The sequence below is a fragment of the Vulpes lagopus genome, chromosome 24 (genome assembly GCF_018345385.1).
Source record: "Vulpes lagopus strain Blue_001 chromosome 24, ASM1834538v1, whole genome shotgun sequence".
In the NCBI taxonomy this organism is placed as follows: domain Eukaryota; kingdom Metazoa; phylum Chordata; class Mammalia; order Carnivora; family Canidae; genus Vulpes; species Vulpes lagopus.
This window is the reverse complement of record NC_054847.1, coordinates 39,245,998-39,318,086: the sequence shown is the minus strand read 5'-3', so window position 1 is coordinate 39,318,086 and position 72,089 is coordinate 39,245,998. Positions and strand designations below refer to the sequence as shown.

The 72,089-nt window shown below is 40.1% G+C and overlaps 1 long non-coding RNA gene across 1 annotated transcript; it reads left to right on the top strand.

Moving 5' to 3' along the window:
• The first annotated feature begins 37,775 nt into the window (after window positions 1-37,775).
• Window positions 37,776-69,423, top strand: LOC121482000. The gene is made up of 3 exons (XR_005985478.1): window positions 37,776-37,850; window positions 61,556-61,737; window positions 69,319-69,423. It is a non-coding gene; the product is annotated as an uncharacterized LOC121482000 (long non-coding RNA).
• Window positions 69,424-72,089: the final 2,666 nt, after the last annotated feature.

Genomic DNA, 72,089 nt, shown 5'->3' with positions numbered 1-72,089 from the left:
GCTGTTAATATGATGTATGTGAAAAATCACTTTTAAACTGTAAAGTGTGACACAAATAGATGTTTTAAACACTGTTTTCATTAGTTTATTGTTTGTGCACAAATTGATGTATATGAGTATTTATGAACAGCTAAGGATATGTGAAAGACAATTTTTCTATTATGCTTTTTATAAGTACATTCTTAGTAATCAATTGAGTTTTATTACTCAAAATGTAATTCAATTAACATTCAACAATTGCCTTGTTAAATTTAAAATCTTATTCTAGTTGCATGTAATCTGAAGCTGAAACATGGGTTGGCACTTTAAGTCTTGGGATCTTGCTGCCAAATCAAACAATACTCTGAATTTACCAGACTTGCTAGCACCTGTAATAATGCACATTAAAAAGTACCCTACCTGGAGCATCTATTTCCCTCTGCTACAAGTCTTGCATTGTAAAACAGCAAAAGCAAACATTCCACAGAGGAAGGAAAGGTTTTAGATTTCTTCTTAGTTTTTTTCCCCCCCTGATTTTCCATTTGTGACCACAAAGGGAAATGCAGAGATGAATGTCTCTTGAAATAAGAAGTGATAGGAGATGGCCAGAACTGAAAAGTTTCAATTTGAGTCAAGTTGGAGAAAGTAAAAGCCATGAGAGCGGCTTTTTAATTTCTTGAATTAATTGGTAAATACCTTACTTGCTCTTCAGTGAGATTATGAGTTCAAAATTAGAAAACAGATTCATTCAAATTCTCCACCAACTGCTATAAATTTTCTTGCTGATGGGAAAGAGGGGGAATTCATTTTCTCAATGGCTACATTGCCAGCCATCATCTGGAGCACTCTGTCTATAAACATGAAACCAGAAACGTTGGCAGGAGGAGACATTAACCAATCCCCTACCAGGCTGTAAGTAATACCACATCCTCCACCTGGCACCATTAATAATCCTATTCAATGAACCCTTTATTATTAATATTACTGGTATAAAAAATGACCCCACACTTACAGGTGTAACTTAATGAGGCACATGTTGTGGCCAGATGTCTCACAAGGCTGACTCCACCACCACAGTACACATCTTTGTGCACGTTTCATAAAAAAAGAAACCATCTGAAAGCATTCATTTCAAGAGCATATTCATCACGTAGCATGGTCAGTTCAAGAGTGACGCTCTCCTACTTAAGTTTAAACAGATGGAAAAAACCTGGGAATTATAGTCACCATACCTTTCTTTTTTTTAAAAAAGTAATTATCTGATTAAAACTGCCAAATACATTTGCTTCTTTTCACTTCCTTCGTGAAAATGTTGGGGAGCTGGCCGTGCTGTCACAGCCTCCAGTTAGAAGGGATGCCTGCCACTCAACTGGCCTCCACCTGCTGCCCGTTAGAGATTGGGTTTTGTGATTATGTTTCTTTTCCCTGCTCTGCATTTGCTAAAGTGTAGAACAGATTTTTGTCAAAACTCAAGGATCATTCAGAGGTTGATTTAAATAATAGGAAGAACTGCACCTAATTATGACAATGTAGAATTCTTATTTACAATTTCTGACCTGAGTCTTCCAGAAGTAAGGTGTCATATGGGCATGGAGGTTCTTGGATGCCCCTATCTCGGAGATAGACCTGCTTTTCTGCTGCCAATAGCATGGATGCCCCTGTGTCAACTAGCATTTGGAGGGATCACATCTAGGGTGCAGATTTGTTGAGTTCCTAGCTCTCATTAACCCTTCTGCAGAGGATCTAAGGTTGGTGTAGTTGATGGTTTAAATGGAACCACTGTGGGATGAAATAGATAGAAGTCTACTGGTTCTTGAAAAAAAGCATTATGTAAGGAAGAGCCTACTCAAAGCTGCCGAAGAGCATGATCATGCAGGTGTCCTTGATAGGCTAAGATAGGGGTGCTCTGGGTAGGCTTGATAGGCTGAGATAGGGGTGTTCTGGGTAGGCTTTTAATATGCCACTCTTTCAAACTGATGCTCTCTGCATTTGTTCAGAAAAGGAAAGGAATAAGAAATTTCATGAAGGGAAGGGCAGAGGATAAGAGGGAGAGTGATGGCGCTCAGAGTTCTTTATTCTAAGATAAACTCAGCTTTGGCTCCAAGCTCGTAAACTTCACTCAACACAATGAAAGCTCTGTTTGGATGATTCAATCCCATTTGAAGGTTATTTTAAGACCACCAGTTGAGCCTCCACATGTCTCACAGGAGAAGGGTGTGTCTTCCTCCCCTCCAAGTAGCTTGTCAAAGAAGGCTTCCACTGAGAAGAAGTTTAAGAAATATAATTTGCAGGCAGCCCGGGTGGCTCAGTGGTTTAGTGCGGCCTTCAGCCCAGGGCCTGATCCTGAAGACCTGGGATGGAGTCCCACAGGCTCCCTGCATGGAGCCTGCTTCTCCCTCTGCCTGTCTCTCTCTCTCTCTCTCTCTGTCATGAATAAATGAATAAAATCTTTTAAAAATATACAATTTGCTCCATGGTATTGCATTTCTAGCGTCACTGGAATACACCTGAGGATATTCTGGTGTTGGTTAAGCATCCCTAAGAATATTCTAATACATTTCCACAGTGGTGAGCCACATATCCACTTGGGTGGTCTACTCCCTCAATCCCATTCAGGAAGCTTGATACAGTAGGGCGGCAGTGAGATGAGCTGTGCAGATCAGCTGTTCTCCAAGGCTTGCACCTCCTCTCCCACATCCCCTCCTGGTCTGTGCTAATATTCCTCCAGGGAAGGGATGCTTTGATTACTCATTTCTTTTTTTCCCCATCTCAGAATGCCTTTCAGGTCTCTCTATCTCCCAATCTCTTCTCCTCCTTCTCCTCTTTACCTCAGCTCACTCTTTTCCCTCTGCAGACAAACCTTCTTCTTTTCTAGGGTTCACATGGAAGCACCAATTTCCAAGGTTTACAAATTACTATCTCAGTCGTCTGGAGAAAGAACAGTTTCTCTTTCTTGGCTCTGATTCCAAAAATCCCCAGGAAGGACTCTGATGGACTCTCTTTCCTTCGTTTCCTATCCCCAAGGAAAAATGCTTTGGATGCCAGTGTGGAGAACAAACAGTAGTAGTTGTAGCCACAGTTCAAGTGATGGAACCCTGGGAGATCAGTGGGGGATCATAAGGAAACAAGAGATAGAAACGAGGTTCTGGAGGCTCCAAGTACAGCCAGAATATTTGACTATCACATTTTCAATGAAGTGTTGCTTCCAGAAGAATAATCTACCTTAGTCATGAGTACACTAGATCGATTGAAGCAGAGGGATTGCAGAGCCAGGGAGACAAAATTTAGAGGATATTACTTACATACAAGGATGTTCATTACAGAATTACTTATAATGGTGGATGATTAGAAATGTAGATAGTCTAACAATTAAGGATTAGCCAAATAAATGACAGTAATAAATTAGGGGAGAACCATTAGATGGAATACTGTACACTCAACAAAAACCCTGTTATGAAATGTTATTTAAGCAGTGTATTTTAAAGCACATGATATCATGTTTTCTAACCTCTTAGGAGACATAGATATCACATAGCATAAGTTGAAATCATTGAATCTAGAAATAGTTGAATTCCAAACCTGATTTTGCCAAACCCAAACCCATTTTCTCATAAAGTTACTACCTAAGCCTGATTAGATAAGACTACTCATCTCTTCCTTTACCAGTAGAATTTATGGGAACTTCTATGTTTTGGTCAAATACATACAAATATATTTGTGTATGTGTATAGATATAAACACACACATATATATGTATTTGGTCAAAATAATTGTCATTAGCCTCTTGTGCAAATTACATTTTTAATAGTTCAAGCTGACCAAAAAATTAAAAATCATTTGGCATGGACCACCTTCAATATGAAATGCAATCTTTGTTTCTTTTGGAACTGAATAGGGGAAAACACACTAGTGAGGAGATAGACAGAAATCAGGCTCAACCCAACCTTTGCCTGGGTTGCACATTATCAGTGGAAAAATATAGCATTTGAGATTCCACTACTATCAATTTGAGCATTCTCTTGCAGGCACTAAGCTGTTTTATGGACTATTAGGTGTTAGAAGGAAGTTAGCTTTAAATCATTTTTTAAAGCCAGTCTTAAGAAAAGTGGGTAAACCACAGTATAAATGAGCAAATAAAGTTCAAAGAAGTTTGTGGTGGCCAATGAAACAGCTATTTGCTGACAGAGCACTTATAATACCCAAGTCTGTAACCTCTGCACATAGTGATATCCTTAGTGCAATTATGCACTTGGCAAAGGCAGTGACTTTAGTGAGGTATGTTCCATCAGAGTTTGTGGAATCAGCTTACAAAGAGGCATCGCTTAATTGTGTTGCAAGAAGGAATAGTGCTATGATCTCAAAAGGACAGAGTACTTGTAAAATTTATGTAGCTCTTTAATACAATGCGCTTTGGTTTAAAGAGGTGGGGGATTTACATGTGTTAAGTGCTCCTACAAATCTACTTTACCCTTTCTTGGAAAAGGGCAACACAATAATAATAGTTAAATTTATGTGTAAGATGTCTGTATGGTAGAGCTGCTCAAATCAGTAAATATTACACAGTAGACTAACTGCTTCTGCTTTTAATCTTTAAATATCTTCAACAAAATGCTGTCTGCTGAGCGAGGGACACTTAGCCCACATTCTTTAAACCTTTGTGGTCTGGTTCTATATTATGAACAGAAGATTATAAAATCCAAACTCCAAATGGGCTTCCTGCCCACTGTTGTCTCCAGATTTCTGCCCACCCTGCATATAGATGTCAGAATATTCTTTCTTAAATAACATTTTCAAAAAGTGCTTTTCTATTGAATTTTTTATCCTATCTATTTTGATCTCTCTGTCCTTACAAGCCTCCAACAACTTTTTCTTGCTTTTATTTTTCCATTGGAAAAAACTCGTTTCTCGTTTTTCTTCAGCATAAAATTTATAAGCAAATCTTCAGAGTATTAACCTGCTCACTTGTTACACACACACACACACATACACACACATACACACACATATCAATATGGTTTTAAAAGAAAACAATATGTATATATATTCTTTTCTTTAGAACAGCTCCTGTGCCAACTCCAGCTGAAGGGCTAGACCCCTCCTGCCTCATTTTGTCACGGGATTTTACTCCTCGTGGGCCACAGTGGATGGGACCAGGGCGGGACACCTGACCCATGACCTGGGCCATTCACATTCTCTCTCTTAAGAATTTAAACTAGGAGACGAGAGACTAGAGGTCACTGTGCTCCCTGGCCCATGAAAACTCGGTGCAGAGAGAGGCCGTCTGCTAAGAAAAGCAAGAGAATGGAGCAGATGGTAGATCATGTGGCCCCAGAGAGAAAAAGGAGACTGGGAAAGTAGCTGCATTTGCTCCTGATGATTTTCCAGGTCCCAGTTCAGTCTTCTGGGGACTGGCTGTACTTCCTGCACTGAGGCTCTCTGTGATATCCCTGTACTGTTTTAACAAATCCCTCTGGTCTCAAATTAGGTGCATCAGATTTCTGTTTCTTGCACTCAAACGAATACTAAGATAATGCGCATATATCCACGTGGATCATGCATCCATATTTACCATATATATATATATATACACACACACACATGTGGATATCATTTATATTTGTCTATGATATATGCTATGTGCAAAGAGACTAAGTTTAAAACAGTGACAAATACTAAGATGCGGCCTCTATTTTCATGTGACTCTTAGCTTATGAAACAGTCAGTAAAAGGGAAGTGCTCAGTGAGAGGAAAGCACTATAAAGGCTCTGAAGAATCTGGAAGACGGAGCTCACATATCCTATGGACTGAGTTGGTCAGTAGAGGGAAGGACACATGAGAAGGAAGATAAGAAGGGGGGCCCCACATTGCAGCAATAGCCCAGGCAGGGTTTTGACAGATGTCAAGGACAAGAGAGAGAAAAAAGGGGGAATAAGGAAAAAAAAAACAACAAGGAAAAAGGCAACCGGCGTGTGTTTGGGGAGTTGGCAAGTGATTAGACAGCCTAGCTTTATAGAGGATTGAGATTATAAATTGCTATATACATGCTTCCAGAGTCCTTTCACTCTAGAGAGGCCCAACATGCCTGAGTTGGAAGATCTTAATGTACTAAAAGCTTAATTTTCGAATGCAAAAATTTCAAACTGATTGAATGGGAGGTAATTATTAACTAAGCGGGTTAGCTCTTCTTTATAGACATCAATATTTTGATGATTTATCAAAACAAGATGACAACATCTACAAAATACAATTGTTAACTTTTTTTTTAATTTTGAAAGCCATTAATATGGCTATAAACCTAATGGTTACAAGCGATCAGCCATTATCTCCAAATAAGATTGAACCGAATCTTGGATTTCTTTTCTTTGGTGGTAGACGCAAATTCCTTACTGTCTTTCGTGGAACTTTAATTTCACACGCTCACAGGCATAAAACACATCATCAGAGAATATCAGAGCAGTAGCGGGGTCTCATTTGAGAGAGGAGGAAACAAAAGAGCAGCATGGCCAGAGGTGCTAGCTGCTGGGATTTGGGGTTTTGTGGTCACAGGACCTCGTTCTTCTCATCACGTAACTGTGGGCAGGGGACCTCAATGACCTCAACCATAAATGGAGATAATAAACCCCACCTCACAAGCTGCCGTTAGGATTAAGTGAGAGCATGTACACAAGACACCCAGCACTAGGTCTGGTTCCCAGCAAGTATTCAAAACTTGGTCACAAGTTTTGTGTTATTAGGTCACAAGATGCCCTGGGCTCGGGCAGTTAGACACTGACATGGCTGAGACCCAAACTCAGGCCTCCTGACCTCAAACTCCAGTTCTTTCCATAATCTGTCCCAAAAGGATATTTAGAATGTGCTGTAGAAGTGGCAAAGAGAATAAGAGAATGTGAAAATGGGGTACTCAGGAGCTGTGCTGCGTAAGTTCACTGAAGCTATCATTTCCTTGAATCTGAATTATTTTTTCTTTTGCATTGCATGATTTGGCAATGGGAAAGCATATTGGTGTTTATTAGTCTCCCCGACCCTGCCATATCCAATTGGTAAAACTCTTTAGTCTCAGTTGAAATTTAAGACATGGGATTTTTTGGCACCTTGGTCACAATGGAGAGAGGGCTTGGCTTAGCACATCTCCAAAGACCAGATCTGGTGGCAAAATACAGATGAAAGCCCAGGGGCAGGAGAGTGGAGGAGAGAAGGGGCTGGACCAAGGCTCACAAAGTGGGATTCCTACAGGGTGGAAGCCAGGTCATCTACAGAACCCACTCTTCCCTGTTTGGATTTTATCCTTACACTATGATCAGCACACATGCTTCATTCGGGTCCATTCCAGAGTCAGAAATAGGCATCGAGGACATGTCTTAAACCTGAGGATTTGCATTTATCTTGTACCCAAGAGAATTCTCAGCCATTGTCTCTTCAGATATCCTATTGCTCTAATTATTCTATTCTCCCTTTCTAGAGCTCATCACAGATACATAATTGCTTCCGAATTTCATAACCTCTATATCACATTTTCCATTTCTTTGTCTCTATGTTATTATTATATTCTTGAAAAGTGTCCCTGTCTACCTTCTAGTTCATGAATTCTTTCTTTAGCAGTATCTAGTCTGCAGGTTGATTTAAATTTTAATTTCAATGATTAAAATTTTTATTTCTAGTATTTCCATTTGGTTCTTTATCAACCCCTCTAGTATACTTTTGTTTGGTATGGGTTGCTTATTTTTTTTCTTCAGTCACTTAAACATTTATTTTATAGTCTCTATAAAATTTTTGCTACCTGATGTTGTCAGGTTTCTAATCCTAATGCTTCTTATTGACTCATCCTCGTACTGAATTGTTTCTTTATTCTCATAGTCTTAAATTGTGAGTTTTTCTTCAGCAGATATTTATCTGTGGCCTGGATAGGTGGTGAGATTTTTAAATCTGGAGAAATTTCAAACTCACTTCTACTTGATGTCCCAGAAGTACTACCACCTGTCTGCATTTGATGTTGATTCTTTATCTTATGTCAAACTTTAAGATTATTAAGTTCAATACCTCTGGCAGTCATTCTCTTCAAAAACTCTAGTTTTAAATTCCTTTTGCATTTCAGAAGGATTCCTTCCCCTTCACCTCTCCCCTCTCCTCTTTCCCAATACCTCTTCTTCTTTTCTTTCTTTCTTCTTTCTTTCTTTCTTTCTTTCTTTCTTTCTTTCTTTCTTTCTTTCTTTCTTTCTTTCTTTTCTTTCTTCCTTCCTTCCTTTCTTCCTTCCTTCCTTCCTTCCTTCCTTCCTTCCTTCCTTCCTTCCTTCCCTTATAGTGGGTTTTTTCTTCAGATAATATATTCTTTGGGGGTTTATCTTGAGATTATATTTATTTATTCATGAGAGACACACAGAGAGAGGCAAATACATAGGCAGAGGGAGAAGCAGGCTCCCTGTGGGGAGCCTGATGCAGGACTCGATCCCAGGACCCAGGGATCATGACCTGAGCCAAAGGCAGATGGTCAACCACTGAGCCACCCAGGTGGCCCCTCTTCTTTGTTGTTTTAGACAGTTGTCTTATATGAGTGTTCAGTACCATTTTAGATGGGTACTTAGTCTTTCTGGTACACAAGTACACTTTGTGACCTTCTCAAACTAATCTTTTACTACTCTCATAAAATCCCCTGTGCTCCAACCATGCTGTTCTCTAGATTTTTCCTTGAATATACCCCCTGCTGTCCTGCGTCAGAGTTTTTATTCAGGCTACTGCCCTTGTTTAATTTGGTCTTACCTACTTCTCCTCATTTGTTAAATTTCTACCACCCTCAAAGTCCACTCCAAGTGCTTCTTCATGAAACCAACACTTATTCTACGAAAGAGGTATAAATTCTCCTCTGTAAATTCCTCTGACTGGCACACATACTCATCTCTATTGTAGCACTTAGAGTAGTTTATTCATAACTTTGCTTTATTCTCCAACTTGTGTTTTTAATTGCTTGACAGCAGAAACTAGAGTATTATACCTCTATATTCCCTATAGTACCCTGAATACTGCTTGGTGTTAAGTGTTCAAAGAAAATGTGTTTGCTTTTTTTTTTAATTGAATATATCTGAGTAAAAGGTATAATAGAGCAAAGATTTTACTTATAGGAGTTGGATGCTCTTTTGAAGTATCTCTTTTTATCTACTTGCTGTGTTTGAAATTTCTTCATGCTACAATGAAAGATAAAGTTGAAAACTGAAAACATTCCCAGGAGGGAGAACTCCATTAATTCAAATATACCACAGGGTAAAAATTGTGCTACCAGTTCCTTCCAGAAAGTGGAAAGGGGGATGGAACAGATGTACTCTCTTCCTTTTTGATGAGTTTGATGTGAGGGGGTTGATGTTGGGTGGAGGAAGCATTTTCTATGGTAAAAGCATGGAAGAGAAAGGTGAGCTTCTTAGAGGCATATTTTTCTATATCCCCAGTTCTGCCATGGATTGGCCTTAAGCAGGATCCCAAGGACATGACCTCTGCCCCTGGATGATGGTATCTTGGTAAACTTTCCTTGGGGACCTGGGAGAGGTGTTTTTTACTTTTTTACTTGTCTTAATCCACATCATAAGGTTAAAATTCTACTGTCACTTTTAGTGGACTGGTATGGATTCTTCTGGACTTATTTCTTCACAATAATAGCATAACTTACTCTTAAAAATAAGATTATGTTATACGCACTGGTCTACAATTTCTCTTCTGTTTTAATGAACAATACAACATGGATATCATTCCACATCAGTACACTGTAATATAACTACATAGAAACGATCCATTGTACAAGCATCCCGATGTTTATAGCACCATTATCTACATGGCCAAACTATGGAAACAACTCAAGTGTCCATTGACTGAGGAATAGATAAAGAATATGTGATATATGTATATTATCTGTATATATGTATATATTCATATATATACATGTATATAATGGAATATTACTCAGGCACAAAAAAGAATGAAGTCTTACCATTTACAATGATGTAGATGGAGTTAGAGAGTAGTATGCTAAGCAAAATGTTAGAGAAAGACAAATGTCCTATAATTTCACTCATATGTGGAATTTAAGAAACAAAACAAATACGCAAAAAGAGAGAGAGAAACAGACTCTTAACTATCAAGAATAAACTGATGTTACCAGAGGTGTGGTGGGAGGGACGATGAGTGAAATAAGTGATGGAGATTAAAGAGTACTTGTTGTGATGAGCACTGGGTATTGTACAGAAATGATGAATCACTACATTGTACATCTGAAACTAATGTTACACTGTATGTCAACTGACTGGAATTCAAATAATTTTTTTTTTAAAGAAAAGGGAAAAATAAAAACAGTTCCATTGTAAGTGGTACATAATTTAGCAATCTGAAATTTTCTTTATGTGTTTCAAGCTCTATGGTTCTAAATTTATTAATTCAGTTCTTCCTATCAAGGATTTTGCTCAGGAATAGAGGGAGAGGGGATCCCTGGGTGCTCAGCAGTTTGGCGCCTGCGTTTGGCCCAGGGCTCGATCCTGGAGTCCCGGGATCGAGTCCCGCATCAGGCTCCCGGCATGGAGCCTGCTTCTCCCTCTGCCTGTGTCTCTCCTTGACTCTCTCTCTCTCTCGCTTTCTCTGTGTCTATCAAAAATAAATAGATATTTTAAAAAAAAGAATAGAGGGAGAAGTAGCACCCCCCAACCACCGCACACATACCATTTTCCCTTGGGACTGCAAGGAAGGTACCCTGGAGCCAGAAGAGAGAATATAAGTCCACTCTCAGGATTTTCCAGGTGCATTTGATGCCTATCTGGGTACCTCTGCAGGTGGTTTTGTGAACACACACTTGATTGTGACAGAAATCTGAAGGAGACTGGATCACTACTGCTCGGTAGAAGTCATCTGACAGATGTAGTGTAGTGATTGAAGTTAAATCACTTAGGTCTAAAATCCTGCCCTGCCATCCACCAGTTGTTTAACATAGGAAAAAAAAATGACTCGGCCTCCTGTGCCTCTGTTTTCTCATCTTTAAAATGGAGATAAGAGAAACTACTATATAAAATTGTTACAAGGACTGAATGACTTAAAATCTATATAATGCTTGTAAGATCCTGGCCCACAGTACACACGTAATTAAAGGTTATCAAAGCCTTGACATGTGCCTGATGCTACACAGTGGAAAGAGAAGGTTCAGTTGACAGCCGAGTGCAGGGAGTTAGGGAGCAATTGAGAATTCCAGCAGCGAAACAAAGGGGATCCTTGGCCCATCCGAGAACTCTGGCATTTCAGTCCTCCCAGGATTGCAGCACTAATTCTGCTCTCCCTCCCTGGGAACTTCACTGAGTTGCTCCAGCATGAAACAATGCCACAGTAGTGGCATTGGGTCTGGATAATTCTTTGTTGTACGTGGCTGTCCAGTGCATTGTAGGATGTTTAGCAGCAACCTTAGCCTCTACCCACTAGATGCCAGTAGCACACCCTCAGCTGAAACAACCAAAAATGTCTCCTGACATTGCCAAATGTCCCCTGGGAGGCAAAATTGCCCCTGATTGAGAACCACTGATGTAACCTCATACTGGATATGAAGATTGCATTTCCTAGCTTTTTCTGGTTTATAAATCTATTTATTTTACTAGACTATAAGAATCTGCAGGCAAGGACCATCATTGTACCCCACCCACCAACCAGCACAGTGCTGGATACTCAGACTCCACTCAAATGCTTACTGCTTAACTCAAAAAAGGCAATCAAGCTAGTTGGTTAACATTTTAATTTCTGATTTGTACTAAGATTGATTTAAATAGAGGTGACATCAAGACTAATTATTTCTGCTAACTCTTGAAATGTCAATTACTTCAAAACACATCCTTCCCATATAATACGTAACACAACTCAAGCTGGGGCTTTGTCTTTTCTCTGATCACAATTCCGTACATAATTCACACAATAGCTGGGATATATAAAGTTTGGTTTTAATTGCTGTCTATTCATTTCCTTCTTTACAATGAACTGGAAATATCTCAGATGCACTGAAGATGTCTTTCTTGAAATCCCTTTGTCATTGGTGTCACGACGTCTGAATTTTAAATCACTAGAGATGTTCAGCCAAAAAGGAGGCAAGGGGGGCTCTGCTCTGTGCCTCACACATGGCCTGGCAGGCAGGAATGCTGGAGGAGACTGTTTGTTCCCTTGATATGCTTATTATCCTGACATCCATCCCATTCTGATAAATATAAATTCCACACTTCTAGTTTTGCCGCTATTTTGTGTTTTATACTTCTTTTCGTCTTGCAAATGGAAGCACACATGTGAATATAAATATCAATATGTACCTGTGGGGATAAATATGTATTGCTCTGTTCCTCCCTTACTGAAAACTGCAGCTTTGTACTGAAGACAGAGAGCTGGGGCTGAGGAACACACCTGTTGTGAGTTTCTATTGGAGTAAAAGAAATCTTTGCATGAGGGAATGTAAAGGAGCATGCGTACAATGTCCAAGATATAGACGCACGTCATGGGGAGGCATCAGAAGCCCTTTTTACAGGCCCCAAGAGGGAGCATTTACATCATTACCTTGCCATGGCATTGGGTGTGGCCCTTGACTTTGGGGTTGCAATCACACCGATGATGGGCAGTTCCAAGGACAGACTCCCACAAACACAGCTCCTGAGATTATGTTCAATCACAGTGCCAATAACTGGTTTGCCTTAAGAAGTGCAGCTGTTGAAGGGTGCTCAAGTTGATAGGGCTGCATCTCATCCCTCTGTAGGCTTTGCTGTGATAGGGCTGGTTGACAACAGAAGGAAGTTTAAAGGGGTTGCAGTAAGCAAGAGGGATGTAGTCTAAAGACAAAGTACTCAAGCCAAGATACCCGAGGCGTCCATTCTTCCATAGGAACACACACACCACCGTAGGGATCAAGTAGAGTTTTCCCCCAGAGTATAGTTCCTTTGCGCTTGGGTTCCCACAGGCACTGGTGATATTTGACTCCAGAACACACCCTCCATGTTTCCATGGCCATCCAAAACCCTCCTGGCCGACCCATTTTTAAATAAAGATAAATTATTCTTTAGATAGCTTATTTTGTGCTGGCATCACTGCAGGAAACAGCGATAAAATGGGCAAAGGAGACCCCAGTCTTTAGCAAGGCCTTGCCGAGAAGGAAATTATTTTAAAAACCAAGTCCACACAGAGCTGAAGAAAGCAAATTAGGATGTCTTCTGTTTTTTTTTTTCTTTTTTAAATGACTTCAGATATCTTTGCTTTGATACTTCATGTGTATATTTATAGTTTAACTCCCAGAAGACAATCTTAGTTCTCTCTTCTAAATCCTTATTTGAGGGTGATGGAGGGAAGAGACCACACGTTTTACTCCTGTGGAAATTAATGAGTGTTTGAGGGGAATTGAAGTTTATAAAATGCCTGTCTCCAAGGAAGGCAGCAGTACAATGCGAGTGTGGATCTGGATTGAATTTCTGGGTCGCAAATCCTTCCTAGTTTGAGCAAATTACCCTTTCATGTTTCTGCTTCTTCATCTCTAAGGTGAGTCTAACAGGGGCAGTAAGTAGTGTGAGGTGCAAATGAACTAATATAAATAAAGGGCCTAGATCTGTACCTGGCATATAGAAACCCTCTCAAAATGTTAGCCAAAATTTCTAATCTGATTAACTGAAATATCTGAGAAGCTTTGGTAATTTCATTATCAAAACAGAAAATCTGTCACTAACATTTTTTTCGGGTATACCACATAATGATTAGATATTTATATCTATTGTGAAATGACCACCCCAATAAGTCTAGCTGACATCCGGCATTAACACTTTAAAAATTGCTTTATGTGCATGCTCATATTTTCTTAATCTCTGCACAAAGAGGAAGGTATGCAGAATTATAGGTTCTAGGCATCCTTGGTGAATTCGCCATTGGCACCTGTTCACTTGTCAGTGCTGGAGAGCAAGTGCCTCACAGAGGTGAGAGCATGTGTCCAAGGCCACAGAGCTAGAAGCCAGGTGCATGAGAAAGAAGGAACGAAAGTCACATTTCCCTGTCTCTGAGCTCCCACCAAAGGGCTCATTCCATGGATGGCTATATCTGCTGGAGTCCAGAGGGGAGCTCTCCCAGAAAAGATGGGATTTTAACAAGTTGACTTATGACAAAATAGGTAGATAAACAAATAGATAAAACTAACTTAAGGCTTTCTTGTGACTGTGCCACAAAATGTGGCACTTAACCATGAAACTCACCAGTAGGAAGAGCAAAAGGAAAACCTAGAAGGAGAGGTCACAGGGAAAGGTAAGGTATTTCTTGGATGTTGATATAAGTAGGACATTACTTCCTTGGGGTTAAGAATGTCTGCTCATGTCAAGGCTGTTTATGGAAAATAGCATTATAAATAACTCATTATCTGCAAACATTGCATTGGAAAATACATGGCACCAGGGTCTTAGGATCATTTAGAACACACACATATATATATCTATTTTTTAATTTAAAGTCTCAAAAACTTTTGTAAGAAAAAACAAATCAGAAAAGCCTCTCTAACCAGAAAGAAGAGCAGCATCTGCTTAAGAACACATAGCAACCCTACATTCAGATTAGGACAGGAAGTTAAAAAAAATATAACACATCCAATTGAAACTGCAGGAGGACACAGTAGACAGAATGTAATTAGTTGGGTTGACTGTCAGCCAAAACCTCAGGCAACCACCCCCTTGCTCTTATGAAAACTGCCTGGAGATTTTTAATGATGATGAGCAGTTAGGATCTTGGTTTTAAATCTTCTGTGAAATGCAGGGCGCCATCGTTCCCTCCAGCGACGCTGGGATATTGGTTCTGGGTTGGCACTGAAGAACTCTCGGGAAGGTGAACCCTAGCTCCTGAAGCAGCTATTACTTCTGTCACAAAGTGTTTGGTATTGTCAGCGCTTTAACCCCAATAGGTCTGGCTGAATTTGTGACAAGTTTGGTGATTTCCAAAGGAAGACACCGCTGTATGGAATTTGAACTTGGGATTTGGGAATGGGTGTCTCCACGTTAGTGTTTTTCTCAGAAGTGTGTGATGGGAGGGATGGTGGGTTGGCAGTCACTGTGGATACAGTTCCATTCTAGATTTGAAGACGCTCAGTGGCACGGGTGGGTGCCACTGAATTCTGCTGTTCCTCTCCCAGGGTTCCTGAACGAATCACTGGAGAAGAGTGAAAAGAATATAGACACAAGAGCCATAATTGGTTTTCAGTCCTACCTGTGTCTTCCTAGACACTCAACCTTGGTCAATGCCCTTCACCAATCCAAACCCACACTAAAGAAGACAGAAAGAGGATTTGGACTCTAGGATTTCTCAAATCCCTCCAAGTTATATAATATGCTACTTTCTGGGTTTTTTTCTTTTTAATACACGTGCAAAATGTGCCATTGATGGTGTTCTGTCCTGTGCCTCACATTGGAGGCTCAAAAGACCACGCTTATCCAGGCCTCCTTCCATGCAGATTGTGTGTTTAGTCTGTCCTATGGCTAATGACTGCAGCTGCTTCCTGCAGAGCCTGTTACAAGATCTATAAAAGGCCGAGATATTATGGTTTCAGAAGCAGGTAATGAACGTACACAGAAACCACATGGTTTTTTCTTTCCATTTGGATTTTCACTTTGTGGGCTTTCTGCACAGGAGTTCGTGGGTATGATGCCAACTCTCACAGACAACAAGGATTTATTGTATTAATAATCTGCAAATTATGGATTGCAAAAACAAAGACATTTGGGGATTTCATTGAACTTCTACCAAAAAAGATGCCTTCATGCTGAGGTTTTCAAGTTTTTCACTGTGCCCGGTTGAAATTAATTATAAACTATACATCTATTTGCATATTAATTATGAAAACATACTATGGAATATATTTAGGATAAAGTACAACAGAAAAAGATGGCAATTTTTAAATACTGGATTCCAGAGTAAATGGAAACCCCAACTCAGACTATCTTCTAAAAATAGGCTTAAAATATATCTTTCTTCAATGCTATTGAAATTTTACTCATTCAAATCCATAGTGGATAAACCCATTCATGCCTTTTCTTGATTTTGGATTACTTGTGATAGTTTGTATTTGAACCAGGATGGGAAATCAATTTGAATTTTTTTTGAATGATTACCATTACCACGCTCAAATCTTGTTCTATAGCTGTTTTGCTAGATGCGGTTCTAAAAATGAAATCCATGATCAGGTAAGTTGTGGAAGTACTTGGTTTTTAAAAAATTCATTCCTTTACTGTTGATATGCATTGTAAGTGTTGCACCTAGTATTTCCTAAATTTATTGGTCATGAAAGGAATCTTTCATGTAACATCACTGGACCTGGGATATCCTGGTTCGGTGATGTGCTATTGCTTCACATATTTCTGGTTTTTGGTTTCTTCCTAGCTTCCTGTATGCTGTCACTGTGGCCATCACCCCAGATTGGAGGAAGGCAAATGGAACAGACCATTGGAATTACATTCCTTATCTACTTCCTTGGAGGCTGACCTTCTACTCACATTAGTCCTTTCTAGATAGGGCATTTTGACCTAACCACATTTTGTTCACTTTTGACATGAAATGGCAGGTCTGTGGAAGAAAGAATGAGATTGTCTGCATAGGCTAACTCTGTGAAGCCCAGGGTGAGGATGTTGTAGTAGGAAGTCCCTTGTCATAAGATAGAAGTTAGGAGCAGTAGCCAACTGTTTCTCAACTCTTTCTTACAATCAGTGTGTTACAGCTGCTTGATATTTCAATTTTGGTAATTCAATCTTGAAGCATTTCATATCCTTCACAAGTAAAGGGAAAAATGGAAAGGGAGACTGGTCCAGCCTAAAGAGAAAGAAAAGGACAGAGGAACAGAGCATTATTGGAGCTTCTGTTTGTAAGCAGCACAGTGGCAGGTCCTTTGCATACATGACCTTAGTCATGATTCCCATATTAGGACTGAAATTTGAAAGGCTAAGGAAGTTAACAAAAAGAAAGGACAGAAATAACTGTAGGCAACACCTAACTAGCATATCTCTGTCCCAAGGGGAAAAGCTGCACCACCTCTTTCAGACCAAAGTTCCACCTATGCCCTTATCTGTCCCTTTCTGCTATTCACCAACTCCCCTTCATCCTCTTCATCCTCATGCAAACCCCTCTGTTCCACATCTTTGTCTTCCATCCACTAAAAACACTGTTCCTGGGATCCCTGGGTGGCTTAGCAGTTTAGCTCCTGCCTTCGGCCCAAGGTGTGACCCCGGGGTCCCGGGATTGAGTCCCACATCAGGCTCCCTGTATGGAGCCTGCTTCTACCTCTGCCTATGTCTCTGCCTCTCTCTCTGTGTGTCTCTCATGAATAAATAAATAATAATCTTTAAAATAATCTTTAAAAGAATAAAATAATCTTTAACAGAATAAAAAATTAAAAAAAAATAAAAACGATGTTTCTTACCATCAATCACCTCCCAACTCTCTCCTTCATTCTCAGTACAGTGCTCTCCATGTTCCCAGTTCTTTGCCCTTTACACACAATCCCTGGCTTTGACTCTACCATGCAAACAGAGTTTAACCAGTTGGATCACCAGTAACCTCCTAGTAGCCAAATCCCATGGAGAATATTGAATTCTCTTAGTTGAAGGATGCACAGCAACTTGTATTCCTGACACATCCTGTCTTGATTTATTTCAATTTCTCTTTATCCTTTAACTTCTTCCAGACCTTCCTGCCTGGATTATCTTCCTCCAACTACCCTTAAATGTCAGTGGCTCCAGAGTTTCTGTTCTTATCCCTCTGCGCATTTTACACGCTCTCCTTAGGTAAGCGCATCCACTATTCCATCCCTAACCTTCTCAATCATTGTGAGTTCTTGTTCCCTGGATGTTGATACTTCCTGGGCTCTGTGCTAGCTTTTTGAATGTGTGTTAGACGTTGAATGAGGAGGTGTTCAAAACGAGGTCATTTTATTTCCTCTCAAATCTTTCCCTCCTCCTAGAAGTCAATCCTGGGCTAAATAGTACCTCATTTGCCCAGATACCTAAATCTGAAAACCAGGAGTCATCATCCCTAACTCCAGGCCAACCTTCAAACCCCACCCCCCAAGCAAATCTGATATTGTCAGTAAGGTACAGGCTTTAAACATATCCAGAGACTCTCCACTGCTTATGGTTTAAGAAGTAGATGCCTTAGTACAGCCTTCAAACCTTTAAAAATTGGCTCTGATCTATGTCTTCAGTCTCATCTCTTGGAATTCTCATCCTCGGAGTCCCATCACGACTGATACACTTCAATCATACATCATTGCTTATAGGTCCCTGAATTTACTGGTTTCCCACTCATCTACACACATTTCCTCAGAACTGCCTTCCTGACCATGACTGTTTTCTATATACTCTTTAAAACTTACATCCTCTTAAAGAAACTCCCTCAGTGTCTCCTTTGTTCTCTTTCCCTGTGTCATGAGAACCCTTTGAGTTATTTCTGCATGTTATAGAAAGTTCTAGTGTAGGGTTTCTCACATTGCACTGGAATTGTTTGTCCAAGTGTCAATCTACTGATTAAAAAATAAATATTCTTCTCTCTGTCCCTTACTGGCCTCCAGCACAAGTGGCACAGCTCCTGATTAAATGAGTCACCAATTTAAAGCTGTCTTTCCTTTTCCTGGTCTTCTCAAATGTTACCAATGTCCACTGGGAACCAGAGAGGTGTACATCTCTCTCTGGACCTCTTCTGTCTTTCTTCGTGACTTTTTCTTCTCTACAGTTAGTTGATATAAGGCGTGGGCAGCTTGCATAACTTCTCTGTTCCTTGTCCATCATCAAATGAAGACAGTAACAGGTACTTAACTCAGGGGGTTGTTCTAAGGATTCAATAAGAAAATGCATGTATCGTTTAGCACAGTGCCTGTCTTATACTATAAACTCAATAAATATTAGCTGTTGGTGTTGCAAGTTGCTTCTTTAGAGAATAAAGGTGAAGATTTCAATGTAGACTATAGCTCATTAAAAGTCATCCTTACCCTTGTTTTGTTTTATACTTTTTCCTATTGTTCCTACTTGCTTTTAATGGACAATGCCAATTAACACAGAAGTTTCTATGTAGATTTTATTCATGTGCATTTGTCACTTTACCTACCTAGTACCTCTACATCCTTTCTTTGGTATGAGCATCCTTTCTTTGGTATGAGCATCTTTGGTATGTCTAAAAACTGTTCTTCCTACATTTTATGTGCTCCTAGTGGACTGTCAATCAAAATGTCCTTGTTAGTTCCATTCTCTGTTCACAAAGTAGGGACCGGGCCGAAGCTAGGATAATCCCTCTTTCAGGATGTTCAGGATTTTGTAGCAGGACCAAACATCCTGGTACTGATTCACTCATAAGCAATAGTATATGTATTTCTAAACTTATTTTAGCCCTCTACTTTCAGATGATTGACATTCTTTCCCATTCCCAAAAGAATGATTCCCATTCTTTTCCCTTTAAATTTAAAGTTAAATTTAAACTTTAAATTCACTATCCTTCTAATAAATTAATTTTTCCCTTTAAATTGGCCAGATTGTGATTTTGCTGCTTTCAGTGAAATAACCATAACAGATAGTATTGTCCAGCTATATCAACACTGAATGAACAACTATCTTTTGAGTAGGCATGAGTTGGAAGGAAATGATTCCAAAGAACTATGAGACATAGTTTTAGTTTCAGAGAGATTACAATCCAAATGGGAAGTGAAATAAAAAAAACAAATAAAATAATTCAGGAATAACTCAGTGATAAATAGTGAGGATCAAGTTAAATCATGTAATTTCTCTTTGGGTAAGTAAAAAAATGGCAATTTTATATGGATCAACATAATTTAAGGCTGATGGAAAATCATAAAACGGGGGATAAAACAAAAATAAGTTGAATGCTCTGAAATGGGAAAAGCCTATATGAGTGGGAGGCAAAAACTTAAGCTGGCCCTGGGAGGATGGATAGGTTTTGAGAGGAAAATAAAGGGCTAAGCTGGAAGGAAGAAGAAACTAGGGAAAGGAACAGAGATGGGAAAAAGCATTGACCTTGAGAGTCCATGAGGAGCTCAGCTTGATTTCCGTTTGGGTGACCAGTTGATAGCGTATAAGGATAGCTGCATGAATGGATGCAGTAGGAAGAATAAAGGCCTCCAATAATGTCCATGCCCCAACCTCCAGAATCTGTGAATATGTTAGGATATATGGCAAAGGGTAATTAAGTTGTAGATGGAATTAAGTTTGCCAGCCAGCTGACTTTAAAATAGGAGGACTATCCTAGATTACATGAGTGGACCCATTATTTACAGGTACTTACAAGTAGAAGAGGGAAGCAGAAGAGAAGTTTGAAGTCTTCTACAAGGTAGTGTAGCTCTGCCCAAACCTCAATTTTAGCACATGTATTATGCTGGATTTCTAATCTGTGGAACTACAGGACAATAAATTAGTGTTGTTTCAAGCCACTAAGCTTATGACAACTTCTTAATGCAACAATAGGAAACCAACACAATGGTACTTAAAATAATTAATTAAAAAATAAGATATAGAGATTGTAATAAAAAATAAGATACAGAGACCAATCTGTCAGAATGGATGCCCAACCAGTCAGAAGTCTCTGCTGAAAAGCAGCTCAGAATGGATGAAATATAGCTGCTTTACAAAGGCCTTGAACTTGACCCCATGGATAATACAAAACTTGTGGAGGACTTGGGTGGGGATGTATCTTGGTGGAACAGTAAGATCAGTGTGATAGCAGAATGGATGTTAAATCAGTGGCCACTGTAACACATCTCTGACCACATTGAGAGTAAAATTTTTATTTAAAAGCTGCCTGGTTTAAGCATACCAGCATCTTTAAAACTCTGCATGATGCACCTGTGGGACCTGCTAGATCGTTCTGTCTGAGTATTTATGTTTAAATTATTAATGCAACAGATACTGTTGGTGTTTATTGCTCATACTAGGCATAGTTCTTTGGCAGTCACTTTTCTCAGCAAGAGAATCAACTAAATGAAAAAAAATTAAAAATTCATAACATTTAAAAGGTTCTTCTTTGTATAATAAGTTGTAAATTGGGAGAAAAGATGGAAGTTTTTTTTTCTTCTTCTTCCCAAAACATAATCTGAATGATAGATACTGGAGCATCAGCAAGAGGCCATTTCTGAGTTGGGAAGTCAAAAATCACATGATTCCTTCAGGAAGTTCTGTGGCCCATTTTTTAGGACCATTAGGCTAAAGGACAGTTCTGTCCACTTTCTTTTCATTTGCTTCATATAGTCCATATAATCATTGACACTATCATTTCTCCCTGAAACTCTTTAACCCCCTTTATAACATTAGCAATCAAAAAATGCGTTCCAAATGAAAAAAAAAAAAGCTTCTTATATAATTGAAACTCTTATACATGGGAAGTTACTTAATCTGTGGGTACTATGATGTGGTACATCTATTTCTATATGTTTGATTATTAAAAGGGAAGACATATGGCAAAACAGACAGGACGTGGACTTTAGAATCTAATGGATGTGGTTTCAAATCTAAGCTCTTTCATTTACCAGACAGGCTGCTGGAGCGTGTTAGTGGATACCTCTAAGTTTTAGTTTCCTATCTATAAAATCAGAATAAAAATAAGGTCTTCAGAAGGCTGTTAGTAATAAAACTTACACAAAGATAGCTTACTAAGGACCAAGCATTGTTCTACCCTTTACACCTACTACTCATTTTATTCCCATAACACCACCATTGATAGGTACTATTTTACAAATAAAGAAACGAAGGCTCAGAGAGATTCTTTGTATTTAGCCCAAATCCCCATTCCTAGGAAATGGCAGAGCTGGGATCTGAACCCAGGCAGCCTGGGCTCAGAATCTGTGATCTTAACCACTTAGCTTAATTACTGGTTTCCTTCCTCAATTATTATTTGAAGGATTATCCAAGCAATGTTCAACTTAAAAATGGGTTCTGTTTCAAATTCTCTTTGAAGTTAGTTATTTGCCACTTTGAATTCATTTCTCCCTAAAATTTGGCTATAAAATTATGAAACTGTTCCAGGTTATTAAAGAAAAGCAAACAAATATATTTTTTAAAAAATCAAATCCCTAATGGAAATAAAAAATTACAATTTGTAATGATAAATAGTAGGAGAAAAATAACACAGAGGACAATAGAAATGGCCTGAGGAAGGTGATTTAAGATTTCCAGGTCTCTGTTGTCATATTCTGTGAAAGACCTTATACCTAAGATTCCAACTAAATGAAAATAAGAACATGAATGAAAACTGTGGTGGAAAATCTGAAGGAGGGGTTTAGGGAATTGAACATACTTAAAACTGCATGACATGGACTCTTATATTTGTTTAATTTCCCTCCAAAATTTATTAATTTCCTTTCTCTTGCTATAGGTCCATGACTAGCACTACTTTTGCAATTCTTCTCTCTTGAGGAAAGGAGAAGAGGGAAAGGGAGGAGAAGGGGAGAAAGAGAAATGGATGGAGGGGATGGTAAAATGGAAGAGGTAGAGCAAGAGAAGGATTAATCATCTTTGGTGAGTTGAGGAACAAGACAAGATGGAGGTGGTAGTTGGAAATATCTGAGGGTGGGCAAGAAGTAAGAGGACAGTGAGCAATTATGGCAAATCCAGAGTCTCTGCTAAGTGCATTCAAATCAATAAAGTCAGCTCTATCCAATGTTGTGTATTTGTCCCCTTTGTTCTAACATTCTTAGAAATCATTCTCATACATGTGTTAAGTTTTGGTCATTATAAATGGATAAAATCTTACTTTTTTTTTTTTTTCTGTGTATAAGCTTTCTCCTCCAGGATCAGACTTTGCGTTTGTCCCTCTGGAACTTGCTGAGATATGATCCTAGTTATACGTGTAGGGACAGTGAGTGGTACTTGGGATAAGTCTTGAAGAGAACAGACATTCTCTTCTGAGGCAGCCACCTTAGAACCAAGTGAGGTCATTCCACGTTCTTCAAAGGGAAGCTCTGGTCAAACCCAGGAGGATGAGCTGTTTCTACTGGCAAGCAATGGATTCAAGCAGTTCAAAGGATTTAAATTCAAGATTCTCAGCTTTGGTTCAGTTGATCCAGATGTCCCATCCCATGTGTCAGCCTCCCCTTCTTCCTAGTTAATACCATGACTTTCAGATAAGTGGTTTGGAAAGTATGTATAATTTTGAAATCAACACAATTAAGTTTTGAGTTTGATTTTTTTGAAGTTTATTCATTTATAATCTCTACATCCAATGTGAGGATAGAACTCACAATCCCATGATCAAGAGTCAACTGAGCCAGCCAGGCACTCCCTGAGTCTGATTTTCAATGAGTACAGCTATGTGACTATAAGAAGACAATCTTTGGGGCCACCATAAAAAATGTTCTTAAGTTTTCTGACTATAATTCAAGCTGAGAGGTTACAGACCTGACCTCATCATTGTCCTCCTATAAGCCTCCCAATATATTCAAAGCAACCTTCTTTCCTCAGTGCCCTTGAAATTATCATCCCTGTTGTCACCCTACCATCATGAAGGCCACGATGAGCAGGCATTTGGTCTCCTAAGACACTGACTTAATCGGAACTTTATCACAATCAGCCACAATAAACTGAGTTGGCACTATGCCACAATATACTAACATTTCTTTTCCATTAGCAGGTGCCAGTAATATAGTCAAGTTCAGGGATAGAACCTGATCAATGCCATATCCCCATCCTGGAGGGCCTCCTTTCTGGGACTCCTGGGATAAGCACCATACAATCAAGGTCTGTGAGGAAAACAGATACCACATTAGCATTTCAAATGGGAAATTTAATAAGGGAATTTAGAAGATTAAAGTACAAAAAGACAACACTGCCAGAGACCTGGCCAATTCAGAGGAGGGCCTACATGCAGTTAGGACGTAGGCCTTTGGGTAGAACTGCCCAGATGCTGCAGTCCTTTGGAGACATAGTGTAGCTGGTCCTGGGCATGCTGAAAAGACCTGGAGTCAGGTGCCATTACTGGGACAATGCTGCTGGAACAGTAGACTACCAGAAGGAAGAAAACCCTTCTCTACTCCTGGCTTCCTTCCTCTCCTGCCTCCTACTGGAAACAGAAGGAAAATGTACTTTGCAAAATATTAGTCCCAGGATCAAAGAACAGATTATAGAAGGCTAGGTTTAAAGTGAGAGACTATAACTTAATCACTGCACAGTGAGTGAGCAAACAGAAAGAAGTTTACAGTTTTAGATGAGAGACATGTGTTGGCCAGATCATTCACATGGTGTCTGCATTTAAGTAGTTATAGCTATGAATTAAGATAATCAATCAAGTAGCAATTTGGTGCAAATAACTCTTACACCAATTTGGCTATATTTAAGTGACTAAAAGTCTGAACGTCTAAAAAAAAACACTAAAAGTTTAAATGTCTAATCATGGCTAAAATGGAACATTCTAAGTATTGTAATCATAACTGAATTACTAATTTTTTTCATTTTAAGACTGCTCTGGAGATGCTGTATGGAAACAGCCACATTGAGCTTATAGCCACTGGTATAAAACCTTCTGTGACAATATGAGATGAAGCTATAACTCCCTACTGACAGCAATAAGGCACTGTGGGCCACGGGACTAGGATTTCTTCACTCTGTGGCAAAGACACACAGATGCCCCCAAATGAACTGGAAATACCATATTCCCATCCACTTCATCAGCAAGAACCTGGGTCTAAACTTCATTGTTAAATGAAATGTCTCATAAATAAACTTGCAGATGAATGAATGAATTAATAATGTGATCGTAGTAGGTTTCAGAAATATCCAAATTTGGGGCTTGAACAACCCAGATGGGTTGTGGCATTGATTTATAGTCTGGCTGCTTACTTTTCTTTATTTCTCTCAGAACCAAATTTTTGCGATTTAAAGATCTCTTGGTGTTTGCACAGAAACTTCTCAACCTATTTCTTCTTCATGGGACAGTTAAAGCAGAGAAAATAGCCTGCAAGTTAACCAGCTTTATTAGGAACAAACTGTTGTGATGAAGTGGGGTGGGATGGAAATGAAGCTCTGTTTTGAAATTGTCTCATGAATTTCAACATTCTAGACAACAAAACATCCAAGGTAAAAAGAGATCGATGATCTCTATGGAGAAAGACCAGCGAAGGATTTGGGACAAAAAGAAAATCCACCAAGCCTTCAGTACCCTTCTTACGAATAGTAGGCTTGTGTGCTTCACAGGAAAGAAAAGGGAATGTCCTGAAAGTTCCAGATAAAGAAGGAAAAGAGATAATACAGTCTTCACCTGCTTTACAAGTGGGCCCAAGACACATCCTGCTTGGCGGTAGCCCTTTGTGGGCCACGGAGTTGGCCAGGTGACGGGCTTGGCAGGTGGGAAATTGCCACCTGTGGCTTCCTACAGTGGCTGCTGCTTCCTTCAGTGACAAAGGCTCCAACCTGTCAGACCCCAGACTGAGTCTTCAGCCCTCTGTGTGAGCCTGTTACAGCAGCTTTCGGCCGTGGGCCGTGATGGCGCCATATGCGTCACTGGGGCCAGAATCTGGCCCCCAAGCACTGTGGTCAGAGGCTGGGTGAGTGATGTGGTCTGAGGCTGTGGGTGCTCACTTGGGCTCTGCTTTGGTCTTGACCACAGCATCGGAGATGATTTGACGCACTGGGCTCGAACATGTTTTGAGTTACGCTGTATTGCATACACATGTAAAACAAATCTGGGAACCCACAAATGTGTGACCAATTATTTTGCTCCTCTGCAAAGTGTTTATTAAATTTTGAAAAATGAGATGATACAAAGAGGCAAACAACAGAAGCAATCACAAACCCCAAACAGTTTTCAAATCTATAAACAATTTTTGAAAAACATTCAAGTAACTTTCCAACTGCGTTGCCAATACAGTGAAGAAAACAGATCTTTCTTAAGATTCGGGAAATTCTCAAGTATGTTCAGAATGACCCTGCACACGTCTGTTTGGCTGCTCTGAGTGGCAACGAATCACAGAGAACCCTTGCTCTAGATATTCAGGCCTTTAAAACAGCAAAGGCAAAGCCTTGCAGTCTAACAGCTGTCAGGGATTATAAGTCTCTCAGGACTGGGGGAGCCTAGATACCTGGGTTCAGAGCCCACTTCCACTCTTTGGGGCAGGAGGATATTGGACAAGTCACATTAAGTCTTACTTCTTTATCTGTAAAGAGCAATGCTTTGTCTACATCAGTGTTTTCAAATTATGAGCAGTGACCCATTCAGTTTTGAAAACAATTTATCGGGTCACAATCAACATTTAAAAGGAAAACAAAGCAGAATCAAACCAAAGAGAAAATATCAGAGCGTATCACAGATAGTAAATAAATCTTATTTCATGAAACTTTTGTTTTAATAGTATATAGACAGAAATCATGTTGTTCCTGTGTAATGTGCTTACTGAATTTTAAAAATGAAGCAATATAAAGAGGCAAACATCAGAAGTTATCACAAATAAGCTCTGGTTCTTAACCACTTTGGAAAAATGTTCAAATAATTATATTTTCCTGGCATGTAATATTTATTAAGTGTGGGGGTTTTTTTTTGTATGGGGGTATACAATAAAATGCATTTCTTACTCGAGATTTCGGTCAAATGGTTGGAAAACCACCCCTTTCTGTCCAACTCTAATATTCTGTGATTCTAGGAGATGGAATGAGCATGCTCACTAGGCCCATAATGATAATACTAAATGTAGTAACTTTTAGCACTTACTAGGCTTCCAGGCACCGTGTTAATTGCTTTCCGTGCATCATCTCACTGAACACTCTCAACAACCCTATGTGTTAGATAATCTTGATGCCATTTTACAAGGACTGAGGAAATTAAGCAATTTTTAGAGAGGTTCAAAACATATAGTTGGCAAGAAAGCCAAGACTTGAAACTTGTAGGCTTCTTTTCTTCTTAATTTTTCTTCTGATTTGCTGCCAGACACGTGAGATTCTAAGCATCATCAGTCAGCAACTCAAGCCATGATACAGAGAGGGGCAGGTCTTTTGCCTGCATCCCCGAGTGGAGGACGATGCCCCCTTCCTCCCTCCTGACTGGGGAAGGTCCGTGGTGCCCTTCCAAAGCTGCTCAGCCTGGGAAGACAAGGAAGTCAGTCAGTCTATCTCTGCATTTCATTTCACTCATCTGGAAACTGAATTCCCTCCCTGTCTCTCTGAGTCCCCACGACGTCAGAGAAGGCAAAAGATGCAGTCGTGGTTTCACAGGAAAACATCAAGCCTCATCATTTTCACAAGTGTCCCCACCCTGTCTGGGCCTGGGAGGAGGAGTAGAACTGTGAATGCTGCAGTGAGAAGAAAACTTTAGCCCACCTGGAGGGTGGAAAGGGCTAAGTAAGGCTTTAGCAGAAGCTCTGACATGTCTTCCTCCTTTTCTACTCGCTACTTCCGCAAATGCATGGATGCCGGCCTGGCTTTATGAGGATTCAGAAAAAGCCTCTGTGTGTAGTCTTGACTGAAATAACATATGTTCCTTTTTAAATGTTACTGAGTTCTAGTAATGTGCATGAAATTTCAGCATTAGATAGTCATTCCTTTTGCTTCCATGCACTCTACCTACAGAAATTCCTGATTAAAAATGAAACTCTTTCATGGCTCATCTGCACAGTAGTTGATTGCCTAAGTCACAGTTAGGTCATCCTTTAACCCAACAACATGCCGATGGTATACAAGCAGTAAGTTCAACTGGGGGGCAAGAGAGAGCTTGCCAAGTGTTGGGCACAAGTGGGAGAGGCAGACTTGGGTAGGGGTCTCGGTGCAGGATAAAACTCCAGAGCACGGGGAGTGGAAGAGCATGGGGAGTGGAAGAGCATGGAAGACGGCTCTCGGCCACCTTGGCATTGAGGGGGTTGTCCATTTACTCCCATTGCTGCAGGGCAACCATGATGCTTTCAGCGGGGTCACATTCTGGGGCATTCGACACATCAGGCCGCATAACACGCACAGCATCCCCTTGAGGTGCATGAGGAGGCATCTAAGAGTGAGAGAAGGTCAACAACTCACCCCAGGTGGCCCGGTGGTGAAAGGTGGGGGTCACAACCCCGGGCCCCTCGAGTCCCCAGCACCCTCCATGGCCACGTCGGGCCCAGCAGGTCTCCCCCTGGGGAAAGGCACCTCACATGGGGATCATGGAGATGAACCAAAGAAAACAGAATTCTGGCTTTGATCCCTGTCCGTGAAACAAATGACCTGGGACGTGTGTGTGTGTGTGTGTGTGTGTGTGTGTGTGTGTGGCACAGACACCCCCCCCCCAACATACACACAGAGGGTCACCGAGAAGAGCGTCTGTTCTGCGTTCACAACACAACCCAGAGTGATCAGGGATTAAATCTGTTGAGCCTTGCTCCGATCCCTGATTTCGCCTTGACTTTCAGTTCTCTGCTTCTTTCTCCTTTTCTCCCCGCCCACTTTTTAGTGGCCTTTGTTCTTCATTCCTGAGCCATCTGGTTGCAAAGTATGGTAGGAGCACAGTGCAGCAGGCACATGAAAAAGCAGTACAAAAAAAAAAAAAATAGTAGGAGTGAAAACAAAAGACATGAAGATCCTGAATTTTTTATTTCTCTTTTCAGATTGAAATATCACTGCTCCCAGTTCTGATGCAAAACCGAAAACGTGCCCTGGGTCTTCGAATAGGAGACGCGCAGGAAGAGGAAAGGGTGCCCCCAGGCCCGGGGGTGGGTCAAGGCTGGGGCCGGGCAGGTCTGGGCAGGCCACCACCGAGTCCTCTCTGATCCTGGGACACGTTTCCAAGGAGGTTTTAGAGGAACCGTGTCAGCACACCTGCTTCAAACGGCCCCCGTGCCGCAGCGCTGAGCCCCTTCCACCACAGAGTTTATTTTTTCTGGAAGCCAAGGCTTTGAGTCTCTCCTGCCATATAGAGAGCGGGTGTGTTTATGTCCGTGTTCTCCACCATGTGAATGCATGCAGCCACTACCTCAAATATCATAAATCCTCTCTCTCTCCCCCTTTCTGTCTGCCTGTTTATCTACAATCTGTCTATTTAAATTCTTTTTAAACAAGAAGGGAATATCTTTATGCCTGTTTGTAGGAATATTCTACATCCATCTGTTATTTACATCATTCGTTTTCCTGAGGTGTCTCCAACAAATCCTGGCTGGATGCACTGTATGTGTTATTAATAAAACAGCTGTAAAAATATTAACTGTACGGCCTAATTGTCAGCCCTGATTAGGAGCCAAGTTTATCCCCGGACGGATGCGGAGACTCAGAATTTGGGCTTCAATCCAGATCTGACCCTTGCAGCTCACTTTACATTTGATTCTTTGACCATTTAAGCTGCTCTGGCTTCTTCTTTATAATTTTTTTTCTTCCTCCCAGGAATCTAGGCACATCCGGCCCACAGCCTCCTGGCCCCTTCAGATGGCACTGCCCCAGCTTCCTAACCACTCGTGGCCAGGCCTCTACCCCACTCTCTCTGCCTCCCCCAATTTTAGTTAAACTTAACAGCCATGTGCTATATGATCACCTTTCAGTAACTTAAAAGATGAGTCCAAAAACTGTGAGCACTGCTTCTCCATGCACACTAGAAGGAAGCAGCACGGGGAAGGCACAGCCTGGAAAACACATCCCTATTAAAAGCCATTGGGTTACGATACCAGAAAATCCCAAACCAAGTAATGCTCCCATAGTGTCCAGGATTAGATCAATCTTTCGGACAAACCTGGGTGTGAAAGACAAATGGAAAGGTAATAATATCTTTTATTTTTAATAAAGTAGTCAAAATAAACCAAACGAGGGGAAAAATCAGCAAATGAGAGACTTGATGCCATTCCCTCCTTAGTGGGGTTGGATTATCCCTGACGGACTAATACATCTAAGTGCGGCCGAGCTGTTTACTGAATGACAAGACTGGAAGGAAAGAACTGCATAGAAAACACTTGGTTCTCCCAATGCCCAGAGAGCCTTGGCAAGGTCTATGCCATCCAGCTCTCCACAAAGGGAAAGGATGGGAGAAGACTACATGGGCTGGTCTGATGGTTAGCTTCACCACACATGAAATACATAAAGTATCTGCCAGCGTTTCATAGAGCAAAGGATTAATGACACAATTAAAGCTTATAGTCCCAGTAATACTTGACAGAGCTGTGATTAATTATCAAAAAGTTGGATAAGATTTGATGTTTTGCGTTAACCTTCTAATATGGGATTTATATATATATATATATTTTTATGATTGCAATACTCCAGTGAAGTGCTTTGGAAATTTTATAGGAATGGCCTTTGATTTTGCTTATTTTTCCAGGAAGATTCCAAGCTGGTTTTCTTGCCATATAAGATTACTTCTTAAATTATCTCTAACCTCACAGGTTCCAGGCTACCCTTGCAAATGTTTCCAAAAAGACAGCATGTGCTGGGGTCACCATCCTGCTTCCAATTTTCATGACCATTAGGATTGACAATCTGGTAAGATGCTAATGGTTTGCTTGACTTTTACATTTTAAAATAATCACTTGTAAGGAGAAACTGTATTTTTGTCTCTAGCAGAGGTGTTGAAAATTGAAGAAAAGAAACCAAACACTTTTCATTACCATTTCTTCAAAGAAGTGGAGGCAAGACTGTAATGAAATCATCACATACGCTACTAGAGAGCTGACCCCGAGAGAAAGTTCAATGCTCTACTGCCTTTGCTTTAAAATACAGATTTTTTTTAAGAGACATGGTCAATTGTCTATCAAAAGCATCTACGTTGTAAGATGTTTTTGTCTAACAATTGGACTAGACTCAAATGACTTTGTGGAGACAACTGTTTTTAGCCTTGAAAGAATTAGCAGTTGTGAGGTGTTTTAACGGATGCTACTTCCTTTTTTCCTTTTGTTTACCGTACTGTTACCTGAGTTCAAATGTACTGTTTTTTCATGGCTCATAGCTTATAAATGTATGAAAAATTGGATGCCTTTCCAATGGAGCAAAAGGAAAATAGCAATCTCAGCCTTCAGGAGAGCAAAGCCATGCCTTATCTTGCGTATGTATCCGTCACAGCTCCTAACATTCTCCATACTGATGACACCGATATTCATTGAGTAATGACCAGGTTAATAAAATGCTCTGTGTGGCATAGCAGGGAGGACTAAATTTCATCCTTCGTTCCATTTCTATATTTTATTCTCAAATGATAAAAAATGCTTTCAGCAGTTCTAGATGTTGCTTACAGGTTAAACAGTATTTTTTAGTATTTTTCATAGTGCTTAACTGTATGCTAGGCACCGAGGTGAACTTATAATAAAACATTATATTGTTGATTATGCTTGTTTATACATGTTTTCTGATGATAAAACTCATAGTTTATTTGTGGAGCCGGCATATCGCATGTGAGAGGCATTGTATAAGCCGGTGTGGGATGGTCGTAACCAAATCAGGCAGATAGGACATTGGATTTTAGGGAGGAGTATTGTGGGACTAGTTACAAGGCAAAACTTCACAGGAAAGAAATGTATAGTTTAAGATTGAAAATTTGGTAGGCCCACCATATACGTTGTTAAGGTTCTTGTTGTGAAACCCTAAAGCTAATTTTTTTGTAACCAAGTGGAGAGTAGCTGGTGATAAGATAAGCTTTTCTTATAATCAATTTCTATGATGTAAAAAAAAATCTGCAGTCCTGTGCCTGGTATGCAGTAATAACATACTGAATATATTCAAGACAGACCAAACCTCATGTCATCATTAACTTCCATTGGAACTCAGCATTCTGAGGTGAGAAGTTAATTCTCTGTGATGGCTTCTGGAGATGGATGGAAGAGCAGTCCTTGGGGTGTTTGATTATCGGAGAGAAGGCTTCTGAGAGAACAAGTTTATCTTACATCATGCTGGAAATCTCAAGTGAAAGAACTTTTAAAATGACAAATTCAGGAAATATTTACTGTTTAAAACAGAAAACTGACTTTCCATTACTTTTGCCTGGCAGAGAAGTGGAGTCACTAATCTCAGAGGAGATAGCATTTTGTTTTGGGAAAATATCCTGATGAGCTCCCTTTTTGTATAAATGGTGAGCCTGCTGTCTTAAAAGCTAGGATGAAAACAAGAGAGAACTATAAACTGCACTACCTAAAAAATTAACTGGAATGTGGGGATTGGTCACAGAGGCCTCCCTGTTGGTTAGAGTGGGTCGAGCAACTTGGCAAGAGGCTGGAGAGGAGCCCAAGAAGAAAAGACAACCAATGCAAAAGTGAAGGTGGAAAGAATGGTTGAGGGGCTTTCAAGAATAGAAGTGATTAATAATCGCTTGCCAATCATTCCCCATTTTGTGCTGTGGTGAAACAACCTTTTCTCATCTTGAAAGCTTCAGTAAAGATCTATCTTAGTAGAGACTTGTCTAGCGATGTATCAGGACATTGGAAGAGAATGGCAGGAGCAGGGTGATGTACATCCTGAGTCAAAACAATGAAGAAAGAGAATGTTGGCCATCGGTGCTGAGAGAGCTGGTGTGGAGGCAGGTTGCACAGAGACTGACCCAGGAGAACATAAGCCCTGTCAGGAATTCTCAGAGGGGTCAGGAAACTTCCCACTGAATATAGGATGGGGGCTGGAGCCATTTCGTCTGGATAGTAAAGAAAAGGAACATTTATGACATCCTCCTAACCATGCTTATCTGGCTGAACAGAACAATGATGACATATCTATCCAACCAACCATCTACCCATCTACCCCTCCAACCAGTCATCCATTCAGTAAGTTCCAAGAACCTACTATGTGTGGAGTAGTATACTATAGGAGACAGTTTCTTTCTTCTAGATTTCAATTTTAAGAATTAATGTATACACAGAGCCCATTAAAGAAATAAAAGCCGGGATCCCTGGGTGGCGCAGTGGTTTGGCGCCTGCCTTTGGCCCAGGGCGCGATCCTGGAGACCCGGGATCGAATCCCACGTCGGGCTCCCGGTGCATGGAGCCTGCTTCTCCCTCTGCCTGTGTCTCTGCCTCTCTCTCTCTCTCTCTCACTGTGTGCCTATCATAAATAAAGAAAAATTAAAAAAATATATATTCATTTAAAAAAAAAGAAATAAAAGCCAACTGAGTACTAGAGTGGGTAATATGTAGCACATATAGCTAGAATGCAAAGAAGAGCAATGGCTGTTGGCTGGAGAGATGATGAAAGCTTCACGGAGATGGTTGGACTTCCTCTGGGCCTTGGTCAGCGACTTGTATTAGGATAAGAATGAAAAGAGGGGGAATAGTATTTATAGTGATTCTTCATATTTATCATTTTATAGTTCATCATGCAATTTCATGTGTAATGTCTGATCTATCATTACAGCTGCTCTGTGAAGCAGATATTATCAATCCTGTCTCTCAGGTGAAGACAGTGAGGCTCACAGTTTTAAATGACATATTCAAAAACATAAAATAGACCCTAGAGGTCATATAATAAACAGATTAGCTGTTATTATTGGATTTCCCCTCAGATTCAGGAATATTCTTTGACTTGCCTATCACTTTAATAGTTTGTGATGAGTCCAATATTAAAAGAACAGGATATATAATGAACTTTAAACTCATAGAAGACATAAAATAGGAAAGATCACTGACGAAATTATTCATTATCCATCTGAATATTCAGTTCCCCATTCCCTATGAAGCAATTTTCAAAAATGCTATGGATGTGTCATTTTTCTGGAACACATCATAGATATTTACAATAGAAGGGTGCTTTGGAGAACGCCCTGTCCAATGACTCATTTTTTTTGAGCTTTTTTGGGTGATTTTTCTGCTTAAAATGACCCAAAGCAGAGTACTGAAGGGCTGTCTAGTGTCCTGTGTCCAAAGCTCAAGAAGGCTATGATGCACCTGATGGAGAAAGGCTATGTGTTAAGTAAATTTTATTCAGGCATCAGTTATAGTGTTACTGTCCATGAGTTCAATGTAACAAATCAACAATATTAAATAAGGTATCTTTAAACAGAAATACACATAAAACAAGATTATGTGTTGATTAGTTGACTAAAATGTGATGACCAGAGGCTCACAGGAACCTAATCCTGTATTTCCTCTAGGAGCAATGGTTCAGGATTCACCCTGTTGTTCATGGTGACTTTATAGAACACAACTACCATGAACAATGAGAACTGACTGCACTTACATATTCTTTGACTCAACTTGTTATATGCAAAGCATTGTACTAGGCATCAAAATAAAAATAGGCAACCAGGTCTGAAATTTCCACCAGATCTTATGTGCAACCACGCCATGTGCTACAGAGCAGAATTCAACACAGATTTCTCACTCAGGAAGTGTTTTGGGCCACATCAGATCGGTGGTGGTAGGGGGGTGTTTACTTTATGGAAGTAAAGAAGTAAAGAAGACAGTTACAAGGCAATCTCTTTTATAAAAAGGCCCCTAATAAGGACCCAGGGGACAGCTCTGAGGACATTAGTAGTGTGGCTCCCGTGTATTTGGGGTCATGGTTTCTTGTTATAAACACTACTCTAATTTTCCAGGAGGTTTTGTGAGCATCTGAACTTAGATGAGATTTGGCATGCTGCATCCCAGTATGGGAGTTTATGTAAACAGATTGTAAAATAATCAGCTTGACCCTTTCCAAATGTAGGCAATGTTAAAAAACAAACAAGCAAACAAACAAAAATGCACACAACCCTATGCCCGTGAGAATGTTGGTTTTTGCACCTGTATAAATGAAAACTGACAAGTTTACAAAATGAAAGTGGCAAATGGTTAGTGATAATTGACTTACAAGGGATGCACCAAAAAAAAAAAAAAAAAAAAAGTCAGCCATTTGCTACTGGGCAATCTTAAAGTCCTGGAGCATTTTCACTCAAATGTGAGTTTTTGTCACAGTTAGGAAATTATCCCACCAAAGAGGTGATTGTCATCCTGAGGTAAGCCTTATGGGTGAGTTCTAGACTAGTTCTATTGGGGCTGAGTTCTAGACTATTTCCAAAGCCTAGGCGCAAAAGAACTAGACGGTGATAAAGAAGTCTAGAAGGAAGGCACCAGAAGGATAAGGACTTGGGATTGTACTGCCCACTGTGGAATCCCGGGACCTAGAACAGTGCTTGTCATAGGGAAGGCACTCTAAAAATACTTTGTGAATTAGGTCCGTTCAACATTTAAATGGGCTGTGACACAGCCAGTCCTTGTATTTCCGGAAATAGGGCATCCTGCCTCTAGGTCCTGTGCCCTACACTTGTGTCTTTCCTGCCCCAGGCTCCACCGTGTTCCCTGGGCAGCCAGTGATTTCAGGCCCAGGGAAACCAGCAGGACGAGCAGAAGCCCCGTGGCTCTGCAGAAGGGCACTGAGGGCCCACATAGCTCTATCACCTGGGCCTCTACCCCCAGTGGCCCTCATATCCTGACCGCTTCTGATGGAGTAGTTTCTGCAACTTTTGGATTTTTGCCAATCTAATATGCAAGCAACAGTATCTCGGGGTGTTATCATTTGCATTTCTCTTATTAGGAGCAAGGCTGCACATATTTTCATATGGTTAAGAGCCATTTGCCTTTCTTTTTTTAGGGAACAGTCTGTTCATTTCCCCAGTCCATTTATCTACCAACTTATAGTCTTTTTCTTCTCTATTTTAAGAAGCTCTTTATATATTTAACCTGTTAACCTTGTATGATATAAGTTGCAAAATTTCCTCATTTTTCATTATTTTTACATGGCTTATGGCATTTTTTCCTTGCAAAAGTTTTCTTTTTATGCTATCAAATTGACTATATCTTTTCCTTAATACTTCTGGACTTTGTTAAATAGTTGAGACAGTTTTCTTCATCCCAGTTATTGGAGGAAAATACCCATCTTCTCTTCAAATATGTATAGTTTCATTCATTTCACATTTAGATCTCTGAGCCTTTTGGAATTTATCCTGGTGTACAATGTGAGAAATGGATCCAATTTTATCTTTTTCCATATGGCTATCCACTTATCCCAACACCACTTATTTAAAAGTCCATCTTTTGCCACCAATTTGAAATGCCATCTTTATTGTGTATTAAATTTCCATATGCAATTAGGTCTATTTCTGGATTTTCTATTCATCTATCTATCTATTCATGTGCCTATACCATTCGTCATTAATTATAGAGGCTTTGTAATAGTTTTAATGTCTGGTAGAGCCAGTCACCATCCTCTCTGCTCTACTTTTGCGAGGACTTTCTGACTACTCTAGCTGCTTCTTTCCTCCAAGTGGTATTTTTTTGGATTATATTAAATATATAAATTAACTAAGGGAGAACTGACTCCTAACTATCCAAGAAACTGACATGTCTTTCCATTTCTTCAAGTCTCCTTCTGCATCCATTAGGAGCATTTTTAGTTTTCCTTGCACCACTTTTGTACAATTACTGGGTTTTTTTCATGCCTAAGTTTGTCATCATTATTGCTATCTCAAACGTATCTGCCATATATCTTCTAATTACTTTTAGTTTGTATAGATGAAGTCTGTTTATGTGGATTTCTTCTCCTATCTGCTACTTTACTAAATTATCTTATTGCTTGTGGTGTTTTTCCCGTTGAGTCTTTGAATTTTGCAGTTACATACTCATGTCTTCTGCTCCTAGAGATATTCTTGCTCTCCCTTTCTATGTCTTATGCAATGGCAGATGTTATCCTGTTTGTTTTTTACTAAACATTATATTATGAGCATTGTGCAATATCATTAAATGGTCTGTAGGGCATAATTTTAATGGCAGCATGTATTTTATCCTATGCATCTGCCATAATTTAGGAGCTGTTTTCAACGTGAAATTCAGGTTTTCTCCATTTTCTTTTGTACCTAACATTGCGATGAACATTTTTTTGGTCTGTCTATATGTGCGCGCCTTTCTGATTATGTCTTTCGTGTAAATTCCGAGGAGTGGAATCATTAGGTCAAACAGCAGGCCAGTTTTTAAAGGCTCTTTAAATACATAATTGACAAAATGCCCACCAGAAAAGACGAACCAGTGTACACTTGCACCAGCAAGTTTGTCCTCCTTCCTTCATCGTCGACACCAACCTAAGTCATTCAAGAGTTACGGTAACTCAATAGGCAACAGAATCACATCGTCACTTGACTGGTTTGTTGAGTAATCTCAATTCACTGCCAGGACACCCACGAAATAATTTTATTATCTTCCTACTGCTATGAACACATGGCAATATTCATTCTTTAGGGCATGACCATTTTCTGACTTAGACTAACCAGATATTGATATCTGGTTAGTTCATCAGAGGTGAACGTCAGGTCTTTGGAGTTTTAGATACTCTAGAAGGCTTTTTGGGATCCCCTCTGCACATTCTCTGCCACGAGGGATCTGATTCTCTCTCTCTCTCAGTTCCCAACACTAGAATGGCCTCCTATCCGGCAGACTTGTTGGCTGTCTCAATGCTAGCTAGCTACAGTCTCTGGTGCCCACTTAACCCACCAGACACTTGTGCATCCTTGGGGTACAGTTGGTGTAAATGCAAGCTGCTCATCTGGCACCTCAGTTCGTGACTGCCTTATATCTCTTTTCCCAGATGAGAGAGGTGCAGGAGCACCTTAGGAAGCCTGTCTACTCCGGAAGCAGAATTCCAGGCAGAGAGGTGAGCACCAGTCTGCCTGTTAGCACCTTCATTCTCCAAGGACGATCCTCTGTGAAGTCCCTCTGCTATTTAGGTTGAGGGGAACAAGGAGAGAAGGCACCTCCCGCCCTCGTCCCATCCGTGGGAGAGAGAAAGTAACCTCCGAGGAGCTGCCCAGCCCTGTTGCCTGACCACTCCCAACTTTGATTCCTGCCCCCTCCTGCCCCCTTCCTGTCCCCTGCTTATATAATGCCGATGTGGGGCTGGGGCCTGGCCGCTCATGCACATGTCGAGTGCTTAGCACCTGTTGTTTTTGGCTGGGGGCCTACTGCTGATTCCAGAACACAAGTGGAAGCCCCACTCCACATCCTGGTATGCTTGTTTTTATTTGTATTTCTTTGCTTAGCAGTGAGATTGGACATTTTTTGTGTGTTTATTAATAATCTTTGTTCCCTTTTTATGAATTGCCTGTTTATGGCTTCCTCTTTATTCTTCTGCTTTTCCCTCTTCATCTACTGACGGTTTCCCCTCGTGAAAGTAAACTGACCCGGGATCTCTGGGTTGTCCCTCTGGTTCTGAATTTAATGCAACTGTTTCCCGATTGTAGTTTCTGCCTTGAGGGTGTCAGTGTTAATATTCGAGATACAATGAACTAAGAAACAGGATACACAGATCCACTGTTTGATATTCAGCAGCTGGTTTATAAATTTATGCTAAATATGCACAAACAGTGATATACATATTTACATGTATGCATGAATACCTATTGTATAAAGATATGACATGATGTTCAAAATCAGTTTTTGTCTCCCATTTGATTTTTCTATAGTCTCTCAGTCATTCACTCAACCCAATAACAGCAATGTTAATCAGAGAATCAATTTATAACCCTACCAGGTGGCAAAAGGCTTCTCCAAGTGACCTCTTGGGGATCCCTTCTGGCTATCTTCTGGAAAATAGGAGATTAAAAACATGTGTGTTCCCACAATGCTGCATTCCGAAGACGTTTATCCCCTAGTCCTGCCCCCATGTAAGTTATGTAAGACGACTGAAATCAACAAAGAACAATTCATGCCTCGACTGGGATTTTTGTTGTTGTCGTTTTTAAGGACAAACCCACAGTCGGAAGAGCAGCTCAAGTGCAAGCAGTTTGTGCATGCGGTCAAGCTCACAGAAAATTTACTTCTGACTTTTCTGCAAAGGACCTAAGTGGATAAGAATTCTTGGTATTTCATGAGTCTATTAACTCTTTGGAATGGAAATAAAATGGATTTAATTTAATATCCTAAAATCTCGAGCCTTCAGAGCTGAAATCTGGGATGCAAAACCTGGACTGTGGGGAGGGCTGGGCGGAGGCTTCCCCAGCGTTTGAAGAATGAGTGTGCGTGGCATTTTGATGTTACTATGGGGATTGCTATAGTAACAATTCTACTCACCCTTCATTTATTAAGTTATTTTGTTGCCCAACCAAAAGGTAAACCGAACATTCAAAGAAACAATGGCTTTGAAGAGATTTTGTTGTTCCAACAGCCCATGCCAAATGCTTCAATCAAAGGACTTTGAGTGGAAAGGACAGCATTGGCAGATAATTTCATACAGTTGGAGGAATGAGATTCCTCAAGGTTTCCTCTGAGACTGGAAAAATAACAGCTGATCTATGTCATATTGCAGTGTCGAATTTGGGAACTTACCAGTCCTGATACGCAGCCCTCTGGGGCAGCGATGGTATTCTCTACGTGTCCCCACGGCCACCCTCTCTCTTCCTCTTCCTTCTCCTCATCAGAAAACAGCTGCCTGCCCCCCAGTCAGAATGGAGAAATGAAGCTGACCAGGAAAATGACCTTAATTTTGAAGGGCTTAAAGATTTGAACTGCAGAGTCCTACCCACTGGGGGCCCAGCAGGCCCCGCAGTCTGCATTGGAAACAAGAAACCAGGGACAGCTGGGAGGAGGAAGAGGAGGAGACCTTGAGAACGATCCTGAGGTAGAATTTCCTGCCCTCTCTCCCCTCCTCAGACCTTTTCTTCTTGCTCTCTTGGGGATATCCACTGGGACAGGTGAACTATTTTGGAAGATGTTTACAGATTTCCTAAAAGCTGAAAGGAGGACTGGGAGAAAGCATGTATTTTGGGGTGTGCCCTATTGTGATGGAACACTGGAGTAAGAAACTCTTGCAGGCCGAGGTTATATAAAGGAGGGGAAATGAAAACAGAGTAGCCAGGAAAGGCAACTCTGAAAACCCAACAGGCTTTCATAGGAAATAATGGATCATGTGAAAAAATTCAAGCAAGTAACCACTTGGCTTGCCTCACCACCCTCTAATTCTAGGAAGAAGGTTCCACTGCTTTCATGCTTGTCATTGTCTATGACTCAATCAATCCGTAGATTGTTTTGATGTAGTGAAGTCAAGGCTTGTGAAGAGGCAGTGACCAAGATAAAAACGAATGGCTAAGTGGAGATAAGACGCATGAAGACACAGAGAGCCAAAGTGAGCCTAAAAAGGGATTTCAGGAAACAGTAAGAAGGAGCACTCTTCTGAGTCTTTCACACGTGTTAATTCAACTAATTCATGCAATAGCCCTGGAAGCTAGTGCCTCTCAATAAACTCAATTTTCACACGGGAGACAGACACAAAAAGTGTCTACAGTAAAGCATTCTGTAAAGAGCAAAACCAGATTTTGAACCCAAGCAGCTGATTTCAGGGTCCGCATTCTGATCCATGACCCTGTCCTTGTCCCATACACTTGCTCATGCAAAACGGATGAGGGGAAACTCCAAAGCTGCCTCCTAACAAGTTGAAAAAAAAAAAGCAGCATGAAGGAGAACCAAGGCTTGGGTAGTGAGTGTATGGACGAGCGGAAGCAGACGGCCTCCCAGGGCCTGGGAAAGCTGGTGGAACAGAACACCGTGAACCACAGATGAGGAGAAGCAGGCCCAAGATGGCAGCCAGAGGAAGCTCTAAAATCTGGTGACACCTAAACCTTCTTTCTCCTAAAACCAAACTAAACCCTCTGGGTTCCTCTTGTATATCTTGTTTATAGGGACCGAATAAGAGGCTATTCCCTGTCTTTCCTCCTTCTCAAGCCAGAAAAGTCATGTCCTCTAGAAAGAAGGAATCAAGCACTTGGATTTTATATTGCAACCATCAGAGCTAGCGTGGACAGCTTAGAAATCTCCTCCTGCCAGTCAGTAATAGAAGCACATTTAAAACCTCACGTGCAAATTCCTGGCACCTTCAAAGAGAAACAGAAAAACGTTTAAAAATCTCAGCCTCTATTATACTTCAATAAAAAGTGGAAACAGCTCCTGGCCTCATGTTTAGCAACCTCTCAGTTCTTTTATTTGGATCATTTTGTTATATTTGGTCTTTAAAAGTTTCAAGGCTTTCTCTCCCCGCAAACGCTTCCGAATTTAAAGCCAAGTCAGAATGGGCTTGTTGGGGGAGCTGAAGATGGAAAGGACAGGGCTTACAGTTGCCGCCATCAAGGTCCTGTCAGGGGAGGGAGTGAGAGGAACCCATGAGCTTCCAAAAAGAATTCACATCTGACGGTGCATGAGGGCCTGCGTGTGCTTGCGTGTGTGCACACGTCTGTGTGCACATGTATGTGTGTGCACGTGGGCAGCGGCAGCTGCTAAGGAAGGAATAGTCTCCCTTGACTATAATTAAGCTTCCTCAAGGCTGGGGCGTTCGCTCACAAGGCACGTCTCCCCAGCTCTCAGGGCTCTACTAATCATGCGAAGTCTTCTGTGCCTCAGAGACCCCAGCTCTCCTTCCCACATGGCCAGAGCCCGGGAAGCCCCACATCATACTAAGTAGGAAGTTACTGATCTCCAAGGATGAGTTAATACAAAAAAAAAATTACAGTGCTTGGGAAGTTCTAGAAGCCACATATCAAAATGCCCAGGGGTGGGGGGGCGGGTGGAGCATTAGGGAAAGGGAGAGGCCAGGGAGAGAAAGAAGACAACAGAGAATTAAAACATGCTAAACGTCCTTACATTTTATAAGGTGCAAACACGAAGCCAGCTAGACTTTGCCACCGCATAGTAAATAAAAGATTACTAGGCAATTATATTTAAACATTACAGAACCTCCAAAATAATTGCCATGTTCAGGGCAGTTTTTCAATCCCTTGATAACAGTATAGTTTAATGGATAGAAACAACTATATCATTTATTCCTCTTACATAAAACGCTGCCAACCATGTAAGTACATGATCAATAATAAGGGTTTACAGTGGGTGTGCAGTCGTCCCAAGAGCTGCAGCTTCATGTGAAGTAATAAGAGGTAAAATGAGAAGCAAAAAATATAAAAAGGAAGTGCTTCAGCAGAGCAAGGACCCCAAAGGCTTCTCAATGCATTTATTTTTATGGTGCATAAGGAAGAATGTCAGAGCTAAATTTGGCATTTTAAGGGATTTGTAAATCAGCTGTAAAATGTTACCCCTCGATTGGATTTTTCCATTTGAGTATAATGGAAACGAGGATTGGAGTCATAGGAGAGGCTTGGGTGTGAGTGGAGAGAGTGAGCACACTGGAGATGAGAACATTTGTCTTTCGGCGACTGACCATTTTTCACATACCCGGGTATTAGAAAGAAGATGTAAGTATTGGCTTGCAGACAGGCCTAGACCCTTTGCAAGTATTAATTTTACTGAAAAAGATATTCCCAGGTCAGCTATTGTGTACCTGAACAGCATAGCTAAAACTGATTCAATGATCGACTGCTGTCCTGAAGAAAAAAAAAGACCACAGAGCTTCGAGTGGGAGGTCAGGGGGTGAGGTGCCTTGAATGGGTCTAAAAAAGTGACCTGGTCTCCCAATGTGCATCCTTCCTTTCTGGAGAGACACCAGAACCCTTTGGAGATCATGAGCAGACAGCCTTAATAGTTGCTAACCTTGTGTACCAGGCACCGTGCTAGCCATTTAACCAACATTACTCATTAAACCTTCACAATGATCCCAGGAGGCATTAATGTCATTATTCCAGATTATAACAAAGGGGGAATTGATGTTTCAAGAGGTTCCACTCTGCAGCCAAAGTTACACAATGTTTTCGTGGTAGGCTGGGATCCAGCTCCGCCCTCTGAACTCAAAGCTTTCACTCTTAACCACCACTGCAGCCCTTCTGAGCCAATGCAATAATTGATTCCAGTTAGGTCAAAGGAGGCCAAGAGAGACCATAATGTCCATGGGTCTACCAGGGGCCATCCTACACAGTGCTTGGCATCTAACATTTGGGAGCTTATTTAGAAGTTGGAAATAGCTTAGGGAAAATTCATTATCCTTACTGTCTAGAAGAGGAAACTAAAGCTCAGAAAGGTTAAGCCTCACATCTAGTAGATTGTTCTAAGCCAACTCAGCTTGATCCTCAATCTCTCCTATTGTGGCTCTTACAAACTAAAGTAGCCAGCCCAGCTAACCATTGAAAACCAATTTGCCTGAACTCAGATTTCCATTAAGGAAAGTGAAAATTTACCTTTTTGCCTTGTATTTTGGGGCATCAGTTGAGATACCAGATATTTCAGAGTACTCAGGTGGGAGGGAATGTTGATGTGCCTCTCAGCTCTGCATCTGGTCAGGCTAATGTCTTTGTTTGTACTCATAAAGAGCTTCTTTGCTCTTAACATCCCCTCTGTCCTCCCATTGATCTGATTCCACTCATGCATTAAAGCTCAGCTCATGTCTGCCTTGGTCCATGAAGTTTTCTAGGATTTGTCTTGTTTCTCATATAATTCCCATTATACCCTTGACCTTCTGAAGCATGTGGTGCCTGTGCAAGCAGCATATTGTCTGTTGTAATGCTCTGGTTTCTGACTCCTGACTCTTCCAGGAACAATGACATATACTTTTTTTAATCCCATTATATTGTTTATGACAAGGTTGTGTTCCCACATGGACAGTTGTTGAATTGAGGGTGAATTAGGTTGTCATCTTCAGGGCCTGAACATACAAGGTATGGAAAAAAAAAAGAAAAAGAAAAGCAAGAACTTAGTTATAAGAGTATACTTAGAAGAGACTACTGGAGTGGTGAAGAAAATGACAGGGGTTCGCTAGAGGAATAGGGGTCAGAATGGGTGTTAGTAGACTTGCCCAATATCTTGACACAGAGTCAATCTGTATTCCTTCCCCTAGCTCAGTAGTTCTCAAACTTTTAAGACATCTTAAAACACATTTTTTGCCCTCTCCCGCACCCTGCTAGAGTTTCTTTTCTAATAGGTCTGCGGTAGGGTCTGAAAATTTGCATTTCTAGTAAGTCACCAAGAGATGTTGATGCTGCTGTTCCGAAGACCACAGTTTGAGAACCATAGTGATTCTCCACTCTGACTACACATTAGGATTACCCAGAGTGGGGGTGAAACATCAGTGGCCTTTCCCACATCAGACTCATAAGATCAGAATCTCTAGGGAGTGGTCTGTTCTTGCAAGTCACTCACAGAAATTATCAGTTTTGTAGCTGTCTCTTTGTTCCAATGACTCACCTCTTAAAACAGATCCTTGAGACTTCCATGATCTTATTTTCTAGGAATGTAGTTGGCATATAGAAGGAGTTCAATAACTATTTACTGAGGGTGGGGGGGAAGAGCAATATGGTGGGCTGGGATGAGGGACAGGATCATCAGTAGAAATATGGCAACCAAGAATCTACCCTGAGACCAAAGTAAGAGATTATCTAAAAGGCAAAGTGGCCTCCATATATGCTTATTTTGTTTTCTTTGAAAATGGCATTATGGCCTCAACATCTAGAATTACAATCACACAGGTAAATTTAATATGTGTTCTGTCCATGCTGACCAAACTAAGGATCATACAAAGTCATGGCCAAGCAGGTAATACAAATGAGCAGAGTTGGGCTGATAAAAAGTTCATGAAGACTGAACCAAATGGGCATGTCCTGTCTAAAATGGAATTAAATCATTGTTAAATGTTGAGTCAGATTCCCTTAATGTGTTTCTTACATACCCTCCCGGGAAAACATGAAGGTAAAAAGTCATTGATTCTCAAATACTTATTGAGCACCTTCAAATATACACGCTTATTGACCATGTGCCATGCATAGTGCCAGGTAAGTTGTTTCTGTGCTAATCCAATTGGCCTGTTGGCCATCTCTCCACAAGGCTCAAATGACACCAAACCCAAGTCTTCTCTTATTGGAAAGGCATCTCCCAACTTGCTCACCAATCAGGCCAAGATGTCACTTAGAATCTGAATCAAGATGCATCTTCTTCAGAAATCTCCCCTTTCTGACTAGCCTGACCCTTACCTGATTACTTTTCCTTGGCATCTCCCTTAGCGCATGATCATTGCTTTGACTCATTGATGATTGTCCCTTAGGGTAGTTCCCTCCCATTCGAATGTATCCAGTTTAATATTTCTCCAACAGCACCGAATGCAGTGCTCTGTGTTCACTCAATAACTGTTCGTTAATGAGTGAAGTGCAAGCTTGTTGGGTAATCAGTCACTTTTCTTATGAGAGCCATCAGAAACAAGTTGATGGCAACTCTTTTAAGTTCTGGATAGTATTTGGATATGTATTTTCCTCTGGAAGCTCACTGAAGACAGGTCTCTATGTTCTGCAATTCTTTGCTCCACAAGGATAGGTCTCTTCAACCATGATTATTCCTTTTTTTTCATGGTTACTTCCCAAATACATTCATGACTATATTTATTTTCCCCAAATCATTAGGATATTTTTCATAAAGATCTGCTTTTTCAAAATTGAACCTTTTCTTTGATCCAAAACAGTGAATAATGTCTACCTAATTGATAGTCCGGCTTGGATATTTAACTTAAAATCACTTCTATAAATCTGCAACATATTTCTTTTATTGGGTTCTATACTGACTGCTTTTGGCTAGATTCACACCCTGAAATTCCAATGGGCATGAGCCAGAACTGCATAGTTTTGTGGCTAATAATAACAATAATAATGAGCACGTTTCAAAAGTGCTAATTACAAATTCAGTTGGATTGTGTTCTCGTTATAAACGCTACAGCTTTTCTGCCAGGTTGGTGCTTCATGGCAGCATGTTTTCAAACACCTGTTTACCTTTATTATCACTGGATATATTCAAAAAGAGAAACTTTTAAAAGTTGAGATGCATATTAAATTTCACGTGCCTTTGTAACATTTGTAGACTTTTACCCAGAGTCCCTCACTGCATAATCGAAACAAAATGAACAATTATCTATACCTTATATAGACAAAGAGCTTCATGGAAATTTCAAGAATTCTTCATTTTTTCAATAGAATCCAACGCAGGGGTAGGGGACGTGAAAGAGAAGATGGAATTTTCCTGGGTATGGTCTTGCACCAATCAAAACTTTACTAAATGCCAATTATGTTTGAATCTCTGCTCCATTTGAGAAAGTAAGTCTATACAGGTGAGCATGACATGGACCCTGCATATAGCCAACTGAAGGAGCTTTCTCTGTAGGAGATATCACAAGGTGATAAATTCTGCAGGAGCAAGGTAAAGCCAAGAGAGAAAGGCCGAGTATGGACTTAAAATATCAAACGGAGGCCTTAGTGTTAGGGTAGGATTGTAATTTTTGCTTTTTAAATCCAGTTCTGATGATGTGCTTAATAACAGAATCTTCCTGGGATCAGGAGGCATGAAAACACATTGAAGATGAACCGCCTTTCAACCTGTGTGGTCAACATTTGATATTCTGAGTCACAGAAGGCAGAAAACCAGGGCTTATTTAAAAAAGAAAACACAACTCATCTCAGAAGTAGGATACATACGTTAGACACTGGTTCTCAGTCCTGATCACACATTAGAATTATTTGGGGATCTTTTACAACCTATGACTACCCTCCCATCCCTAAGGGGGGGATCAGCACCTCTGGGGTTAGAGACCAAGCAGGAGTATTTTTTGTAAGTTCTCCTGGTGATCCTGCTGTGAAGGAAGGGTGGAGAGTTACTATATTAAGAGATGGAGATGTTACATTTATTGTCTTCACAGTTCTTCATTTTCACCAATGTTTCTTTTTTTCTTTAAGATGTTATTTATTGATTCATGAGAGACACACAGAGAAGGGCAGAGACACAGGCAGAGGGAGAAGCAGGCTTCCCATGTGGACCCTGATGTGGGACTTGATCCAGGACCCTGGGATCATGACCTGAGCCGAAGGCAGATGCTCAACTACTGAGCCTCTGGGCGTCTTTTGCCAATGTTTCAAAAAAGAAATTTTGGGCATGTGTGTGTGTGTGTGTGTGTGTGACCCACCCAAAGGAGACCAGGATGGAGGTCAGTATTGCATCACCAGCTGTTCTCCTTCAAACTGGGGTACCCCCTCTTTACTTGGTTGCCAGGGTCATTTTGGCTTTTAAAAAGCTTGGAAGGGCTCCCTTGACTTAAAGATGGACAGCTTGAGGATCATAAATAATAATGACTGCAATGACTTGAAATTTATCAAATATATGAAAACCTGAGTTCATAGTGTTCGTTCCTGCCTTTCCCTACTTGGACTAGAACACAGGCTAATCAAATAGCTGATGAGGAAAACAGTTCTTCTTTACCTAAAAGAATCACACGTACTAAATGGAGAAGAAAATAGCAGAATTAGAAAATTGCTATTTTCCACTCCCTAATGAAACAATGGATCTAGGCAACGTGATCAGTGGCAGCTAAAATTTATTACTGGAAAAATTGAGGGGGAACTTTATAATGAATGGGCCAGGCATATCACATTTGTGGTAGTTTCCTAGGGCTGCTGTGACAAATGACCACAAACTCGGTGGTTTGAGACAACAGGAATTCATTCTCTCACTGTTCTGGAGGCCAGAAGTCCAAAATCAGTTTCACTGAGTGGAAATTAAGGTGTTGGCAGCGCAACGCTCTCTGGAGGCTCTAGGGAAGAATTTGCTGCTTGCCTCTTCTATATTTTGGTGGTTCCTGGCAACCCTTGGTTTGCAACTGTGTCACTTTAATCTGCCTCTTTAGTTACATTGCTTCCTCCACCGCTTCCCCCTTATAAAAACACATGACTACATTTGGATCTGAAGCTTATAAGTCTGGGCAATACACCTATGTCAAGATTCTTAATGGAGCCATATCTGCAAAGAACCCCCCCGCCCGGCCCTGCCCTTTGTGTGTGTTTGGGTGTGCGCACACACACGTTGAGTCATAGAAGATAACACTCCTAGGTTCTAGGGATCAAGACATAAATATTTTTTAGGGGACAATTTTTTAGCCTACCACAACACAGAACTATTGATCAAAGGTAATATTAAGGAAAATGGGATACGTTGTTCCATGTATGCAAATACATTGTTCCTGCCCTTTTCCCAAATTGACTAAATATAATCAAGTCTGTAGCTCCAACTTCTGATTTACGGGGGATGGAAGAACATATTAAAGGACACCAAAAAGATATAACCAGCCAAATTCAGCAGTTCTTCAAGACAAAACACCCAATTTTCAATTTCTATAATAAATGCACCTAAGAGGGGAAATAATTACACATCAAAAGAAATATAAGAGCATATTAACCATATGCAAAATTCACAGAATCTTGTTTGGATTCTGAATTGAACAAAACAAATAGAAAAAAAAGGCGCATTGGAGACAATCAGGAAAAATTGAATACAAATTGATAATATCGAGGAATTTTGGTGTTGGGGAGGCTGCTAATACTATGGTTATGTTAAAAAGGAAAGTTAGATATGCCCACTGAAATGTGTCTGAGTGAAATGACATCTTGTCTAGAATAATTGTCTAGCTAATTCTTGTCTATAATTAACTTTAAAATTCCTCAGCAACAAACAAATAAGAACAAGTAAAAAGTAAATAAGCAATAAAAAACGTGATGGTAGGGGAATAAATAAAATAAGAACAGCATTATTAATTGCTGGAAGGCAGGTGATGAGAGTCTATTAAAGCAGCCTTTCTATTTTTATACATGTTCGAAACTTTCCAGAATAAAGCATTTATATATATATATATATATATATATATATATATATATATATATGACAATGCAACAAGTCCCCTCAGGCCAGATTTAACCGACCATCCTCATGCCTAACTTCACTCCCTGGAGGTCAATGGAATGAATGGTAATATCCACCTCACCTCCTGAGACCACTGTACAGTAGCATAGAAACAGATAAGAACCAAGGGCAGGCAAAAAAAAAAAAAAAAAAAAAAAAAAGTTACTCCTGGACTTTAGTTTGGCTTTTAAGGAAAGGTATCAGCCTGGAAACACATCAATAAGCACTACAATTTTGAGATCTTTTCGGAGATAGCATTCACCACCTCTCAGATGCTTCCAGAATTTTGCTTACTTAGGTAACTCTAAGTTAGATTGGGTAAAGACAGAAACGTGGAAGCAACCCAAATATCCATCAAGGGATGAAGGGCTAAACAAAAGGTGATATATCCATACAATAGAATATTATTCAGCCATCGCAAGAAATGGAGCACTGATACATGCTATGATGTCACAAACCTTGCAAACATGCTAAGTGCAAGAAGCCAGATACAAAAGGTTACAGAGTGTATGCTTCCATGTATAAGAAATATCCAAATTAGGTAAATCTATGGAGACAGCAGATTAGCAGTTGCCAGGAGCTGAGTAGCGTGACTGTTTAATGCATGTGGGGTTTCCTTTTAGGAAACGAAAGAGCTTTGGAACTTGAAAGGAGGTGATGATTGTACAACGCTGGGAATGTTGCTGACTGTCGCTGAACCGTTCACATTAAAATGGCTTATTTTATATTAGTCCAATAAGAAGTTATTTAAACATTTTAAGCAGGAAAATTATACAACTTGGTTTTTAAAAAGAGTAACCCTGAGCTATGTAAAAATAGATTAAAGATGGCCAAGATTAAAGCAGAGGAAATGCAGGGGAAAAAAGGTGAAGTGTTGTGTGGTTTGGCTTCAACTTGCCTCCCTGAAGTCCTACACCCCGAAGCAAGCCCAAAGCAGTTAGCCTTAGTGTCTCAACTCTGAACCCCTCTTGTGTCCAATCAATGCCCAATACGCCCAAGGATCTCACAAGCTCCCAAGCTTTTGGAAGAGTTCCATGACTCAAAGTGTTAATGTCTAACACATTGCTCCAGAACACAAAGGTATTTCAGCAAGCATGGAAGACATGGCCTTACTATCTCCCTGCTTCCCAATCCTTCATCTGGGAAGAAGAAGAAACTATCTACAAAGTGTAAAGACAGACAGTGCTTAGTCTTCTGGGTCCTTGAACCTGAATTTGAATGCGAGCATTCTGTGAGTTTTTCTCAGGAAAAACTCGTCGCATGTGAGGATTACATGAAATGGCGAGTTTCCAGCACAGAGTAGGCACGCATGAATATTTTTATGAGTGTTTTGACGTCTTCCCTTGAATCTAAGCTGGGATTCAGATATGACTGTACATATATGGTAAAATGTTGAGCGAGATTACCCTCATTGGAGACTGAAAGTCTCCATGGAAATCATTGATTCTAAGGTAAGAATGAGATCAGAACAATACATTAGACTCCACTAAAAATTAAAAGGTTTCATAACTGCAGGGATAAATGATTTTAAGTCCCTCACATCTACTTTAGGATCAATTCCATAGACTCACCCCTTGGTCTTTGAGTGAGACAGGGCTATAAGAGAAGTGAGATAGCTGTTTTGTTAAAAATGAAAAATCAAGCAAACAAAAGTATTGCACTGATATCCAGGGATAATTCTTCAAAACATTTATAAAACCAGGCAAGGGTATCACCAGAGCAGAACACAACACATGCCAGCCATGAACAGCCAAGAACTCTGATGAACTCAAGGTCATTATTACCAAAGCATAGTAAGATGAAAAGGTGAAAAAAAAGTTGTCCTTTCCGCTTGACCAACAACCACAAGCATCCTCACCACGGTGGGTGTTCACTTTACTATGACCCCCTTTGCAGCCTTTGTGGGAAGTATTTTTGCATTTCTGTTGGTTGTCTCAATGCACACCTCCGTTGCTTATTGAACCCCACTTTGAGCCATTTGGAAGACCCACTTTAGGAACTAGTTCATACAAATTACTCCAATTGAAAGCCAAGATTTGAGATTGAGGATTAAGGATTCTAAAATTGCTGTTTTGAAACTGCAGGAAAGGGGGTTTTGCTTTTCATGAAACAAAAATGATAAAATTGGATGCATGGAATAGCTGTAGTCTCAGGCAGCGTAATTAATTAGGATGCTTTTTTTAAAAAAAAGATTTTATTTATTTATTCACAAGAGACGCACAGAGAGAGAGAGAGAGAGAGGCAGAGACACAGGCAGAGGGAGAAGCAAGCTCCATGCAGGGAGCCTGATGTGGGACTTGATCCCGGACCCCAGGATCACGCCCTGAGCCAAAGGCAGATGCTCAACCGCTGAGCCACCCAGGTGCCCCTCACTTACAAATTTAAATCAGGATGTTGGACAGAGTCACCCATCTATCAGCCAAAGACAATTCTAAAGACAGACAAAAGACTTTCTCCTCCTGGCATCATCTCTTTCCTAACCCTGAGTCCTGAGATACTCCTGTGGGTTGGCACTGAATTTAAGCTCCAAATCACTCAAATCAAAAAGAGCTACTCTCAGGCTGTCATCAGAAAGCAAGCTCTCCAAGGTGTATTTTTATCCCAGCCTCATCTAAGTTATGACAACTCACCTGGTTGGTTTCTGCCATTTGAGTAGAGAGATGCATCAAAGTGACAGGACATCACTCTCTGTGTTCCTTGTGAGGTGTGATGGAGAAGAAAAACAAACCTGGGGGAACAGATTTCAAAGTATTTCCAAGACGTCTCCAGATTGGAGAGATATAGGGCGCCGTTTATACTTTTTCTTACCCAAGGCTCTTCTGAAGTTGAAACTCCTGCCTCTTCTACAGACACTTACTTATTTCTCTATTTGTTTATTTATTTTTTCTGTTTTGATTTTGACTCATCTCCCTATCCTTACGGTTCTTAAAACTTGCAACCCTAATACGCTGTACTGCTGGTCATTGCCTCAAATCCTGGATTTTACACTGAGCACCCCCCTCGTCTTTGCGAGGCTGATTTGCCATTCCGTAGACCCGTACCCTTAGGCCACATTTATTTTCCAGGCTGGGAAATGCTGGAATCTAAGGCTTGTTTAAGTGAAATATTTGAATAGATGAATAGATAGGTACATAGAAATAGATATAGGTATGAATATAATATATAGTCACAAAATATATAAATTGATATATATAAAATCGGTATCTATATGGAAATATGTGTGTTTATGTATCCTTTGTATCTCTATAATATCTATATTATACATCTGCTGTATACATCTATACATCTGCTGTATACAACCACAGGTGTTACAGCTGTCAGGGACCTTGGATACATTAGAGAACTATTGAATCTAGCTGTGATCTTAATTTTACAGAGAAGTTATATTTTTGCTACCACTGCTGCTACCATTTTAGTTAAGTTTAGATTTATCGTAATTATACAGGTATTTCGACGTTTTCCATCTTATTTTTGCTTTCTTACCATACTTGTTCTAAGATTCTTTTTTTTCCCCCTCCTTTTCCAACATCTCTTGAAGTGACTTACTTTTTCCCTTATTCTCATGTTTTTCTCTACTGGTTTGGAAGATATGTATTCTATTTCCATTATTTTAGTTATTATCTTAAATTTTTCACGTGAATACTGACCTAATAGGGTCTAAAGTACACTGATCTTTCTATCCTGCTCTAATAGGGCTAGACCCTTAGAACACTTTACTTCTGATCACCTGTCCCACCTTACCTATTTGGTCCCATTTTTAGTTTTGCTTTATTTTTATCTCCTACCAAATTAATCATAATTATTATTGTTGTTTTGTATTATTAATGGTGCATGCTTTGTGTATTATATTGTGTTGTTGTGTCATATTGGTTGTTTATATAAGCTCACATACTTATTTATGTCACCTTAAGATTTTTTTGTTAGTCTTTGGAATTTCTATAAAATGTGCCCACGTATTTGTCCAATGCCACCCGGACTCCCTGAGCCCCGTGTTTCATATCTTCTATCAGATCTGGAAGATTCTGGGCCTTATTTCTTCACATGCTTCCTCTTCCCCCATTCTTCCCTCTCTCTCTCTCTCTCTGGTGTGTCCTAACCTCTTTTAAACATTTTCTTTGTCTTAATCTCTCTGTGCTACGTTTTAGCAATCTCTTGGTTAAACTACCTGGCATGTTTTTCACTTTGATACTTATATGTTTTAACTTTAGAAATTTACATTACTTTTTTTTCAAAGTTTGCCATTTCTTACTCATACTGTTTTATGCTTTTCTGACATATTCATTTCTTTCCTTGTTTTTAGCATATGATTTTATAGTCTCCCTCTGTAATCTATTACTTGAGGTTCTTCAGGTTTAATCCTTTTGTTTATGTGTCTGCTAGCTACCATTCGTCATGGATCATCCCCTCCAGTTTCCATAATCGTGAGTGGGGCTCACACCTGCAGCTCTCCACCACCCCAAGATGATGATGTCAAGCTCACTTCTCTAGTGCTTCTTGTTTGGAGTGAGAATGCTCTCCTTCTCCTGACTTCTTTCAGGACTCAGCTGTGTATTTAGAACCATGTTTATAAATATTTTGTCTATCTTTCTGAATGACTTAGAAGAATATATAAAAAGAAGGTAAAACAAAATACTGGACAAGAACTTCTTCAGATTATCTAATCTAAATTGCTGCCAGAAGCTGAGGTCACATCCCCAATAATTAAAATGACAGGGACAAGAAGACATGACTAGAAATAAATTAACTAACTACATAAGTAGAATAAAGACACTGTTGTTCTTCCTGGGACTCTTTGTCTGGCTTCTTTTTATTCATCCTTCAGACTTCAACTGAAAGCACTTTCTTAAGAAAACCACAAAGTTCTTCTTGCGATACTCACTGCTTTCTCTACTTGTCCTATCATAATGCCACCATGCTTTACTGGAATTGTTTCCCATCTGTCTTTCCAGGGCAGGGCAGACAGAGAAAATGAACAAGTATCCAGTGTGAATGATATATACAAGTGATGATAGACGCTGCGCAGAAAAATATAGCCCGGTGAGGAGATGGTGAATGATACACGGATGAGCACCTGAAGGAAACAGGGTGGGCTGGCCACCTGGCCAGAGAGCTGAGCGAGATGAGGGAACAAGCCATAGGTGTACCTTCAGCAATGCATGCTTTGTGTCTGGGAAGAAGTGAGCAATGGGGGAGGGCAGGCAATTGATCAGAGAAGAAGCCAGGCAAGACAACATAGGGTTTTTCAGGTCATTGGAAAGACTTGGGTGTAATTATTATGAGTGAGGTTTGATGACCCTGGAAGGTTTTGAATGATCTTGCTTACATTTCTGAAGACAACAGCTGATGGTTTTGTTGTAATAGAAACAGGGAAGCTAATCAGGAAGCTCATGCAATTGTTTAAGGGGGAAAAAGATAGTGGCTTCAGTAGAACATCCACTTAGAGGTGGTGAGAAGAGAATGGAGTCTGGATTTACTTTGAGGGTAGAGTCAGGTGGGTTTGCTGACTATATCACTGTATTTTGTGACTCTGGCCAACTCTTTAATAGAGAGACTGGCTTTTGTTTGTTGACTGAACAAATGAATAGATGGGTGAAGGCATAACTTTCAAGCCCTCTTTGATATCATTTTCACAGATAAATAAAAAACCATCAAAACACTACGAGAAAAAAAAAGCACTATGAGAAAATGTGCCTATTTTGCTATTGCAGTTGAGGTGGGTCTAACATACATACTGTTAACCATCCTTTCTGGCATGTATATGAGATCTCTTATTTTCTGGCCAATGCTGGAGCCAGCACTTCATGTTTTTACAAATTTTAGATCTATTGTCCATCTTCTGCTAGAATCTGTGATTGTTCTATGTCAACTGTACAACAACCACTCTATTAGGCCATCAGTAAAATTGCCTCAGGCATACATTTTTTTTTTTCTGAAATCCTTACTTTATGTTTTCAAAAACTGTAATTAGCCAAATAAACAGTATTTTGGTTTCAGAATGAACATGGGTAGTTCACATCTTTCTGTCAATTTGTTTCAAGATAATGTTCAATGGAGTAGACTGATAAAGGTCACTATTCAGTGAAAGATAGCAAGATACATCTTAGAAAGTATTTGCCTCTTGAAACAATATGGTGACTATTTAAATGCGGCTGTGGACATACCTACTATAACTTTTAACAGATTTCAATGAAATTTAAAAGTGACAGAGATAAATGTCTTAAATGAATCTGTAAATTCATTGATAATTTTCTAATCAATCCTACTTTTATTAAATTATCTTTTGAAAATTTAATTAAAATTTTAATTAATTCCATTTATGAACTGCAATAATGTCTTCTAATTATGTGATTACACCAAGTGAAGTCTACTGTTCCTAGGACTACTCGTGAAGATGTCGAAAAGCACCAAGAAGGCATTATCATTACTCTACAATATATGTAACATGGTAAATGGCCCTGGTGATTAGTATTCTTTATGCTTCATATAGTCCATTAACAGAATCTAAGGTGCTGATACTATAACAAGTGTACTGGTACACAAGCCGTGCCAAGCAAATTGGTGCCAAATGCATACGGCTTTCATGGTGGCAACTTCACAGAAGACACAACATAGTTAAAGAATATTTATTGAGAGGAAAACTTCAAAAACACCACATCTTGGGTTGGAAGGAACTTGAAAGACTGTCTCTTTCCAGCTCTCCATCTATCTTAGACTCTACCTGATTTGCTGCACGAAACTTGACAACACATTTCCATTCCAGCAGTCCACTGGGCTCCACACTCGGGTAATTCGAGGAAAGGAGAGTCAGGCTTCCTGCCCTTGGTGATCTCAGAATCTACCAGTTTCTAAATTTTCCACAAGGCAGCCTGCATTTAGTGGTTTGCTCCCCCACAGATGTCAAATGAGAGCTAGAAGATTTCATCTCACTTAAAAAAAAAAAGAACGTTAAGGACATGGTCCAGGTTTTGTGCTGCATTCACTCCAGATTGAAGAGCTAGAGCAGAGGACTTCAAGACCATCTCCAGCATACATTAGCGGAACCACCCTTCCAGGACAACACCATATGAAAGCAAATCGGTCTTCTCTTGCGTCCTTGAGAGAAATGGAGTGGCCTCTGTCAGAGTACATTTTCTTCCCTGTGCAAAACATTTTCCCTCTCCAGTACTACGAACAGAGCCCTGACACTGGTCTTCTCTCCCCACCACCTCCCACCCACGACTAAAGTGATGTTACCCATGGTTTCACAGCAGTTAACTTTGTACCGGGAGACGTGCTAATCATCCCATAATCCTCTGTCATGCAATTTCATGGGCCCCCAAGAAGCAGGTGGCATAGATGCTCCTTTTCTGCAGATGAAGGAATGGAGATTCAGAGAGGTTAAGAGTCTTGTCCAAGTTCCTACGATCAGTCATATCTGGAGCCAGAATTCGAATCTCATTGTCTCATTCCCAAACCAGGCATTTAACTTCCACTGTGGCTGCATTTGATCACAGCAGAGGGTGGGGTGGGGGGTTGGGGGGAGGCAAGAACGGAAGCATAAGCACCTGCCCGCACACCTGGCCCAAGTTCTTGGAATTCCAGACACCCCTTAAAGCACAGGCTTATGTCAACAAGAGTTTTCTAGAGGAGCTGAGGTTATCTGGGAATCTGGCTGCCAGCGCTCGTTCTCTGATCTGCCCTGCTCCATCCAACAACATAGACCTGATTTTCTTGCCAGCAGCCAGCAGCGCAGGGCAGCCAAGACTAACAAGTGTAGGCACTGTGCAGGGTACGGGGTGCATGAATAGCACTATTCTTTGCTGGCCAACACTGGCCCCATTGTCTCAGGCAATGAATAGAGCTGTGTGGAAAAAAATCCACACACGAAGCAAAAGCAGCAAAATTTGTCTCTTTGTGATGGTTTCAAGACTGGGTGAAAAAGTCGTTCTTCACCTGGTGCTATTTTACATATTCTTTCACAAACAGAAAGCACTTTCTCGCAAGGGAACAACTTTTCTCTAAAAATTAAAAAGGTACGGGTCACGGTGCAGGTGGGAGAGCAGGGAGCCGACCCCAGAGTCGAACCGCACCCATTCAGTACAACATCGGGGACACAGGCAGTGATGGAGCATTGTTCCAATTTCGTGTAGCTGAGCTCCATTCCCTGCTCATCTTGATCTGTCTGGGACACTCAATTCTCACCTGCAATTTCTCAGATAACAGAGGGAAAGTCAAGCGTACAGCACCAACCACTCCATGTGTTGGGCTCTCCTTCCAAGGAATATAACTGGCAAACTTCCATCTCCCTCCCATAAGGTTAGGCTCAAACAGCCCCAGAACCATCTTGGTAAGTGACAACCGGGTGATCTGTCCTTATCTTTGTCCTGCGTGCACCATTCACTGAAGTCAAGAGTCCACAGACCGCTACAGTCATTTGACTTCCATGGGTGGAAAATCTACTCCCCTCAGAAGAGCAGGTACTAACATTGTTCTCTGCAGGTTTGTGTCCTCTACACAGGACCTCCTTCTCACTTTCAAGTCACCTGTAAAATCACCATTGGAAGCAGGTGTCCTGGGATACAATAATCCTAACTAGAGTGCTGAGAGAAGTATTATTTTGTACACCCTGGTGTCATACAGTTTGGTGAACCCCCATCTCTCCAATACCGATACCTTTATTTTTGTAAAACTTTCAGAGGCAGCCTAAAACAGTAACGGGAGCACGCCTGGGCCTTAGATACAAGTTCCTTTAAATCCTGGCCTATGAAGAAGCTCTGCAGGGTGACTTCATGTGTGAAGCTGTCCTGGAAAGACCCTATTTCTACTTGATGTCCTGGTGTAACTGGACTTTAAAGAGTGTCCTGTTTAAATGACAGATGATAAGGTCACCCTAGAGTTATGCCATGTTAGGCAAGCAGCTTCACCACCATCAGCCTTGCTCTCCTCATTTAATAAATCAGAACAATCCTGTCTACCTCTTAGGATCAGTGTTAGCATTAGGATATGTGTACATCTCCTGGAATATTGTTTGAGGCATAGGGGGACTCAATAAAGAATGACCATCGTTACCATTTCTTCTAGAGACAGTGCCATAGAGCACTCTTTCCAAGTGTTTGAGAAATCATGGACCACTGAAATAAAAAATAAAGAAGAAAAATTTGACAAATGACACTGAGTCCCTTCCCTGAAATTTGTTGGCCCTTGAACCCAAACCCCCAGTCCTCTGTTAAGAGGAGTACATAAGTCCCTGAGTCTAATCACTACTTTGAGTTTCACTTCTTTATTGTGAGCTCCCATGCATATAAATATTAATAAAAAAATTCTGTGCCTTTTCTCCTATTAATCTTTTTTTTAGTTTAATTCACAGGCCCCCAGGTATAACCTAAGAGGGTAGAGGAGAGGTTTTCCTCCCTGACACTTTACTTTGTCTCCTTTAGCAGCAGCCTAACCGTGGCCCAAAGTCCCACAGCTGGGGAAACACAAGAACCACGTGCTGCAGTCTGCCCTCCTGCGTGTCTGCTCCCTTAGTGACCACTGCCCTCCTTCTCCATCTGTCATTTCACTCTCATATTTCTCTACCATTATCTTTACTTTTGTCATTTGCTAACTTCATGATATTAAGCATTCTTCACTCTTTAAACTCTGTGCTCAGTGGGCTATGGGTACTTTAAAAGTAAGGGGCTGATAAGTGGTTGACACTTCATGCCTTCTTGGTAGAACATTTAATTTGGCCAGTTTAGTTTAAACATGATTGTTATTCTAATTCACTTGTTTGGAGGTGGTTTTTTTTTTGTTGTTGTTGTTTTTTGTTTTGTTTTGTTTTCTTTGTTTTTTTGGTAGGGTGCACACACTATTGGAGATTCCAACCAATGCAGGAAAAATTTTGGTGATTCATAAAGAAATAAGAAGAGGTTTTGCATCATGCCTGGAAAAAAGTAGCTGCATGCTTTCACATATTCATTTTTAGCAGTTCCAGCATCATGTGGGCTTTCGTTTGGCTTCCTATCTGTACATTAGGCAGAAGCAAAAACTCACTTTTTTCCTCTAGCTTTCTACAACATTCACCTTTGATCAAACGTTGGGAAAAAACTGATCCAAGTAGATGGCTTTAAGGCAGGCATGAGAAACCTCCCCAAGGGGCCTTCCCACCTCAGCTCCACTTTTTCTCTGAATGCCATTTAATACCTACAATGACTTTCCTAGCATTTAACCTAATAATGCTTTCAAAGATTTAATATTACCCTCTTTTCCCTCAAATGATATTTGCATAAGCCATAATTAAGTTTTTGGAGTCTTATAAAAAAAAACCCTATTGAAAGAAATAAAGCAGTGAGGCAAACATTGTAAATTGGAGAAGCTAATCACACAAAAAATGATAATAGCTTCCAAACTGTAAAGTCAAAATTTACTTATATTTCCTGAATATTATGACTATTCATATTTTAAGATCTATTTATACTGAGATATATCTTTGCTTTCTAACTTGCTCTTTTATTCAAAATGATCTTTAACAACGAAAATCTTGCAACCCAATATCATAATCAAGCTATTGCACTTTTAAATTGAAGCTCAGTTCTTTTGAAGCACCTCATTTTCAAACATCAGGAGATGAAAAAGCATTTCTTCTAAGATGCAAATTTTTAATTGTTTAGGAAAGCACAAGCTTCTTTGGCCCTGAAATACCAATATGAAATGTCCTTTAACAAATATGAATCTTTGAAAAGATGCAAATTCATCATTATTACTTTCCTTCTCTCATTAATTTTCTATTTAACAGAAACTATTACATTTCATTGTATTACCATTTTGTCTTTTTCTTTTTTACAGTCCTCAGCAACTTTACAAATTCTTTACGAAACGGAAATGTGTAATTCGAGCTGTGCCTGCAACAGAACTCACACAGTTTATAATCACACAGTTCATATCACATGAGGTTGATAAGCAAATGGCAAGAAACACTGTACATTTCAGCAACATTTACTTCGATCAGTCCTCTGTGTCTGGAATGTTTTTTGCAGGGCTTACCAAAGGTCATTAGATGATTGAAATAAGAAGGGGAGGCGGGTGGGCATGTGACCAGGAGTGGAGTAAAACACGTAAATAATGAAGGAAGACCACAGAGGTTGAGGCGAGATGGTTGCCCTTGGAGTTGGTCTTATTAAAGTCCTCCTAACACAGTATTTTCTCAGAACTTGGGACAAAAATTGCATTAGCAGCTTCTTTTTGAAGGTGACAGTTATTTTCAATATTTTATACAACGGAGTGATAAAACGACAGGAACTTTAAATTAAACCTTAGCATGCTACCCAACTAAGCTTTGTGTGCAAAGCCAGGGTGGGAATAGCCCTGCAGACATTTTTTTTTTTTTTATCAACTTAACAAATGTTTGTTTTCAATTCGTTTTTGACAATGGACTTAATAAACCCTTTTACCTAGTTAAGATTTATGAAAAGTGTTTCTCCCCCCACTTATCTCATTTAGAGAATGTGTAATTTGCATAATGGTAAGACAGGGGCATTTTCATTCTTGTCTTTCAAGCACGTGCATTCTAATTTTCATGGTAATAGTAAGTGCACTTAACAACAATGGTCCATTGATCCAGTGTGTCTCCTACCTGCCCTGGAGCAACTGGGCAATTGTTAACCAGAGAAGCCACAGAACAGATAACGGAATCAACCATTAGTGTAGAATCGCTGCCTATAATGGTTTCAATAATAATTAATATGCAGGATAGCTAGTCCTGTCACACACCATTTCAGACTAGAATTGCATCTGTCAGTCCAAATCCTGACTCCATTCGAGGCATCCAGCACCGAATCTAGTTAGACAGCTAACTGAATTAAAACAAAAATCTACAGATGCATGATAAATGCGCAGGATGCTATGTCACACATGAATGACTCCTGTACAGGCCAAATGACAGATGTATTTCCGCGACTCCAGGCCAGGCTCCAGCACAAACCACTCTTCATTTATCAATAATTGGGCCTTAATTTCATTTGGCAGTGGTGGAGCAGCATGCTAAGCTTCCTCTCCAATAGACGAACACTAATTAGACTTTTTTTCGGGGGGGGGGGGGGGGGGTAGGCACCAATCTTTTGATTTTATTTCAAATAGTCAACCGTAAGCAAAGTTAGAGCTTGTCCTTTAGAAGAGAAGGGTCTGTCTAAGCCACAGCTCATTATTAGTGATAATATCTTGCAATGGGACTCTTCAATTATTAACGTTCCATTTTGATAAAGATGAGAAATATACAAGAGGCAAGTAAAAAAAGAAATATGAGGATGGATTGAGCTTATACAGCGGGTCTCTTAGAGTACTTGCTGCTAACTCTTAGCACTCTTTGCTGAGTTTTACTTTGATTTTTAGGTCACCCGTCTGTGTGTCTGTGTGCGTGTGTGTGTTTGTGTGTGTGACAGAGAGAGAGAGAGAAGGAGACAGAGAAAGATTCACAAACATCATAGACAGATGGACTGGCAATGTAAACAGGGAAATTGTAGAACAATTCTTAGAATTGTAATTATAAAAGGAGAAAGCTATTAGGATGGTTTTCCTAGGCTATTATGTGAATTTTCACACCAATTTTAATGTGGAGGTTCTATTTGAGGTTCCAGCCACGTTTTCAAGAGAACACACCAAGTCTTTACCTCATATCATATACACCAGCCCCAGAATGACAAAAGATACATGGAAATACCCATATTGGCCATGTCCCCCTTAAATCTACATTACGGGATTTAACATTCCCTCTCTGGGCACCCACAGCGTCCAAATGTTCATTTGTTCCCCTTTTGAAGCACGACGTAAATTGGCATGGCGCATCATGGACTGCGGGGCACCTTTCTCCACTTAAGGAGTTGTTGCTAGTTGCTCATTTGCACTCAGAACTGGTTGTGCTTTTCAGGTTCTTTTGAGCCTCTTGCCTCTCCTTCCAAATGCCACCCCGTAATGAGTGACAAATGGGTGCCCTGCTTCTCCCTCAACTTCCAAACAGGAGCTTAATGACAGCAGGGAGTCCTATTGATCCACTCTTGAGATTTTGCTGTTCCCTGCCACTCAGACACTCTTCAATAGCACATTTATTATTCTTCATTGGCATAGGTGATGGCAGTGATGTTGTCCTGAGGACTGATTGCTATGCCCAGATGATCTGTTGAAGTTGGCGGCCTGATCCAACATACAGCATAATTGAAGAGGACAAGGAACAGAATCCATTCCCGTTTCACCCCAGTAACTATGCCAAATTCAACAGAGAGCTCTCCATATGGTCTAACACAAGTGAGGTAATGTGTATATTATGCCATAATAAATGAAGTCTCATAGGTTTCAATGGCTCATAGTAGCTATCAGGAATCTTTCCTAGCAACTCATGGGAAACTGAGCAGCATGTCATAAATGGTAAAGCCATAAATAATTTTGCAACTCAGCCACCAGGGTTGTTGTGAAATGCTGTGCTTGCATTATCCACTCTAAACACTGACAGACATGTGAGCATGTCTGCCATTTTGTAAGCAGGCTCCCCTGCAGAACACAGGAGCACTGAAGGATTGGCATTTTAATTGGGAAGGATCCGAGATTTTAAGGAGTTCCGAAGACTATGGTCTATATGTTGTGCTATTTTTAATTCCAGATAAATGGGGTTTTTAAGGACTGTTGGCACTTGTACTTCTCAGGAGATACCTAATGAGAAAGAGAACACAAGATACTCAAGGGGTGTATTATATATTGTATTATGACCTAAAACATTCATTAACCCTGCTTCCCTAGTCTATTGCCATTAAGTTTCTCCATGTGACCTGGCCGGTTAAATGTGAGTGCAAATGTCTCACGTCAATTCTCGGCATGAGCTAAGAGCCATCATAGGAGTCCATCCACCATGTTGACTTTCCCTCAGCCATGAGGTCAGTAGGATCCCAGACAGGGGCTGCTCCGTGAGTCTGAGTGTTAGAGTGAAGACATGTGGAACAGAGCACAGCCAACCTGTGATAAACATGTAACATGAGCAGAATTAAACTGCTCTTCTTGTCAGCCACAAAGATTTGGGGATAATTTATTACTGCAGAATAATTTACTTTAAGATGGCTGATATAGATCACAGCACATGTTTAAGATAATATGGACTATTTAATTCTAATTACTTTAACATTAACATTTAACATTGGCAACCCATGAACCTGAACAAATGATGATAAGAGGATTGGTTTTCAGTAATATATATATATAGTAGTTTCTGTTACCATTGACCCTTCTCTTCTGCTTGTACATGATTCCTTGAGTTGACCTACAGCAGTTTGCAACCAGAATGTGTATGCCATTACTCTTGCATGGAGGGCTGCTGGTGTGTCCTGTTCTCTTACCTCTCTGACCTCCTACCACCTAGCAGTCTACCTCCCTTCCAACCCCTTTAAAAAAAGAATTCAGAGACCTTATGTGGTATTTCAAGATTTGCTGATCTATGCTAGAGTACACGAGTGCATGGTAGTGCATGGTAGTGAACGATGGCAACATGGTCATATTGAGCTTATAATCTGTTATTCCCATAAGGGATCCAATTAGTTGTATCAACTCCCTCCTGGAAAAGGCACGCCTGGGGATATTATACTTGGGCAGAGGTTTCTGGAAGTTAGATTGAAGTCAAGGGTGGGACAGACTTGGCTAGAGGTCTATAAGGGGTAGTAGCTAGGGCCATGGTCCCTGAGCCAGGGAGTCGACACTTGAGTGGCTACAATGAGCAGAGAGGTGGAGTACAGGCATAAAAAAAAGAAATGAGACCAGAATCTGGAAGGAGGCTGGGAAAGAGAGGAACCATGAGCGAGTTTCCCAGGGGCTCTCCAGCCGGACCCCAGGGCAATATAACGCACTCTTGGGTATGGAGGTGTCTGTTAACAACACAAAACTCATTAAAGCCCTTCTCAGGTCAGTGTGCCAACATGTATACATAAACAAAATTGTGCTGGGTCTTTTGTACCAGTGAGTGTATTTGAGATCAGCCTCCAGAAAGGTGAGCCTGGAAAGCAGAACTCCAGACCTGGGTGCATCCTCCGACTCTCCACATGGTGTCTAACCTCTGCTTCCAGGTGCTCTTAGGAAGCCTATAAGCATTTGCCATTTCATGGACCAGGGCCTGTTTTTCATACAGTAAACTGAGGAAAATAAGGACAGTATAAATTTGGTTTCCCTAAAACTCACCTAACTGCTTTTGCATATTGTCTAAGTTTATGCACTGCTTTTTGGTCTTTAAATTTACCTTTCTTTTAAGTGTCAGTGGTAACATTTGGTTATTTTCTTCCACTGTAATATCCTTATTTGCTAAAACAAAAAAGTAGCAACCCCCCGTCAGTCTGAGGTTTTCTCGAAACTTCACTGGCATGTGGAATCAAAAGTCCAGGAGTCACTGATCCACACGGTCACCAGGTGTTAGCTGGATCATTTTCCTGGCTGCAGGACAAACAGCAATGGTCCAAATTCGATGACACTAGGGGAACCTGGGAAGCGGAAAGCTGAAGTCTTTTGTTCTGTCCCCTTCTGGCCACTGGACTTCCAGAGTTGGGAAGATTCTGAACGAAGGCCGAATCTCATTTTATGTGAGGCTTTCAAGGACTCTGAGAAAGCACGTATTTTCCCTGGTAGACTTTGAGAATAATCTTATGCTTTTCTAACAAAAAGATAAATTTACAGAGGGCCCTGAACTCTGTGTAAAACAGAAGTCTGTTTTCAGGGACATTTTAACTTTATCAAAAGTAGACAAGTCTGTGCAAGGCTGAGGGTTGTATTGGTCTGTCATTAGCCTCCTTGTTGTGTGGGCAGAGCTTATTCAAAGGATCCCAGCGACCCTCACTTTCTTCATCTCCTTAGGAATATCTATGCTGGCTAGGATTCTCTGTTGCCAGTGGAGGGGAGGAAGCATAATTTTCCTTCTACCTTTCTGAGTTCTAAGCTGAAGCCCCAGTAACAAAAGACAGATTAACAAGAGAGAAAGTTTATTAATAATGTATACCTCGTGTACACATGGGAGATACTCAGGGAAAAATTAGTAACTCTCAAGGTGGCTTAGAATTCAGACTTCAACACCACCTTAAAAAAGAAAGAAGAGGGGAGATGTGGGCCTCTTAGGGGGCAGTAAATGATTTTTAGGGAGGATGGATGGGCCCTTAGAATAGGTGGGAAGTATAATAGTTTATGATGAAGTGTGTCTGGGTGTGTGTCCTCTTCTAGTCTCATCTCCTCTCTTGTAATGAGTTTGTCTTCCCTCATCAGTGAAACTCTAGGGAAGGGACTGTGACAACTGAGTTCCTTTTGGAGAATCTGTTTTTAAGAAGATAAAGGGAGTTCAGAGAAAGCCTCTCTGCATTTGCTGGTTTTCATTTCAAGTGCCTATGAGGTCAAGATAATCAATATACTAAAGCAGCATATTTTGGGTTGGCATGGCCTGCTGCCCTTCCCTAGCAGCAGAAACAACTATAACGGGCATCCCTGGGTGGCTCAGTGGTTTAGTGCCACCTTCGGCCCAGGCCGTGATCCTGGAGACCTGGGAGTGAGTCTCACATCAGGCTCCCTGCATGCAGCCTGCTTCTCCCTCGGCCTGTGTCTCTGCCTCTCTCTCTGTGTCTCTCATGAATAAATAAATAAAGTCTTAAAAGATTAAAAAAAAAGAAAAGAAACAATTATGACTACCTTCAATGAAAACAATTTATTGGAAGGATGTCCTATACTTGGAAGAGTAGGATCTCCTTCCAACAACTGCCTTAAGGGTAGCAACCAAAACCAAAAGGTCTATAGGAAAAATAAGCCTTGAAAAGACATGAGTAGCTCTAGGTATCTAAATGGCAGGAACTCATGTCACTTCAGTATGCTAGCGCTGGGATGAATTAATAATTCAATAAGAATTATTATTCTTATTATCACAATCATCGTCATCATCATCATCATCATCATGGTCTCAATATTTGAATTCCAAGACAGCCTATTAGCCTGGATAGTGTCCTCCACCCATTCTGGGCCTGAGGAGGGTGAGACATCTGGCTAGGCATTTTCATCAGGACTACAGGCAATGAAAGAGGGCAAATCCTCAAAAAGGAGGCTGGGGGTGGGGGTGGGGCTGTGACCAGAAGGTGAATGGTGGATTCTGGATGTGCAGAACAACAGATGTCCACTTTAGTTTCCAAAGACCTTCTCTGCATTCCACATTTAGACCTCTAACATCCCACCAAATAAAAAACTGATCAAACATTGTTAGCTAGATATTCATAAACTTTAAAACTCACAGGCCTGAGGGGCATTTCTATTTTAGCAAGAGTAACATCTTAACTTAAAAATCATTTCATAGGAGCAAAAATTGACTCTAAGAATAAGGGCAATACTGCATGTCAGGTAGATTTGCCTTGGGTTTTACCATCAGGGAATTTAATAAATCAGATCGATGACCTTAATGCTAAACTTTGAATGTTAATAGGAAAAAAACTGCAGGCTTCTAATCATATTACCACTCCCAAATCATTCACCAAGCTAAGCATTTTAACTAGCCAAATAACTGTGGCCGAGGCTCATTAGGGTTTTTACCGCTTGAGTTAGAGGCACCAAAGAAGAAAAATGTTCTTTTGAAGACTCTCTAGTGATATTAAACTGTTAAAGACAATTTCTGAATGTCATAAGTCTTTTGTGAAAGCTAACATAGCTTTATATTTCTGATGACTGAATGCTCTACAAATTATCCCCTATATCCTAGATCAACTTATGTCAGTAAATCTGGTTATAAATATAACTTTAACAGAGGATTTCTGGAAGAAACATAACTCTGGTACTAAGTCTATTCTATCTTTAGTTTTTGATTATTTAAGAATATTTGGATTTCACATTATTTTATAATATTTTGTGCACTGCCATTGGAAAAAAATCTTAATGAGTTTTTAGTGCCATAGGCCTTTATTATCTTTTTTTGTATACATGGCCAATTTAATCTTCAGCATACTAGAAAAAATTTTTTTCACATTTTAAGGGGGAAAACAGCTTGCTAGAATTGGATGCATGGCTTTTACAAAAGGGAGTAAGTGCCTTGTCCAAATGTATTAGAATAGAATATGGTAACAGATTAATTCTATATTTTCTTGCAAAATTTTTTCACACTCACCATTTTTCATACAGGGCCCATGAAAGTTAAATAGAAGTTAAAACACGTAGTGATAACCTTTGCTTTCTACACCCCTGATAATCATCTGCTGTCTCTTCTATTGATTATCTTGCCAACCTGTCAGCTCTTGGATGCCTTGTGCAAAAGAAGAACATTCTGACAGCCAAGAAAGCAGGCAGGAAGGTAGAGGATATGGGATGTTAGCAGGATGTTAGCTTGTCCCCTAACAACCAACTAAATTCCTCTTGGTACTGATCTCAAGATGTGTGGTTTGAGCTTGGAATGAGTTACTTACAGTCTGCTCAGAAATATGGAATCATATGGAAAAACTGATACACACTGGATGAACCCAAAGATTTCCGAAGTACTCTATCTTGGAATTACAAAGGAATAGGGGAAAAGGGGGTATTGAATCTTTGCAAATTTGAAGGCCTACAGACTTTCACTACCTTCTCTTCCTACTCCATTCCCCCAGCCACTATGGTGTTTCAAAAAGTAATGCATTTACCTGAAATTTGAGAGGGCCAATTATGTCAGTCCCAGCTCTTTTATGACCTGGCCCTGTGGGAGGCATGAAGCAAATGACCCACATTCTCTCAGTCTCAGTTTCCTAGCCATGGGGTTTAAGTGGAATAATATACCAGAAGTGCTACCATCTAATGAGAACCTATATGTCTCAGGCACTTTACATGTACCCAATCCAGACAGAATCTAAAAAATTGTCATCACATTTAGTGTGTTGGGGAGACTACAATTCAGAGAGGTTGAATAATTTGGAAATAAGCTCAAATCTTTGGACTCCAAAACCTATATATTCCTTTTTTGAATTATAGGTCATATGTGCTTATAGAGATTTAGAACAAATCTAAATCACAGGGTTCAAGCCCTGTGAACCCATACCAAAATTGGGAGTGTCTCCAAAAAGGTGCTCAAATTTAATGTTCTATGATGGAGGAGGTACACACACTACCATGTTATATTATGGATTACATTTGTAGACTTTGCGTTAACAGGGGCTCTTCCATGAAGCTGTTGGAGGGATCGTGCTACATTTTCAGTACCTAACCCCATTACTCTACTAATCATGAGACTAGATACCACTTAATAATTAAATATACAATAATTTAATGATAAAAATTGGAGACTCCAAAATGTAAAACATGAAAGCAAATTGGAATCCCAGAAAATTAAATCACCTACAAGCATTTCAGAAATATTTTCTATTTATTGCTTCTACTAGCAGTACTAATATTGCTTGGTGTCAGGTATAAGGTATGATGCTTCATAGTACTCTGGAATGTTATTCAGGAAGAGAAACAGGCTGGTATACTGGGAAATCTATTGAACTTGAACTCAGGAGAGCCAGGGCCAGTCCCTGCTTTCTCATGACTGAGCTTTCTGACTTCTGTCAAGTCAAAACTTTTCTGGACCTTTGCATCCTTATTCATTAAGTAGATCCCGTCATTGCTAAGGCTCTTCTAGCTATGAGACTGTATGACCTGCAGTCGCTAAGGGGCACAAAAAGGTAGATCACGCGGTTGTTTTTCCAACTGCACAGACAATGATGTGTCTCATTCTTAGCCAATCAAAGACAGACATGAAAGGAGAGAAGGGTTCTCTTCACTACACATTTGCAAACATTTGGTTGTCCACTGCCTCTATAACCTTTCACAGGACCCAGCGAACATCAGGAGCCCCATAAATGGTCATTGAGAGCTGTGGCTGCTGCTGAACATGATGGTGATCAGAATGATGATGATGATGATGATGATGATGATGATGATGATGGTGATCATTATGACGATGATGGGCTGGTGCAGTGATGCAAGGAGGCCTAATGAAAATGTTTCAGGGGCAGCCTCTTGGCATGTCATATTTCTTCTCTCCTCTATTTCCTCTAAGTTTATTTTAGAGGATCCTGGCTAATAAGGATCCAAAGCAGTGGAAGTCATCAAATGATTCTGTCCAGACTCCAGAAAGGCAGGGATAAACTTAAAAGGTTTTATCTTTCTTCTATAGCTCCGGAATTTGGCTCCTTGGGTTGGAGGAGATGAGTGCCATGACTTCAAAAGTGTCATTCTGAATTATCTTAGTAAACTTTGCTTGTTTGTGGGCAGAATTGCATCTCAAGTAATCATAATACTTTGTGAAAACTTTCTTTTCTAAAATTTTGGTTTGGGGGATCCCTGGGTGACTCAGTGGTTTAGCAACTGCCTTCACTCCAGGTCGTGATCCTAGAGTCCTGGGATTGAGTCCCACATTAGGCTCCCTGCATGGGGCCTGCTTCTCCCTCTGCCTCTCTCTCTCTCTCTCTCTCTCTCCCTCTGCCTGCCTTTCATGAATAAATAAATAAAATCTTTTTTAAAAAATTAGTTTTTATTCTTAGGAGACTTGTATTTATTCTATTCCAAACATTCAGTTTTTAGTAGATAATGAAAGTCTGCAGGTTGGACTTGAAAGCATACTTTCATCATTTTGTGTTATGGTGGAGGTACTGCCCATGCCCAGATGCCCAGACACAACCCTTATTATTCTGGCCGAAGTTCTAGTATAGAGTTTTGGAATTCTCAATAGCCTAGAATTTGGATTATATATTGATGTAATACATTGTTGTATTCCAATGGGTTGTGCTAAATGAAAATGTTGCATGCCAAAATTATTTATTTGGTAAATTAATTTAAAAAAAACCAAAACAGTAAAAACCAGAATACTGAAAGTATTTCCTGGGGATTTTTAGAGACACATGGATCAGTGATCCTAGACATTCTTCAATGAAGTATGTTGGAAGTTCAGTCTAATTTGATTTGAAGCATTAAAAGAAGTATGACCTCACAGGACATCTGCTACAGGTAGGTAATATTTGGAATCAGTTACTTTCTCACAACTTCATGTTAGGAAATGTTGTTTTAATTTATATTTTCTAGAAACTTATATTTAAACTATTCTTATATAGCTTGGGGTCCAAAAACAATCATGTCTCTTCATATTAAAGATTGTATCTTCTCTTTCCTTTGTGTCCCTCACACAGTGAGTACTTAATGACTGCCTTTTAAACACATCACCAGGGAAATACAAATCAAAACTACAATGAGATACCACCTCACACCTGTCAGAATGGGTAAAATTAACAACACAGAAAACAAACATGTTGGTCAAGGATGTGGAGAAAGGGGAATGCAAACTGGTGCAGCCACTCTGGAAGATAGTATGGAGATTCTTCAAAAAGTTAAAAAGAGAACTACTCTGTGACCCATAAATTGCACTACTAGGGTATTTACCTAAAGAATACAAAAATAGAGATTTGAAGGGGCATATGCACTGCAATGTTTATAGTGGTATTACCAACAATAGCCAAATTATGGAAAGAACTCAAATACCCATCAACTGATGAATGGAAAAAGAAGATGTAGTATATATAATGGGATATTACTCAGTCATAAGAAGGAACGAAATCTTGCCATTTTCAAAGATATGGAAGGAGCTAGAGTGTATTATACTAAGTAAAATAAGTTGGTCAGAGAAAGACAAATACTATATGATTTCACTCATGTGTAATTTAAGAAACAAAACAGATGAATATAGGGGAAGGAAGAAAAAAGAGGGGGAGGCAAACCATCAAAGACTAATAACTATACAGAACAAACTGAGACTTACTGGAAGGGAGGTGGGTGGGGATGGGCTAAATGGGTGATGGATATTGAGGGCACTTGTGATGAGCACTGGGTGTTATATGTAAGTGATGAATCACTAAACTCTATTCCTCAAAACAATTTTACACTATATGTTAACTAGTTAGAATTTAAATAAAAACCCAAAACAACAATAGCAAAAGAAACACATAACTGAAAAAAGAAATATTCCAGATTTTAAGGTTGAGATGCAAAGGTTTGAGGCCCTTTTCGTATTTCAAGCAAATCAGTTAAAGAATTAGAAAACATTTCTTAACTCACTTAAATCCCACCCTTTTTGTTCTTTGCTTCCATTTATCAATTATAGTAAATATATGTGGTAAGTCTTGCCATCTATTTGCTGCCAAATTGCTTTGCTTTGTTACCTAGAGCAATGATTGTGAGCAGTCTCTGTGGTTTTAGAATAAATTGTATTTATTGTAAAAGTAACATGAATTTTTTGCATAATTGTCTCACAAGTCATTGTTGAGTTAATTTTCAATGTTCTCAGAGATATTAAGACAGAGGACATGGCATAATTTTCAACACTGAACTATATTTTATTAGTGAGTCTCCACTCTCTCAAACATTTTTAAAATAATAAGATTATAACCAATTGACCAAATAATTAGTGAAAAGGCTGAGTCTGAAAACCAAGTCTCCTGAATTTCCATTCCTGAGGCAGGCTTCCACTTATGTAATAGATTCATAATAAATACATTAAAGACATAAATTAGAAAATGCTCATTAGAATTGGTGGTGACAACAATATTGCCTAGAATACAAATTGTCTAATCTCTTGCCCTATAAACACTAGCTCTCTATTTTATTTAGGAAAAAAATCCTTACCTGTGTTCTTATTGGCTTATTTTTGCTTATCAATGCCGAGAGGATGTTCACTCCTTACATAACCATTAGGTAACATGCTTAGTGAAAGAACATTTGCAAATTCTCCTTTATTCACAGGTTTTCCTCCCCGTACCTAATTTTCCAGTGATTACAAGTGAAAACCATTTTAAGATACTCATTTTTTCCATGCCGTAAGTATGTTTAAAGAAGAGGAGTCACCATTTTGGGGGGAACCTATGATGTGCCAGGTATATGATCTACAAACATCATTTCAATTAATTATTCTCCTTTAATGAAAGAATGGGAGCAAGCAGGATCTATGATGTGGGATGATTCCAATGCTCTTGCTCTCAATGGTTTCTTCCTTTGTACTCCAAATTGAGACAACCCAATTTGAGATTTTTTTCAACTTATAGTCTGTTGATGGTAAATGCAAAAGAAAAACTTCAACTTACAAACCAAAGATTTTAGGGACTCCTGGGTGGCTCAGTGGTTGAGCATCTGCCTTTGGCTCAGGGCATGATCCTGGAATCCTGGGATCGAGTCCCACATCGGGCTCCCTGCATGGAGCCTGCTTCTCCCTCTGCTTGGGTCTCTGCCTCTGTCTCTCTCTCTCTGTGTCTCTCATGAATAAATAATTTTTTTTAAAAAACAAAGGTTTTAGTTATAAACCCAAATATGTTATAAGAAATGTACCTTCAAGGAAGAGTCTCTGAAAAATAATTTTCTCCTCAAAAATGGGAAAATCGGGTTTTGTATCCAGACACATTCAAAGCTGATGATTCTTACACTGAAGTGGAAGGATTTCAAGTTAGAACTTGGAGTTGCTAACGTGATTTTGTTGTGTTTTTAAGAGGATTTTAGAAGAAACTCATCAAATTTCATTGATAGCAACGATGTGGTTTGAAAGAGTTTTGAAGAATTCCATGTAAATTAATCAAACCCATATGGAATAAATCTTCAGAAAATACAATCAAGATTAAGTAACTGG